Source organism: Balaenoptera borealis (genome assembly GCF_965194805.1).
Source record: "Balaenoptera borealis genome assembly, chromosome: X".
NCBI lineage: Eukaryota > Metazoa > Chordata > Mammalia > Artiodactyla > Balaenopteridae > Balaenoptera > Balaenoptera borealis.
Window position 1 is genome coordinate 50319254 of NC_138881.1, and position 72089 is coordinate 50391342.

The 72089-nt window shown below is 39.0% G+C and overlaps 2 pseudogenes across 2 annotated transcripts; one reads left to right on the plus strand and one right to left on the minus strand.

Moving 5' to 3' along the window:
- Positions 1-9704: 9704 nt before the first annotated feature.
- Positions 9705-40038, minus strand: LOC309620384 (beta-parvin pseudogene; annotated as a pseudogene). The gene has a single exon. The product of its transcript is annotated as a beta-parvin pseudogene (transcript).
- Positions 40039-40040: 2 nt separating this feature from the next.
- Positions 40041-43845, plus strand: LOC309620377 (Y-box-binding protein 3-like; annotated as a pseudogene). Its single transcript has one exon. The product of its transcript is annotated as a Y-box-binding protein 3-like (transcript).
- Positions 43846-72089: the final 28244 nt, after the last annotated feature.

The following is a 72089-nucleotide window of genomic DNA, read 5'->3' on the forward strand; positions in this document are numbered from 1 at the left end:
TTTCCTTTGCTGTGCCAAAGCTTTTAACTTTCATTAGGTCCCATCGTTTAATTTTGTTTCTCTTTCCATTTCTCTAGGAGGTGGGTCAAAAAAGATCTTGCTGTGATTTATGTCATAGAGTGTTCTGCCTATGTTTTCCTCTAAGAGTTTTATAGTGTCTGGCTTTACATTTAGGTCTTTAATCCATTTTGAGTTTATTTTTGTGTATGGTGTAAGGGAGTGTTCTAATTTCACTCTTTTACATGTAACTGTCCAGTTTTCCCAGCACCATTTATTGAAGAGGCTGTCTTCTCTCCATTGTATATTCTTGCCTCTTTATCAAAAATAAGGTGATCATATGTGCGTGGGTTTATCTCTGGGCTTTCTATCCTGTTCCATTGATCTATATTTCTGTTTCTGTGCCAGTAACATACTGTCTGGATTACTGTAGCTTTGTAGTATAGTCTGAATTCAGGGAGCCTGATTCCTCCAGCTCCGTTTTTCTTTCTCAAGGTTGCTTTCTCTATTCGGGGTCTTTTGTGTTTCCATACAAATTGCAAAATTTGTTGTTCTACTCTTGTGAAAAATGCCATTGATAGTTTGATAAGGATTGCATTGGATCTGTAGATTGCTTTGTGTAGTATAGTCATTTTCACAAAGTTGATTCTTCCAATCCAAGAACATGGTATATCTCTCCATCTGTTTGTATCATCTTTAATTTCTTTCATCAGTGTCTCATAGTTTTCTGCATACAGGTCTTTTGTCTCCTTAGGTAGGTTTATTCCTAGGTATTTTATTCCTTTGGTTGCAATGGTAAATGGGAGTGTTTTCTTATTTTCTCTTTCAGATTTTTCAGCATTATTGTATAGGAATGCAAGAGATTCCTGGGCATTAATTTTGTACGCTGCTACTTTACCAAATTCATTGAGTAGCTCTGGTAGTTTTCTGGTAGCATCTTTAGGATTCTCTATGTATAGTATCTCGTCATCTGCAAACAGTGACAGCTTTAATTTTTCTTTTCCGAATTAGATTCCTTTTATTTTGGTTTTCTTCTCTGATTGCTGCGGCTAAAACTTCCAAAACTATGTTGAATAATAGTGGTGAGGGTGGACAACCTTGTCTTGTTCCTGATCTTAGTGGAAATGGTTTCAGTTTTTCACCATTGAGGACGATGTTGGCTGTGGGTTTGTCATATATGGCCTTTATTATGTTGAGGTAAGTTCCCTCTATGCCTACTTTCTGGAGGATTTTTATCATAAATGGGTGTTGAATTTTGTCGAAAACATTTTCTGCATGTATTGAGATGATCATATGGTTTTTCTCCTCAATTTGTTAATATGATTTATCACATGGATTGATTTGTGTATATTGAAGAATCCTTGCATTCCTGGGATAAACCCCACTTGATCATGGTGTATGATCCTTTTAATGTGCTGTTGGATTCTGTTTGCTAGTATTTTGTTGAAGATATTTGCATCTATGTTCATCAATGATATTGGCCAGTAGTTTTCTTTCTTTGTGACACCTTTGTCTGGTTTTGGTATCAGGGTGATGGTGGCCTTGTAGAATGAGTTTGGGAGTGTTCCTCTCTCTGCTATATTTTGGAAGAGTTTGAGAAGGACAGGTGTTAACTCTTCTCTAAATGTTTGATCAAATTCGCCTGTGAAGCCAGCGAGTCCTGGGCTTTTGTTTGTTGGAAGATTTTTAATCACAGCCTCAATTTCAGTGCTTGTGATTGGTCTGCTTATATTTTCTATTTCTTCCTGGTTCAGTCTCGGAAGGTTGTGCTTTTCTAAGAAGTTGTCTATTTCTTCCAGGCTGTCCATTTTATTGGCATATAGTTGCTTGTAGTAATCTCTCATGATACTTTGTGTTTTTGCAGTGTCAGTTGTTACTTCTCCTTTTTCATTTCTAACTCTATTGATTTGAGTCTTCTTCCCTTTTTTCTTGATGACTGTGGCTAATGGTTTATCAATTTTGTTTATCTTCTCAAAGAACCAGCTTTTAGTTTTATTGATCTTTATTATCATTTCCTTCATTTCTTTTTCATTTATTTCTGATATGATGTTTATGATTTCTTCCCTTCTGCCAACTTTGGGGATTTTTTTTCTTCCTTCTCTAATTGCTTTAGGTGTAAAGTTAGGTTGTTTATTTGAGATGTTTCTTGTTTCTTGATGTAGGATTGTATTGCTATAAACTTCCCTCTTAGAACTGCTTTTGCTGCATCATGTAGGTTTAGGGGAGTATTCTTTTCATTGTCTTTTTTGTCTGGTTTTTTTTTATTCCCTCTTTGATTTTTTCAGTGATCTTTTGGTCATTAAGTAGTGTACTGTTTAGTCCATGTGATTGTATTTTTTACAGTTTTTTCCCCTGTAATTGTTATCTACTCTCATAGCATTGTGGTCAGAAAAGATACTTGATACGATTTCAATTTTCTTAAATTTACCAAGGCTTGATTTGTGACCCAAGATATGATCTATCCTGGAGAATGTTCCATGAGCACTTGAGAAGAAAGTGTATTCTGTTGTTTTTGGATGGAATGTCCTGTAAATATCAATTAAGTCCGTCTTGTTTAATGTGTCATTTAAAGCTTGTGTTTCCTTATTTATTTTCATTTTTGTTGATCTGCCCACTCGTGAAAGTGGGGTGTTAACGTCCCCTACTATGATTGTGTTACTGTCGAATTCCCCTTTTATGGCTATTAGCATTTGCCTTATATATTGGGATGCTCCTATGTTGGGTGCATAAATATTTACAATTATTATATCTTCCTCTTGGATCGATCCCTTGATCATTATATAGTGTCCTTCTTTGACTCTTGTAATAGTCTTTATTTTAAAGACTATTTTGTCTGATATGAGAATTGCTACTTCAGCTTTCTTTTGATTTCCATTTGCATGGAATATCTTTTTCCATCCCCTCACTTTCAGTCTGTAAGTGTTCCTACGTCTGATGTGGGTCTCTTTTAGACAGCATATATACGGGTCTTGTTTTTGTATCCATTAACCCAGTCTATGTGTTTTGGTGGGAGCATTTAATCCATTTACAATTGAGGTAATTATCAACATGTATGTTCCTATTACCATTTTGTTAATTGTTTTGGGTTTGCTATGGTAGGTCTTTTCCTTCTCTTGTGTTTCCTGCCTAGAGAAGTTCCTTTAGCATTTGTTGTAAATCTGGTTTAGTGGTGCTGAATTCTCTTAGGTTTTGCTAGTCTGGAAAGGTTTAAATTTCTCTGTCAAATCAGCATGAGGTCCTTGCTGGGTAGAGAGATCTTGGTTGTAGTTTTTTCCCTTTCATCACTTTAAATATGTCCTGCTACTCCCTTCTGGCTTGCAGAGTTGTTGCTGAAAGATCAGCTGTTAATCTTATGGGGATTCCCTTGTATGTTATTTGTTTTATTCCCTTGCTTCTTTTAATATTTTTTCTTTGTATTTAATTTTTGATAGCTTGATTAATATGTGTCTTGGCGTGGTTACCCTTGGATTTATCCTCTCTGGGACTTTCTGTGCTTCCTGAACTTGATTGACTATATCCTTTCCCATATTAGGGCAGTTTTCAACTATAATCTCTTCAAATATTTTCTCAGTCCCTTTCTTTTTCTCTTCATCTTCTGAGACCCCTGTAATTCGAATATTGGTGCGTTTAATATTGTCCCAGAAGTCTCTGTGACTGTCCTCCATTCTTTACATTCTTTTTTCTTTATTCTGCTCTGCAGTAGTTATTTCCACTATTTTATCTTCCAGGTCACTTATCCGTTCTTCTGCCTCAGTTATTCTGCTCTTGATTACTTCTAAAGAATTTTAAATTTCATTTATTGTGTTGTTAATCATTGTTTGTTAGCTCTTTAGTTCTTCTGTGTCCTTGTTAAACGTTTCTTGTATTTTCTCCATTCCATTTCCAAGATTTTGAATCTTTACTACCATTACTCTGAATTGTTTTTCAGGTAGACTGCCTATTTCTTCTTCCTTTGTTTGGTTTGGTTGGTTTTTACCTTGCTCCTTCATCTGCTGTGTGTTTATCTGTCTTCTTATTTTGCTTAACTTACTTTGTTTGGGGTCTCCTTTTTGCAGCATGCAGGCTCTTTGTTCCCATTGTTTTTGGTGTCTGCCCCCAGTGGGGTTGTGTAGGATTCCTGGTGGAGGGGACTAGTGCCTGTGTTCTTGTGGATGAGGCTGGATCTTGTCTTTCTGTTGTCCAGGACTGCATCCAGTGATATGTTTTGGGGTGTCTGTGACCTTATTATGATTTTAGGCAGCCTCTCTGCTAATGGGTGTGGTTGTTTTCCTGTCTTACTAGTTGTTTGACACAGGGCGTACAGCACTGTAGCTTGCTGGTCGTTGAGTGGAGCTGGGTCTTAGTGTTCAGATGGAGATCTCTGGGAGAGCTTTCAGCATTTGATATTATGTGGAGCCGGGAGGTCTGTGGTGGACCAATGTCTTGAACTCGGCTCTTCCTCTTCAGAGGCACAGGATTGACACGCGGCTGGAGCACCAAGACCATTTCAGCCACAGGGCTGTTGCTGTATGGGCATTTCTGACACCAGCCAGGCTCTGGCGCGATGTGGGGGGGGTCACTGGAGAGGGGCCCTGGAGGGCAGAATGGACCAGTGGTACCTGGGGAGGGCGGGTGCCCATGGATGGGGTTGGGGAATGGAGAGGGACGGTGGCCACTCCAGGCACTGGCGTGAAGGCACAAGACCATCCCAGGCCAGGGAGTCAGTGAGCAGGAGGAAGTGCATGCCCCCTCTGCAGGCTACAAAATTAATGTCAAGAAATCTAAAGATCAGAAGGAGAAATTTAGGAAACAATTCCATTTACCATTGCAACAAAAAGAATAAAATTCCTAGGATGAACCGTCCTTAGGAGGTAAAAGACCTGTACTCAGAAAACTATAAGACACTGATGAAAGAAATCAATGATGACACAGATGGAGAAATATACTACTTCCTTGAATTGGAAGAATCAATAATGTGAAAATGACTGTACTACTGAAGGCAATCTACAGATTCAATACAATCCATATCAAATTGCCAATGCCATTTTTACACAGAATTAGAACCCAAAATTGTATGATTTAGATGTAAACCAAAAAGACCCCGAATAGCCAAAGCAATCCGAGAAAGAAACACAGAGCTGGAGGAATCAGGCTCCCTGACCTCAGACTATAGTACAAAGCTACAGTAATCAAGAGAGTATCATACTGACACAAAAACAGAAATATGGATCAATGGAACAGCATAGAAAGCCAGAGATAAACCCATGCACCTATGGTCACCTAATTTATGAGAAAGAGTCAAGAATATACAATGGATAAAAGGCAGTCTCTTCAATAAGTGGTGCTGGGCAAACTGGACAGCTACATGTAAAAGAATGAAATTAGAACACTCCCTAAAACCAAACACAAAAATAAACTGAAAATGAATTATAGACCTAAATGTAAGGCTGGACACTATAAAGCTCTTAGAGGAAAACATAGGAAGAACACACTTTGACATAAATTACAGCAAGATCTTTTTTGACCCACCTCCTAGAGAAATGGAAATAAAAACAAAAATAAACAAATGGGACCTAATGAAACTTAAAAACATTTGCACAGCAAAAAAATCATGAATGAGACCAAGAGATAACCCTCAAAATTGAAGACAATATTTCTATCAAAGCAACTGACAAGGGTTTAATCTCCAAAATAAAGAAACTGCTCATGGAGTTTGATATCAAAAAAAGAAAAAAAACAACCCAATCAAAAAATGCACAGAAGACCTAAATAGACATTTCTCCATAGAAGACATACAGATGACCAAGAGGCCCATGAAGAGATGCTCAACATCACTAATTATTAGGGAAATGCAGATCAAAACTACAATGAGGTATCACATCACACTGGCCAGGATGGCCATCATCAAAATATCTGCAAACAATAAATGCTGGAGAGGGTGTGGAGAAAAGGGAACCCTCTTGCTCCTTTGGCAGGAATGTAAATTCGTACAGCCATTATGGAGAACAGCATGCAGTTCCTTTAAAACACTAAAAATGGAACTACCATATGACCCAGCAATCCCACTGCTGGGCATATACCCTGAGAAAACCATAATTCAAACGGACACATGCACCCCAATGTTCACTGCAGCACTATTTACAATAGCCAGGACATGGAATCAACCTAAATCTCCTTCGACAGATGAGTGGATAAAGAAGATGTGGTACATATACACAATGGAATAGTAGCCATTTAAAGGAATGAAATTGGGTCATTTGTAGAGATATGGATGGACCTAGAGTCTGCCATACAGAATGAAGTAAATCAGAAAGAGAAAACAAAATATCTTACATTAATGCATATATCTGGAATCTAAAAACATGGAACAGATAAACCTACATTTCAGGGTAAAAGTAGAAACGTAGATGTAGAGAATGGATGTGTGGACATGAGGGCGGAGTGGTGTTGGATAAATTGGGAGGTTGGGATTGACGTATGGGTGCACTGCCATATGTAAAATACATAGCTGGTGGGAACCTGTTGTATAGCACAGGGAGCTCAGCTCGGTGCTCTGTTGTGACCTAGATGGGTGGCATGGGGTGGGGGCTAGGAGGGAGTTCGAGAGGGAAGGGATATATGTGTACATAGAGCTGATTCAATTCGTTGTACGGCAGAAACTAACAGAACAGTTAGTTTACAACCGAAACTAATATAAAACACAGATATCTCAATTTAAAAAAAAAAAAAACCCTAACATCTTTTGAGTTTTACAATCTAGACTAGGATATACTGTCAGCCAAATGATCAAATAAAGAGCAGAAAATATACATCTTCTAATACAAAGATGCAGAAATGACATCCCATACACCATTTCTTTTGAATTTATAAGGGATATGCCTTAGCATACATGGCAAAAAACCAAGAAAGTAAAAGAAAAAGAAAAAGAATGAGATCCAAGAACAACAGTTTCAACCCAGGAGAGCAACAAAAGGAAACATCCTTGTTTTGACAGTGGGGCAACCAGAGTGTAGAGTGTGTAGTCCTCATTGAAGCACTGAAGATTTTGAAATAGAGGTCTCCAAGAAAAATGCATAACTTACTGGATCAGAGAGTCTTTGGTTTAACACAAAACTATAAACATAGGCACATAAAATGAAAGTAAAAAAGGGAAGAAAAAAAAAACTCTACAAATTGCTCTGTTGGCGGAGAGGCAGAAGGCTGTTTAAGAAAGTAAAGTTCAATTAACTGAAACCAGAGCTACCTTTGTATTGGGTGGATAGTCAGCAAGTCAGTAGGTAAGGCCTACACTGGATAAAGCAAGAAATAGCAGGATTTTTTTAAAAATTTAAATTTAATTTAATTTTATATTTTGAGTATAGTTGATTTAGAATGTTGTGTTATTTTCTGCTGTACAGCAAAGTGTATCAATTATACGTAAACATATATCCACACTTTTTAAGATTCTTTTCCCATAAAAGTCATTACAGAGTATTGAGAAGAGTTCCCTGTGCTATACAGTAGGTCTTATTAGTTATCTATATTATATATAGTAGAAACACTTAAAAAAATTTTTTTCTTTTATATTGGACTATAGCTGGGTAACAATGATGTGTTAGTTACAGGTGTACAGCAAAGTGGTTCAGTTATACATATACATAGATCTATTATTTTTCAGATACTTTTCCCACATAGGTTATTACAGAATACTGAGTAGAGTTCCCTGTGCTATATAGTAGGAAATAGCAGAATTAAGACATTATTAAGAAATATAGAAACTACCAAAAGAAATAGCAAAAAGAATGAAAAGTGACTGTTTCTGGTAAGTAAGGCAGAGGTAGGATAGAGGAAGATGGGGCTGTTTATATATTTTTAAGAACTATTTGATTAAAATATTCTACATGTATTAATTTGATAAAAATGAAAAATAAAACACTTTAAAATACTTAAAAAGATTAATGCCTCACATAGCTAAACACAAAACCCAAATCTAAGTCTTCATCCTTTGTTATTTAAAACAGTGCCCTTTAATTTTTACTATGCTTTCCTAGTGAATGACACATATTTTGATAATTATTTAAAATTAGAAGGCTGAGAAAATATTTTGTGTAGTTATTTTATAACAACATTAAATATCTATAAAACACTTTAATATTTATTTGGCTGATCCTCTAAGAAAAGCCATGAATGCCTAAAAACACTTTAATATTTGTTAATGTAAACTGGTATTTGCAGCAAAAATATTTTCATTTACTAAGTATTTTGGAATTTATTTCCAAGATTCGTTTTTTTTTTTAAACATCTTTATTGGAGTATAATTGCTTTACAATGGAGTGTTAGTTTCTGCTTTATAACAAAGTGAATCAGTTATACATATACATATGTTCCCATATCTCTTCCCTCTTGCATCTCCCTCCCTCCCACCCTCCCTATCCCACCCCTCTAGGTGGTCACAAAGCAACAAGCTCATCTCCCTGTGCTATGCGGCTGCTTCCCACTAGCTATCTATTTTACATTTGGTAGTGTATATATGTCCATGCTACTCTCTCACTTTGTCACAGCTTACCCTTCCCCCTCCCCGTATCCTCAAGTCCATTCTCTAGTAAGTCTGTGTCTTTATTCCCATCTTGCCCCTAGGTTCTTCATGACCTTTTTTTTTTTTCTTAGATTCCATATATATATGTTAGCCTATGGTATTTGTTTTTCTCTTTCTGACTTACTTGTTAGATCCTTTTTGTCTCATTTATGCAAGATTGGTTAGATTTAAACAAACAAAACTATCACTTTGTTGTAATCCCTCAAATCAAATGGTTTTTAAAATTTTAGTTACATAAAAATTATGTAGAGCAGTTGTTAAAATGCAGATTCCAGTGTGTCTCCCAGAAAGTGATTTTTAGTGGACCTGGGATGGGAAACAGAAATCAGCTTCTTTAAGAAACACCCCAGTTATATGTATAGCTGATTCACTTTGTTACAAAGCAGAAACTAATACACCATTGTACAGCAATTATACTCCAATAAAGATGTTAAAAAAAAAAAACACTCCAGTTGATTTGATTCAGGTGATCCTTGGATCACACCTTAAGAAACGTTTTACTTGAATTTCATTTTTCAATTTGCATTAATGTGTTTAATTTTTTATAATATAGCAATTTTTATTATTATACCTGAGACTCTAGGTACCATGTTGTCTAATATAATATCTACAAAGCACATATAGATGATTTAACACCTGTACTTCATTCTGAGATGCTAAAAATACTAGTTCTATAGCAAACAGTAATCTTAAGTAATAGAACTGTCTATATAACTAAATTTGGATCTCAACTCCATATATTTGAAGGTGGTTCTTTGTGCCCTAAAAAATTATTTATGATACAATTACTTTAGCATCTCTAGCTTCTGCTTTTAATGGAGAATTAGAAGATGAGGACTTTGAATTGAGATATTGTTAACAGACTTTAAGTGACCAATTAACATTTTAAACATTCATTCTTATTAGTGGTCAGGAAAATGCAAATTAAAACTGCGATGATATGCAGTTTGCCACACTAAACTGTATGAGTACACACTAAACTCATGAACTTAGAACTGGAGATGAGAAGGAGAGATGTTAGCATTTCATTGCATGTTTCATATGGTTAGTGTGTTTAAAACATATGTATTATTACCTACATTATTTTGAAATTCAACTAAGTGAAAACGAAATATTTTGTTTGCATTATTCATTTGGGATGCATTTTAAAAATCTTCTGCAGTTCTCATTAAAACAATTTCTCCTATTCTTTGTAAGCAAATATTTGGCTGTCCATTCAAGATATACTCTGCAGTTGAATTGACAAAATTTTGAGGTGACAGGACATGCATATGACATAACATTGACATGCGAAACACTTGGAGAACAAGAAAACGTGTAATTAAGTTCTAGCCTTTCCTTTCAGGCTTGACTTTCTTTTTTATCTGCCTCTCATACAGTCAAGGACACTGCTTTGCAAATGATAAGCACTCAATATTTTTTCCTGTTTTAATACTGTCATTTAGTTGATAAATGCTAATTGGGCTCATATGTCTCTCCTTTTTCATTTCAAAAAAAATGCTAACTGAAAGCATAAGTTGAGGGCCTTCATCCTTGCCATTCTGCTCTTACTCTTTACTCTTATTGTGTCTCTATCCAAACAGTGAAAAATTATTTGTGAACAAGTGCTCCATGTGAGTGTAGATGAATTAATAAAAAAGATAAAAAGATTCATTCAGAAAATGACCCTGCTTCCACTGCTTTGCTGCTGCCTCCTGACCAAAGGATTCCCAGCAAGGGTCACCAAGGCACTGACATTGCCTTTGTGTAACTTGACTCAGTGCATTTTGTCTGTGTAACTTTTGGCACTCCAAAGCACTACGCAGGAATGGAATGCTAGACGTGACACTGAATTTTAATCACCTCCTTACTAAGTTTATTCAGAAAAAATAGGAAATTTGCTTTGCCATGAAGGAAGGAACATGTGCTGTTGAGGTATGGACACATGTTACGGTGACACACAATTCCTGTGCAAGATTAGGCTTCTTTTGAGAAGCAGATAAAAATCCATAGGACAATGATTCTATTGGATTTGACTGAGAGACAGCCAACAAACTGCCAGCTGGTATCCAAGCTAGATATAAGAGGAAAACAAACAAACTTTGTTTCATTTTGCAATCGACTTAAAGTGCTTGTTAATGGAAAAACAAACTCATGAAACTCATAGTGCCCTATTTTATACACATTGCTGCTTTACTTACTGGCAAACTTAGAGGTAGTTATTTGGGGGTTGCTTGCCTAAATATTGAGCTAGTAGGCATTTGTTGATCATTTGTCTATTTAAAGCCAGCTGTACAGAGCAAATGTAAGGCGTGAAGACTGATGTGGACCATGATCCATGAATCAGTTGCACTGTTTATGAGGAAGAGCTGCTAGTGATTTTGTTCCTTTTGAAGTTCTGCATACCGATTCAGAGCAGGTTAAAATTGAGGGTATTCTCCAAATAAAGGCTATAGTTAAAAACCTGTTCATGCTTTTCCAATCTTCTGCTAATTTAACTCACGAGTGATTTTTCACGCTCATGAAAAGTGAATTTTCTATAATCAAATGAGGATTCCAGAAGAAGGGGCTACTGAAATGGTCTCTTCGACTCTGTGATTAATGCCAAAATCTTCTTCAAATCCTGTATCAAGAGCTGTTTATCCCATATCTGGAGGCTCAATTCTATCCTCAAATATAAACCCAATCTTGCTCTAAGCAGGAGAAACTTCCTTCCTTATTTCTTAGTAACAAAGGTCTTAGCATTTATAGATCTTTTGGTGATTATACCTCAGTTCTTTCCTTTTGACCAATACACTCTTTTGTACTCGAGTAAATATTGGGTATCTGTCCAATGCCTGACTATCTGGCCTTTGCCTAAATTCCTATCATAATATCCTGTTTCCAATATCCTTCTATAATAGTGTTTTAACTAAGGCTGTGCATCGGAATGGACTCTTAAGTTTTCCTAAAACAGATTTCCAAGCCAGACTTCAGTCAGATTTGTACTTAGAAGATCAGGGCTGGAGTCTAGGCTTCCACATTTAAAAGTGTCCACAGACCATTTACTACTGCTGTGACTTTCTCTAAGAGTTTGCTTCATCTCACCTCTAGCTTCCATTCCACCTTTGTTCTGTTTACCAACCAACCAAAAATCAATATTGCGCAATGAGAGCCTGGGCAGAAACAGCAGAAAAACCAGTATATTTATTTGTGATCTATGCTTATATATGTTTATAAAGTTACTATTATGAAAAATAAATGTGTATCTATAAAAAAGAAAACAATCCCATTTCCAGTAGCAACATAAAGAATAAAATATTTAGGAATAAATTTAACCAAGGTGGTGAAAGATGTACACCAAAAACTACAAAATCATTGATGAAAGAAATTAAAGAAGACACAAAATATGGAAATATATCCCATGTTCATGGATTGGAAAATGTAATATAATTAAAATGCCTGTATTACCCAAAGCAATCTGCAGATTCAATGCAATCCCTATCCAAACCACAATGACATTGATCACAGACATAGAAAACAATCCTAACATTCATATGGAACCAAAAATACCCCAAATAGTCAAAGCAATCTTGAGCAAGTATAACAATGTACTTCCTGATTTCAAAATACATTACAAAGCAAACATAATTAAAACAGTATGGTACTGGCATAAAACAGACATATAGAACAATGAAACACAGTAGAAATCCCCCAAATAAGCCCACACATATACAATCAATTGATTTTCAACAAGGCTGCCAATACTACACAATGGGGAAAGGATAGTCTCTCCAACAAATGGTGTTGGGAAAAAATGGATATCCACATGCAAAAGGATAAAATTACACCCTTATCTTACACCATACCCACAAATTCACTCAAAGTGAATTAAAAGCTTTAACATATATGACCTGAAACTGTAAATCTATGAGAAGAAAACTTAGGGGGAAAATCTTCATGTCATTGGTGTAGGAAGTGATTTCTTGAATGTGACACCAAAAGCACAACAACAAAAGTAAAAATAGACAAGTGAAACTACATCAAAGTAAAAAAAAAGCTTCTGCATGTCAAAGGAAACAATCCACAGAGTGAAAAGGCAACCTATGGAAAGGGAGAATATATTTGCAAACCATATATCTGGAAAGGGGCTAATATCCAAAATATATTAGGAACTCCTATAACTCAATAGCAAAATAACCCAATTAAAAAATGGGCAAAGGACCTGAATAGACATTTCTCCAACAAAGACATACAGATGGCCAACAGATATATGAAAGGGTGCTTGATATCACTAATCATCAGAGAAATGCAAATCAAAACCGTGATGAGATATCACCTCAAACCTGTTAGGATGGTGATTATATATATATACATATATATAAAGATAACAAGTGTTGGGGAATTTGTCAATGTACAATAACACAGCTGCTATGGAAAATAATATGTCAGTTTATCAAAAAAATTAAACATAGAGCTACCATATGATCCTGCAGTCCCACTACTGAGTATATATCCCAAAGAGCTGAAATCAGGATATCAAAGAGATATCTGCACTCTCATGTTCATTGCAGCATTATTCATAATACCCAAGATATGGAAACAACCTGAAGCTCATCAAAGGATGAACATAAAGAAAATTTGGTGTATGCATACAGTGGAATATTATTCAGACTTAAAAACAGAAGGAAATCAGATTCTTTACCCATATAGGTTATTACAGAATATTGAGAATCTGAAAAAGAATGAATATATGTATAACTGAATCACTTCGCTGTACACTTGAAACTAACACAACATTGTGAATCAACTATACTCCAATAAAAAAAAAATAGAAGGAAATCTTGTCATATGTACCAATATGGATATACTTGGAGGACATTATACTGAGTGAAATAAGCTGATCACAGAAGGACAAATACTGTATGATTCCACTTACATGAGGTACCTAAAATAGTCTAACTCATAGAAACAGTGAAGAATGGTGGTTACCAGAGGGCGGAAGGAAGGGGAAATGGGGAATTGGTGTCCAATGGATATAAAATTAGGTATACAAGATTAATAAGTTCTAGAGATCTGCTGTACACCATTTGCCTATAGTTAACAATACCGTATTGTGCACTTAAAATTTTGTTGTGAGGGTAGATCTCATGTTAAGTGTTTGTACCACAATAAAAAATGTGGTATATACACATAATAGAATGCTATTCAACCTTACAAAGGAATACAGTTCTGATACATGATGCAACACGGATGATCCTTGAAGACATTATGCTCATTGAAATAAGCCAGATACAAAAGGACAACTACTGTATGATTTCACTTATATGAAGTACATAGAATAATCAAACACATAGAGACAGAAAGTGAATAGTATGGTGGTTACCAGGGGCTGGCGGGTAGTAGAGAATGGAGAGTTATTGTTTAATGGGTACAGAGTTTCAGTATGGGATCATGAAAAGTTCTGAAGATGGATAGTAGTGATGGTTGGACAACAATGTTAATGTACTTAATGCCACTGGACTGCACATTTAAAATAATTATAATGGTCAATTTTATATTATATATATTTTGCCACAGTAAAAATAAAACATAATTGACTCTTTAAACAAAGATGATAACAATATGCTGTGGGGTTAATGAAATACGAAATAGTAATATATATGGCAACATAACATAACGAACATATGGCGAGAGATTGGAAACTTACTATTATAAATTTCTAACAGGATTTTTTTAAGTGGTAGAGTGACGCTTGAAGGAAGACCATGATAAAGTAAGACTCTGTATTACAAATCCTAAAACAACCACTAAAACAACAAAATGAATAATTTTGGCGAGTAAGCCAGCAAGAGAGATAACTTGGGATCATAAAAAACATTCAATTAATACAAAATAAGGTTAAAAAAAGAGGGAAAAGGTAACAAAGGAAATATAGAAAACAAAGAGCATGAAACACATTAAATTTAAATGGTCTAAGTCAAGGCCTAGCAAATCTTTTCCTTAAAGGGCCACATAGTAAATATTCTCGACTTGAAGGCCTGCATTCTCTGTGCAACTATTCCAATCTGTCATTGGACTCAAAAGCATTCATAGTCAATACATAAAGAATAAGCAAGTCTGTGTTCCAAAATAAACTTTATTTATAAAAATGTGTAGGTGGCCATTCTTTGTAGACCCCTCTAAATGGCCCAAATACTACTTCAAATAAAAGGCAGATATCATGGATTGGATAATAGAGCAAGACTGAACAATGAGCTGACCAAAATAAACATAATTCAGATACAAAGGCAAAAATAGGCTTGTGATATACATATATTTCATGCTAATGATAATCAAAAGAAACCTAGAGTAGCTATACTTATCTCAGACAAAGCAGGTCTCAGAACTAATAACATCAACATGTTTAAAGGAGATTGTGTCACAATGATTAAAGGGGTCAATTCATCAAGGGGACATTAATAATCCTAAACATTTCTGCATCTGACAGAGCTTCAATATACAAAAAGCAAAAACTGATGCGGCTACAAGGAGAAACAATAAAATCCACGGTTATACTTGGAGATTTCAAGAGTTCTCTCTCAGCAACAGATAGAACAAATAGACAGACAATCAGCAGTGAGGTAGAAATGAGCAAAGCCATCAAATCAAATATAACATACTGACACATAGAATATTTCATACATGGAAAGGAGAATATAAATTATATTCAAGAGAATATGTAACATTCATCAAATAGCCAAATATCTTTGTTCATGAAACAAGCCTTACCAGATTTCAGAAAATGGACAACCAACAAAGTGGGTTCTCAGACTGTGATGAAATTAAAGTAGAAATTAATAGCAGAAAAATCTCCTAACACATGTAATTAAGCAGCACACCTCTAAATAATCCTTAGGTCAAGCAGGAGATCTGAGTTGAAGTTAGAAACTATTTTGAAGTGAACAATAATAAAAACACAATATATCAGAATGCGTGGGATGCAGCTAAGGCAGTCCTTATGGAGAAATTTGTAGGTTTAAATGCTTATGTCACAAAGGAAGGAAAGACTCAAATTAATAATCTAAGATTCATTCTTAGGAAAGGAGAAAAGAGGAGCACAGTGAAGCCAAATCAGGCAGAGGAAAGGAAAAAAAAAGATAAAAGCCAAAATCAATGCAACTGAGAGAGAAAAACAGAGAAAATCAATAAAACAACAACAAAAATACCCTAATCTTGGCTTGGAAAAGATTAATAAATTAATAAATCTCTTGCAAGACTTGACAAATATAAAAGGTGTGAAGATACAAATATCAATATAAAGAATGAACAAGGAGATATCACCATAAAGTTGGAAACGTTAAGACAGAATACTACAAAATGACCCTACAATGAAAACTAGATGGTTTAGGTAAAGACAGACTATTTCCTTAAAGAACAAGAGCTACTAAAAAATGCCTCCAAGTCCAAATAGATAATGTGAATATTCATATAACTATTAAAGAAATCGAATTCATAGTCAAAAACATTTTAAAAAGGAAATCTCCAGGCACTCGTGATTTCTTTGGAAAATCCTCCCAAACAGTTAAAGAGGAAATAATACCCACTGTATACACACTTGTGCAAAAACATTGAAGAGGAGGAAAACATCAAAACTCCACACCTAGTTTATGAGGTTGAAATTACCCTGATACTAAAACCAGATAAAGACATTACCAAAAAAGTGATCTACAGTCCAATACCTCTAAAGAACATAGATACACCTAATTGTCAAGGAATTATTAGCAGATTATATCCAGCAACATATTAAAAAGGATGATACACCATGACCAAAAGAAATGTGCCATGGGAATGCAAGGTTGGTTCAATATTTGGAAATTAACAAATGTAATCCATCATATTAACAGATTAAAAGACCATATGATTATGACAATAGATGCAGAAAAAGTATTAGACAAAGTGCAACATGCATGCACTTTGTGATTAAAACTCTCATAAAAGTAGGACTAGAAGGGCAGGTACTTCCTCAAACAAAACACATTTACAAAAAACGTACAACTAACATTATACTTAATGTTGAATTACTGAATGCATTTCCCCTGAGATCAGGAATAAGGTAAGGAAGTTCTCTCCTAACAATCCTATTCAACATGGCACTGAAAAGTCTGAGCCAGTGAAATAAGACAAGATGAATAATTAAAACTGCATACAGTTTGGAAAGGAAAAAGTAAAATGATTCTTCATCACAGTCGACATGATTGTCTACATAGAAAAACCCAAAGAAGGACTCTACAAAAAACTTCTAAAACCAATAAGGGAGTTTAAGAAGGTGGTAGGATACAAGGTCAACACACAAAAATCAAACTTATTTTTATACACTAGAAATTTCCAATTGTATGTGAAACAAAGAACCCCCAGATAAGCCTGAAATCTTACCCCAAAACTAACTCAAAGTGGATCGAAAGTCTATATGTAAACTGTAAATCTCTAAAACTTTTAGAATAAAACATAGGGGAATATCTTCATAAATTAGAGTTAGGCAAAGACTTCTTAGATGTGACATCAAAATCGTGAAATAATTGATAAATTGGACAATTTCAAGATTAAAAACTTTTCTTCTCCTAAAGACACTATTAAAGAAGGAGAGAATAAGCTACAGCCTAGAAGAAAATATTTGCAAATAAAATATCTGAAACAGGATTTGTATACAGAATATCTAAAAACTCCCAAACTCAACAATAAGTAAACAAAAAACCTACTTGTAAAGTGAGCAATAGACATTGAGATTTCAACCAAGATGATGTAAGGATGACACATAAGCACATGAACAGTGTTCAACATCATTAGCTACTAGGAAAATGCAAACAAATCTAACAGGAGATACTAACATGCATCTACTCAAATGACTAAAATTGCACACACACACAGACACACAGACACACACATTACAAAGTGCTGGAGCTGATGTGGAGCTACTGGAACCCTCAGACATTGCTGAGGTGAATGCTAAAAGTTGGATCAACCTGGCACACATGTTTGCAGTCTCTTCCAAATTTAAACCCGTACTTACCATATGATCCAGCAGTCCAAATCCTGGGTATCTAACCCAGAAAATTGATTGAAAAGCTATGTTCACTAAAAAACCTGTATGCAAATGTTTATGGCAGGTCTATGCATATTTCACAAAAGTGGAAACAACCCAGATGCCTTTCAACAGGCGAATGGATAAAACACACCATGGTATATCCATACAATTAAATTGAATGAACTGTTAATGCATATGACAACTTGGATGAATCACAAGGTACTGTACGATATCATTTGTATATCATTCTCAAAATGACAAAATTATACTGATGGAGAATAGATCAGTGGTCGCTGGGAGTTGGGGCCAAGGTAGTTGTGTGATGGAACAGTTCCATATCCTGACTGCAGTAATGGTTACACTAATCTATACATTTGTTAAAATTCATATGTCTTTATGCCAAAAACCCCACGTTTTACAGGGTGATAGTTTGAAAAATTTAAAATTTAAAAATCATGCACACATACACACACACAGACACAATATACCACTACACAATTATTAACAAGGCTAAAGTTAAAAATGTTGATTTTTATCAAGTACTGGTGAGGATGTGGCAGAGCTAGAACTTGAATATACTGCTGATGGAAATACAAAATGGTACAACTACACTGGAAAAATGTCTGGTAATACGTCTTAGCCCATTCAGGCTGCTATAACAAAATACCACAGGCGAGGTGGCTTATAAACAACAGAAATGTATTCCTTACAGTTCTGCAGGCTGGGAGGTCCAAGATCAAGGAGCCAGCATGGTCATGTTCTGGTGAGGGCTTTCCTCTTGGTTTGTACCAGATGCCTTCTCATTGTGTTCTCACATGGCAGAAGGGCCGAGCTGGCTCTCTGGAGCCTCTTTTACAAGGGCATAAATGTTATTCATGAGGGCTCCATTTTCGTGACCTAGTCACTTCCCATAAGCCCCATGTCCCAATACTATCACATTGGGCATTAGGATTTCAACATATAAATTTGGGGGAAACACAAACATTTACATCATAGCAGGTGGTTTCTTAAAATATTACACATACACCTACGATATGCTCCAGACATTCTAGCCCTAGAAATTTAGGACTAGAAAAGAAATAGAAGAGAAAGGAAAGCATATGTACAAACAAAGACTTGTATATGAATGCTCAGAGCAGCTTTATTTGCAATAGCCAAATAATAAAACATCGTTAGGGTCCATCAACACGTGAATAGATAAACAAACTGTGATATTTCCATATAATGGAATACTCATAGCAATAAAAAGTCATGAACTATTGATACACATTACAACATCAAATGAATCTCAATATGCTGAGTGTAAGAAGCCAGAAGAAAATGAGTATATACGCTGTGATTAAATTTATGTAAAATTCCAGAGAATGCAAACTAATATATACTGACAAAGAGCAGATCAGTGATTGCCTGGGGACTGGAGGGAGTAAGGAGAGGCAGGAGGCAGGGATTAAAAAAGAGCAGGAGCAGGAAATCCATCACATCAAAATGTCGCATTAACACTTATCCGTTGGAGGGGTGTGTGTGAAAGGAAAGGGCAACGAAGTAAGATTGCACAGGGTGCCTCCAAGTTACTCACAGATTCTAGACCTTACTGAGGGCAGTGATCATGCATTCTGCCTGATCAATGTACAAATTACAAAAAAAATTTATACTCCCTCCTGTAAGTGTGAAACATTTAAGAAAATACAATAGAGTCATTTTATAGACCAGGGATTCATACAGTTTTAGAGATGGATGGAGTACTATGATCATCGACTGTGAACCCCTCAGTTTACATGGAGATTAGTGAAGGAACTTGCCTCTGGTCAAACAACGAAAACTTTTAGGCCTCCTTACTCCCACAGGAGTGCTCTTTTCATTACTCCACCTTCCTTTTCTCATCTCTTGAGCTAGTTCTCTTTCTGTGACTTCAGTTAAACCCTCTGCCCCCTCACAATAAAAACATTCTTACATTCATATATAAACATATACATACACAAATACAACACAATACACGCATGCATACATACATACATATATGGTGTGCTGTTAGTGTTTAACAACCAGCTCTGTGGGAGGGTGACAAATCTGTAGCACATACTGACCAATTTCTGTGATCTCATTTCTCCCACCACGGTTGATTTCAAGCTCCCTATATGATGTCACTGAATGCAGAGTCTTGGAAGCAGAGTGCCATTTATAGTTTTTTCACCATACAGATACAGTAAATGAAAATAAGTGCAAGAGCACAGATTAATAGTAAAAAGTAGTAAAGTAACTAGGAAAAGATGAGTTTTGACTGTTTACTACCTTTGGTTTTAATATAATTTATTTAATTGTAAGTTTACATAATTTGATATTCACTAATGATATGCTTCCCAACGGACTCACAAAATTTCCTAAACTTTTTAATGATCGACTATTCACCAGTTGGTTTGAGGTGGCTCTAGCATACCATTGCTGCATAAATAAATGCAAACGTTGGTGTGTGCTTCAAAGGTCCCTTGGAGTTTTTCTTCCCCACTATAAAAGCAAACAGAGTAAGCCTGCATTGTTGCCCTTATGTGCAACACTTTAGAATTTGGCAAAATAGTGGGTTAACTTTATGGGTCATTCTTTGATCACCCTTACCAAATAAATGGTAGAATGAATAGCCTACAAACACTCCATCCACTGGTGTCAACACACATGTTTTACTTCTTTCCCAATAGGGGACATCTCCACCCAGCTACTTCTTGCCATCATAGTAACAGACTTTGTCCAAGTTCCTCTCTCTTCTTCTCCCTGCAGGTGACCCCATGTGGCCCTGTGTGGTGTGCCATGCCGCCCACCCTCTGAGGAATTGTGAGTAATAAAATTTTCTCTCAAAGGCAGTTGACTCCATTTCTTTCATCTTACCATACCAGATTAAAACAAATCCTGGGTACAATGGCAAGACCAAAACCTGTAGGATGGGCTGTCAGGCTGGAGACCAGGGGAACGTTGATGCTGCAGAATCCCTCTTGATCAGGGGAAGGTCTGTTCAGGCCTTCAGCTGATCGGATGATACCTATATGCATTAAGAGGGGAAGTCTGCTTCACTCGAAGTCCTCTTATTTAAATGTTAAATCTCATCTAAAATACCCTCACAGAAACATCCAGGACAAAGTTTGACCACATATCTGCACACAGTGGCCCGGCCAAGTTGACACATAAAATTAACAATCAAAAGTCCACTCCTTGTCATCTTGATACCCATATGTATCACCTTAAACTGTACTTAATCTTTAAATAAAGACAGTAACATGGCCATACTTCCACCTATCATGATACAACTAGCCTGCGTAAAAATGAAAACACACTAACCCTTTTACCACAACAGGATGCAAAGTCCTTGGGTGATGTTTACTCTCTCTTGATATCCCCTAACTTAAACACTATGACACACATTTAACGATGTTTAAGTAAATAAGATATCAAGTCAATATATCTTATGTTGCAAGATAAGGGGATGACATAGGAAAGGAAGTGTTATTAGATAGATAGACAGATATAGCTATAAGGAACATATTCATAACAAAATAAGGAAGAAATACTCATAACAGTTAAAAGTCCTCCTTTCTGCAACTGGTCACGTGGCCATAGCTGATATTTGTAATTACCTTCTTCCACTACTCATTCCATATCCCCTTTGCCCTCAGCAAGACTCTCAGCCGGCCATGACTTTTCATCTGGTAGGGTGCCACAGACTTTCATTCCTGAAGTGTCTGGTCCGTCTGTAGTCCTGCCTGAATTTGGTTATTGCAGTTTTCCATTGAATTTAATCTCAGGGCATGTTATTACTCAGAGATACTTTAATGATCTCCTGTATTCTGGACATACTCTGCCATACTTCTATCGTGAAGTGGCAGTCCAATTTTCCCTCTGTAGTCGGGGTCAATAACCTCAGCCAGCACAGCAACTCCCTTCTTTACCTGTTGATTCAGAGGCATGAGGAGCCCAAAGTGGCTAGGTGGTGTTAATTTTCAATTCAATGGAATCATTGTTGTGTTCCTGGTGGAAGCACTCCTCCATTTGGAACTAAGACCTCTATCTAGGCTAGCAGAGCATAATATCATGGAGTCAGGAAGCCAACTTTGTGTTAGTGGGCCACTAGGTGTGACAGTGAATGGGAGTCCCACTACCATTTCCACCCCTTGATTCCTGGACCTGTGAAGCCTGGCTATGGGAGAAACAGCACCATATATTGGATGGTGGATCAGAATATATACAGCCTCCCGCAGAACCTTGCCCAAGCCCTGCAAGGAATTGCCACCTAGCTGGTGCTGTAAGTGAGTCTACAAAAGGCCTTCCCCAAGGGGACCCAGCCACCCCTACATTCAAGTGGCTCTGGTCAAGTTTATGTGGCTCAAGTCGGGGGATTGATTGAGGGGCTGTGACCTCCCCGTGGGTTTGTTTGTCTTTTTTAAGTTTTGTTCACTTGACCTAGAATTTTTCTGGTTATACAGATCAAGTAAGAATTTAACAGGTTTCCTGTGTATGACTCTTCTAGAAACATCATGATCAATTAGCAAACACCATAGGTCTCTGGACGCCAGACTATTCCAATTGTCGCTTTAACTCTGCTGTTCATTATGGTAATCATACCCACCTTTCCTTTGGAGGTTGAGTGATGCCACTTGGCCCCTGCCATCCTGGGGATACAACTACTCCCATTGCCCGTAGGCTCCCTAATTCAGCGGTGGCAGTTCCCACTGTAAGTTCTGGTCTACAGAGAAGAGTGATCATGAAGCTCTTCAAGAATGCTGGGGCTCCCCTCATGAATTTATTTCTCACATTCATGGTAAAGAGTGTGTCCTGTGGGGCCTCCTAGGCTGGGTGAGCAGGTCTTAAATGACAAATCCACTCTAACTTTCCAATCTTCTTAAGCCTTTGAATTATTTCTTCTACAGTAAACCAAGGATAGGTCTGGCATTTGTAATTCACTTACCATGGACCACATTTTGGGCCATGTGTTAGCCAACAACCAAACTCATAGAGCCCTTTCTAGCTCTCCTAGCTGTAACATTACATGTGGGATCTCTGCTTAGTGGGCTTATGTCAATAAATTCACCCTGATCCAACTTTATATTCTTTCCACCACTATCCCACATCCTTAATATCCATTTCCACACATATCCCCTTATTTGTCTGTGTAAATTAGAAAATATCTAGTACCTCTTATGGAGTATAGCACACCTTCTCGTGTGTTACACATTTGCCTGCACTTTTAGGGGCCTGATGGAACTTGAGACTTTTTTTGTTTTGTTTTTGTTTTTATTTTGTTTTGTTTGTCTTGTTTTTTATTTCTAAGCCTTGAGCGTTGGTATTCAATTTAATATTAACAACTTAATAGCTCTGATCTACAGCAGGAAGGCAAAAATCAAAAAGAGAAAGGCCCATCTTGCTGGAGCAGTGAATGCTGAGCAAACTCAGGGGGTCAGCATGTCATAAAAATCCCAGCTCAGGATCCAGGGGTTGGGAGAGGGGATGACCCAGTGTAGGACCCGCCTGAGACCCAGCCAATGGGTCCCCATTTCTCTCCCAAGCCAAGGTGGGCGAGGGGTGAACAGCACACAAATGAGTATCGCATTTCCTTTGACAGGGTGCTCCATGGATGACGACAGGGCTCAGGAAAGCTGGGACTTGGGGAGGAGAAATGTGAACACTCCACATCCCCCTGTTACAGGCTGAGCTGTGTACCCCCAGAACCTACATGTTGAAGTCCTAACCCCCAGGACCTCAGAATGTGATGGTATTTGGGGACAGGGTCCTTATAGAGGTAATTAAGGTAAAATGAGGTCATTAGGGTGGACCCCAATCCAATCCGCCTGGTATCCTTATAAGAAGGGATTAGGACACAGAGACACAGAGGGGAGACACATGACTATGCAGGGAGAAGACAGCGGTCTACAAGACAAGGAGAGAGGCCTGGAAGGTACCATCCCTGCTGACACCTTGATCTCGACTTCCAGCCTCCAGAACTGTGAGAGAATAAATGTCTGTTGCCTAAGCACCACCCCCACCCCCACCCCCGATTTGTGGCACTCTGTTATGGCAGTCCAAGCACACGAAGACACCTTGCTTTCTAAAAGATTTTTTAAATGCATCCATCCCCAACAGAGCCTCTGGGATTGGAAACTTCCCACCCGAGCTGTCTCCAGCTGCATTGTAGAGCCAGCTCAGAGCCGGCTGAGTAGACACAGCCCACTCAGCCATAGCAAGAAATAAAGAAATGCCTCAGAAATCTTTTGCCCCATGGACCGTGGCAGCTGGGTCCTCTGGGTCCCAGATGTCTGTGCAAAAGCTAAATGAAAACAACTCTGAGTGGCCGAGAAGTAGGGATGTGAGTGGACACTGTGGTCACAGCTAAGGCTTCTGGGACTTACGAGTGAAGTTTTTAAAACTGTAAAATGCTTTTTGGTAAAAAGGCCTCGCTGCCAAGGCGACCCCTGCCCAGGAGATTCCACCAGGACAAACAAGCCATCGCCAATGCTGCAAAGCTGCCAGTGCGTTTCTGATGCCCTGTGATCAGCTGGAACGACAGGCGCTCCCCTCCCAGGGGCTGAAGGTTGGGGTTCCGGCTTTTTTCTCTTCCATCTTTTGATCAACAAGGGACTCAGCACCCCGTGGCACCCCAGGTGAAGGGAGGCTACAAACTCGAGCACTGGTGTTTGGAACCTGCATTTCAAAGGATGCCACCCACTGCGGAATTACAGGGAAAAGAGGTTAAGAGCATCAACCAGAAAAAGGAGGGGTGTGGGTGGGGAACAACCGCGGGCTTGGAGGGGAGGCCAGGGCACCTCCCGAAGCACCATCCGTGCCACGGTCTCTGCTGCTCCCCGCTGTCACTCCAGGTGCTCGTACTTGGTGAACAGGTTGTAAAGAACCCACAGGGTGGATTTGAGGTCCAGGTTCACCACATCTTAGGGGCGAGCCTTGGGTTTCTTAAGGCCTCCATCTGGCATCAGTTCAAAGGCAAATGGCACGTGGCAGATCTTTTGATCGAAGCTGTCCATGGTCAGGTAGAAGTTGTGCAGGCATACAAAGTAGTCTCCCAGAAGCCCCATGAACAGAACCAGGTACATGCCATCTGCAAACTGGGTCTCTAGTTCCATCACCCCCAAATTCAGCTTGTTCATGTGCTTGTTCACAAACGTGATGAGAGACTTCTTCTGCACACTGTCACTGCACTTGTCTGGGGCGTGGATGAAGAGCGTACCCCACTCAAACCGACCCATCATCATCTCGGTGGTCGTGGTCAGCTCCTCCGTGACGTGGCTGGAGTGCAGCAGGCCTTCCCGCTTCCGCACGACCACCACTTGCAAGGAGAAGTGTGAGGGAAGGTAGATCGGGCCCGGAAGTGCATGGCCAGGGCCACGAGGAGGTGAAGGATGGCCACCAGGTTCTTCCTGTGAATCGAGTCCACGGTCCACTGGAGCACCCGGCCGTGAGGCCACAGCAGCTCCTGCACCACCTCCAGCACCGTCTGCAGCTTCTGCTTCTGCCCTATTTCAGACTGGGTTACCTCAGCCATGTTCAGCTTGCGGTCTGCCAGTTTTTCCAGGAGCTTCTGCAGCACCTGCCCATCGTACAGGTCCTCCTCCAGCTGCTTCACGATGATCCTCTCCTCCACCAGGACATCGTTGATCCAGTCGATGAGAACCTTGACCAGCTCCTTCAATCTGGGGTCATCCCTGGAGGTGGGGTCGATCACCGTGCACTCCTCGTTCTCCTCGAGCAGGGTGTCTTCCGGGTGGATCTCCACCAAGGCAGGGGACATCGGCGAGTTGATGGCATTTTCCCCTTCTTCCTCACTCACCTCCTTGGTCTTCTTCTTCCTCGCCAACATGCCACCCAGCTTGCTCAGGAATGACTTGTCCTTCTTTATCCTGTGGGGCCGCAGGGCGGGCAAGTGCAGTGGTGTGGAGGACATGGGGTGTGCGGGGACCCCAGCAGCTGGGCACCTGTGCAGCGCCTGTGGGAGCTGCCCTGGTCACTGCTGCCCGCTCTGGAACTTGAGTCTTGCTATAGGTCTAGAAGCAGAGAGAAGTGGTGGGGTGGGTCCTGAGGCGCGTCAGCAGTGTCTTTCAAGGAAACTTCCTCAGGGGAGGCCATTACAATTTCCTCGGGTGGTGCAAGGTTAAGCTCCTCAGATGGGTTCAGACGCTGCTTCTACTGGCAATGATGATGCATGAGAATTTAGGGTCTCGATGTCCCCAGCTTCATCAGGGTCTTCCCACATGTGCCCATCCAACTTTCAAGATCCCAATCCTTCCCAACCAAAGCCTTCACTTTAATGGTAGACTTGTGGCACGACTGGGGATCCAATTTGCATTGTAATTCAGCCACTCACAGGATGAGATTCTGGGTTTTGTTTTCAGCAATCTCAACCCTGTGGGCAGACATAGATGCTTTCAGGTCCTTTATACATTGTTTAAACAGGGAGTTTGAGTCTCTGAGCCCATTCTTTTCTTTTCGTACTTTGTTCAGTGCCATTGGGAGCAGCCAGCAATTCTCATTATATTCCATATTTTGACAAGAATATTTGAATGTACGTAGTCACCCAGATCTTTGCCTCTTATAAGTACTTGATAAGGAGTATCCCATGATGAGATTTTGTGTACCTCTATTGCCACATTATGCCATGGACTATCAGTGTGCTCTTTACTATTAGAAATAGAGTCATTAGTGTATTTAAATATAACCAAGTTAGAGGGCCAATTCCAGTATCTTAACAACCAATTCAGAAAACTCATCCTTAAGATTCTGTTCTTTAGAACCAGTCCTGGTACCAAAATCTGCATGAGTCAGGGTTCTCCAGAGAAACAGAACCAATAGGATGTATGAATGTGTGTGCGTGTGTGTGTGTGTGTGTGTATGTGTGTGTAGGGAGAGAGAGGCAGAAAGACAGAAAGACACACACACACACACACAGATAGAGACAGACAGACAGACAGAGGTTTATTTCAAGGAATTGGCAAGTCCAAAATCTACAGGATGGACTGACAAACTAGAGATCAAAGGGAGAGCCAATGATGCAGTTCAAGTCCAAAGGCTGTCAAGTTGGAGACCCAGAGAAGAGCCAATGTTGCCGTTCAAGTCCAAGGGCCATCTGCTGCAGAATTGCCTCTTGCTTGGGGGAGGTCAATCTTTTGTTCTGTTCAGGACTTCACTTGATTGGATGAGAACCACCCACATTATAGAGGACAATTTGCTTTACTCAAAATTCATAGATTTTGAGGTTATTCTCATTCAAAAACATCCCCACAGGATCATCCATAATAATGGTTGAGCACATATCTGGGCAATGTGGCCCAGCCAAACTGACACATACAATTAACCATCACACTTACTTTCTTTTTGTCCTTCTTTCTCTCTTTCTTTCTTTTTAACACAGATAGTATTTTATAGCAAGATATTCACAGCTTATGGTTTATGTAATGTATTTTTTCACATAAAGTATTCTATGTAATTGCCAGCACAACCCTATGAACTAGATAGGGGAGGCACTAGATATTTCCTTTTTACATGCAGGAAGACTACATCTCAGGGAGGAGAGGTAATTTGCTCAAGGCTAACCAGCCAATATTTGGCCATTCCAGGAGTCAAACCCAGACATTCTGATGTAAGATTCCTGGCTCTTTCTAATTATTTTTAGTTCCCAAAACCTCAGCTGAGAGTTCACTGAAGATTGCAACACTGCCCTCATTTTAAACCACTTATTTAGATCCATGGTATACCTGGAGTCACCCTGGCTTTTACGATGCATCATTTGCAGGGTGTGGGGCAAGGGGGTGGGTATTTTCTAGATTCCTTTTTATTATTTTTGCATGCATTATATTAGCTTTCTGTTGCCTTGTACAGTTAGCAGCACTCGAGAGATGCTGGAATTGATGGTGTGGTTCTAGAAGGAGCAAGATGGATAAGGTTCTCCTTTCCATTCAGCCCATTTACCTTTCAAACAGGAATCACCAGTGAATCAGTAAGAAAAGGGGGCCTGGAGCATTTTCTTCCCCTAATAAGGATGCCACCTTGTTTACTCCTCACATTAGATAATGTTATCACCTTTTGTAATGGGCCTGGATGGGCTCTGCTGTCTCAGGTTAAGCACCATTTTGTGGCTGAAGCAGAAAAGATTTTATTTTTAGATGATAAGCCCATGGATCAGACAGTATACCTTAAACCTGGATTAACCTCCATCTCATTGACAGCTCTTGAAAAATAGGAATTAAACAAAGTGTTCCACAGGATGAATGGAGAAAAGTACAAAATTAAAACAGAGAGAGAGGGAGAGAGACAGAACCTGAGGTTTCAATAAAAATAATACAATGGCCTCAGCAAATTATACCTTAAGCTTGAACTAGTAATTCATATCATATTAATTTTTTTTCACAAAGCTTTTCTTCTTGCATAAAATACACACAAACTAGGAAAGTTCTCCATGATGGCTCCAAAAGATCTCCATGATGGCTCCAAAGCAATTTCCTGTATATCATGAAGACAACAGGAAGTTCAAGAGGACATATTCAGTCCAACTCAGTGATTCTTGTTAGCATCTTCTTTGTGCCTGGCACTGTGCTAGCAACTTTTAAGAAATTCAAAGATGCTGCAACTTCGAGAGGGGAGAAAGGTGTCAACTTAATCCACAAGCACACTTTTGTGGTGGCCCTTTATACAGCCAGCACTGTCCTAGGAACCGTGGTACTCAGAGAGGAAACTGAGAGAGAAAACTTAAAGCGTTCATCCTTTAGTGAGCTTAGAATCTAGTTGGGAATAATAGTGAGATAGAAAACCTTACACATAGGAAAGAAGTAACGTAGCCATTAATTGTCTGGCTGTAAGAGCAACTAGGTTTCTGAGAAGAAAGAAATGGAGGTGGACTGGTACCTTTGGAAAGGGGGCAGGAGGGGATTGCAAAACTGGGACTAGAAGGGCAGGTGGCATTTATACAGACAGAGGTATAAAGGTATGCCTAGGAGAGTGAGGAAAAAGGGAACACAGGCACAGAGAAGGGAATGAGCATGGTAAATGTGGGAAGCAGCAAGAAGAACTCTCAACACATGAAAGAAAGTACTGTTGGCGACATCATAGAAGTGGCCTCATGGGCCCATAGAGGGCACAGTGGACTAGAAACCAGAGGGCCCAAGGCCCAAAGGTGTTATCCTGGCTCTGTATTTACTACATGGGTGGCCATGGTTAGGCACGTTAGCTGCTTTGTGCCCTGGTGCCCTGGTGCCCCGACTTAATTGCCGTCGTGTGAGCATACTGACAGTAGCATACGGTTCTCTCATGCTTGTTGTAAATTCTACCAGAGATGATACCTGAAGAAGTGTTTTTTTAAACAGTAAAGTCAAAATCAAGACCCCTTCTTCCATTTTGTATTAAACCAGCATGGTGAAGAAATGGCTCCTGAGTCCATAGTAGGGTATGTTTTCTAGTCAGCTACAGGCAGAAGATTACTTTGTGTGGGGACAGGGGATGCTGGTTAGTTGATATGAAGGCAATTTTTGCCCCTGAAGGAGCCTGGATACAGGGGAGACAGATTAGCCATGTGAGAGGTGTGTCTTGGGTTCTCTGCTGAGCTGTTCAATGAGGCCATGACCTCTCTGAAAGAGGCTCCTGGTCTCTGACACCAGAAGAAACAGGTGACAAAACTGTACATGAAGGTCAGTGAGGTGTGATGGAAAGATAACCGGACCTAGAGTGAAATGTATATGAGATCAGATTTTAGGGTTTACTCCATAAATATGCAAACTTAAGCAAAAGCAGCTTCCTATCTCTGGACCCTGGTTTCCTCATCTGTCAAACTGAAGTAAAAACGGCACCTGCCCCATTTCTTCATAGAGTGGGTTGTTGCAAGGGTCAAATGCACAACATGGTGAGAGGTTTCTGTAAACTCTAAAGTGGCAGGACAACTTGCCTTATTTTTTTTTCTTATTAATAAATGAAAGCCAAGTTTTCTGACCAATTACAATCTACTATTTTAGCCTGCTCTGTCATCACTTCAGAAAGTTTATATTTCAGAGAGCTAGCTGTACCTAAGCAAAGCATCAGCACAGCAGTTAGGCCGAATTCTTAGAATTTCTATGTAAGTAAATCAAAACCGCGATTTAGGAAGAAGATCACAAGTCATAAGGTATTTGAAGAAAATAAAAGTTTAGATCTGCAGGTAAACACAAGGGCAAATTCCCTCAGCTCTATTTTACCCTACCTGATCATTTGCTTTACATAGGCAAGAACACAGAGCTCAACAGGGTTTTCAGAGTATTCTAGTTACAAAAGTGTTCCCACTCAGCTTCCTTACTTTACAAATATAAAAATTTAATACACAGAAACCTCAATTAAAAGAGTTGGGAGAAATGTCTATTTAGGTCTTCTGCCCATTTCTGGATTGGGTTGTTTGTTTTTTTGATAATGAGCTGCATGAGCTCCTGATAAAATTTGGAGATTAATCCTTTGTCAGTTGCTCCATCTGCAAATACTTTCTCCCATTCTGAGGGCTGTCTTTTCGTCTTGTTTATGGTTTCCTTTGCTGTGCCAAAGTTTTTAAGTTTCATTAGGTCCCATTTGTTTATTTTTGATTTTATTTCCATTTCTCTAGGAGGTGGGTCAAAAAGGATCTTGCTGTGATTTATGTCATAGAGTGTTCTGCCTATGTTTTCCTCTAAGAGTTTGATGGTGTCTGGCCTTACATTTAGGTCTTTAATCCATTTTGAGTTTATTTTTGTGTATGGTGTTAGGGAGTGTTGTAATTTCATTCCTTTACATGTAGCTGTCCAGTTTTCCCAGCACCACTTATTGAAGAGGCTGTCTTTTCTCCACTGTATATTCTTGCTTCCTTTATCAAAGATAAGGTGACCATATGTGCATGGGTTTATCTCTGGGCTTTCTATCCTGTTCCATTGATCTATATTTCTGTTTCTGTGCCAGTACCATACTGTCTTGATTACTGTAGCTTTGTAGTATAGTCTGAAGTCAGGGAGCCTGATTCCTCCAGCTCCATTTTTCGTTCTCAAGATTGCTTTGGCTATTTGGGGTCTTTTGTGTTTCCATACAAATTGTGAAATTTTTTGTTCTAGTTCTGTGAAAAATGCCAGTGGTAGTTTGATAGGGATTGCATTGAATCTGTAGATTGCTTTGGGTAGTAGAGACATTTTCACAAGGTTGTTTCTTCCAATCCAAGAACATGGTATATCTCTCCATCTATTTGTATCATCTTTAAGTTCTTTCATCAGTGTCCTATAATTTTCTGCATACAGGTCTTTTGTCTCCTTAGGTAAGTTTATTCATAGATATTTTATTCTTTTTGTTGCAATGGTAAATGGGAGTGTTTTCTTAATTTCACTTTCAGATTTATCATCATGTACATATTGCCAACAGACACATGAAAGAATGCTCAACATCATTAATCATTAGAGAAATGCAAATCAAAACTACAATGAGATATCATCTCATACCAGTCAGAATGGCCATCATCAAAAACTCTACAAACAATAAATGCTAGAGAGGGTGTGGAGAAAAGGGAACACTCTTGCACTTTTGGTGGGAATGTAAATTGATACAGCCACTATGAAGAACAGTATGGAGGTTCCTTAAAAAACTAAAAATAGAACTACCATACAACCCAGCAATTCCACTATTGGGCATATACCCTGAGAAAACCATAATGCAAAAAGAGTCATGAACCAAAATGTTCTTTGCAGCTCTATTTACAATAGCCAGGACATGGAAGCAACCTAAGTGTCCATTCCATCAACAGACGAATGGATAAAGAAGATGTGGCACATATATACAATGGAATATTACTCAGCCATAAAAAGGAATGAAACTGAGTTATTTGTAGTGAGGTGGATGGACATAGAGACTGTCATACAGAGTGAAGTAAGTCAGAAAGAGAAAAACAAATACCGTATGCTAACCCATATATATGGTATCTAAAAAAAAAAGGTCATGAAGAACCTAGGGGCAAGATGGGAATAAAGATGCAGACCTACTAGAGAATGGACTTGAGGATAGGGGGAGGGGGAAGGGTAAGCTGGGACAAAGTGAGAGTGGCATGGACATATATACACTACCAAACGTAAGATAGATAGTTAGTGGGAAGAAGCCACATAGCACAGGGAGATCAGCTCTGTGCTTTGTGACCACCTAGAGGGGTGGGATAGGGAGGGTGGGAGGGAGGGAGACACAAGAGGGAAGAGATATGGGGACATATGCATATGTATAACTGATTCACTTCGTTATAAAGCAGAAACTAACACACCATTGTAAAGCAATTATACTCCAATAAAAATGTTAAAAAAAAGGGGGAGGCATTAAACCGTTAAAGAAAAAAAAAAGAGTTGGGAGGCCAGAAGGGGGCGCTCTCATGCCCTACAATGATAACCCAGTAGGAATAAAGACACAGACATAGAGCATGGACTTGAGGACATGGGGAAGGGGAAGGGTGAGCTCTGAAAAAGTGAGAGCGTAGCATTGACATATATACACTATCAAATGTAAAATAGATGGCTAGTGGGAAGCAGCTCCATAGCACAGGGATGTCAGCTCACTGCTTTGTGACCACCTAGAGGGTTGGGATAGGGAGGGAGGCACAAGAGGGAGGGGATATGGGGATATAGGTATACATATATCTGATTCACTTTGTTATACAGCAGAAACTAACACAAGACTGTAAAACAATTATACTCCAATAAAGATGTTAAAATTAATTAATTAATTAATTTAATTGTCAAAAAAAAGAAGAAGAAGAAAGACTTCTCTTCTTGCTTGACAAGAGTTTGGCCAATGAGATTGTCAGGTCTCAGCCAAGGAAACGCCACTGTACTTGGAACTTTTGATTCATCTGATGGACTCTTTCTTTACTTTAGTCCTCTCAGCTTCCTCTTCCTATCTTTAAAAGAATTATCCTCTGCTTGTTGTGGGGGACTTGCACATGGCTCACCATGGTTACAGACCCCAAATTGCAATTCTTTTTTTTTTAAATTTATTTAATTTATTTTATTTTTGGCTGCATTGGCTCTTCCGTTGCTGCACACAGGCTTCCTCTAGTTGCGGTGAGCAGGGCCTACTCTTCGTTGGGGTGTGCGGGCTTCTCATTGCGGTGGCTTCCCTTGTTGTGGAGCATGGGCTTTAGGCATGTAGGCCTCAGTAGTTGTGGTGTGCAGACTCAGTAGTTGTGGCTCACAGGCTTAGTTGCACCGCAGCATGTGGGATCATCCTGGACCACGGCTCAAACCCGTTTCCCCTGCATTGGCAGGAAGATTCTTAACCCCTGAGCCACCAGGAAGCCCTGCAATTCTTTATTGATCCTGAATAAACGTGTTTTTTTTTGCTGGAGAAATATCTGGCATTCTATTTGTTTTAGGTCAACATTTTGGTGGCTCATATCGGGATCCAGAGAGAGCCCCTGACAACTGTGAGGCTGGTGAGGAAACAGGTGTGGTATCCACATTGAACCCCTTGTTGCTCACTGCTTTTCTCACTGACCCTGGGGTTTGGGGGGTAATTCTTTCAACTGGATCCAAGCTTCTGCCCTTTTGTATTTTGGAGCTCTTTAGGTTTTATTTGGGATCTATTTTAAAGCTTTGTCTTTTCTGGTTAAGGCCTTGTTCTGTCTGTAAGTACTCATTTGGTACTTCTATCTGATTTTTGAAATCAGGCTGTTGCAACTGGAACCGTGCTGTCCCTTGGCCTGATTCCTTTAGGAACAGGGGCTGTTCTTCCTGGAACTGGCTACCCTTTGGCCCATTCCTTTCAGAAGGTATGCTGTCCTACTGGAACTTCACTGTTAAATCTTCAGTCTGATTTCTTCAAAATTAAGCTGTTTCATTAGAGCTGTGTTGAGGGGCTTTCAGCCCTGCTCCTTTGAGACCAGACTACTCCCATAGAACAGGCTGTTTGAACTGTTTGAGCTGTTTAAGCTGTTTGAGTTTTTTCAGCTGTTTGAAAATTATGATTTACTCTAGAGAAAAACCTCTGAGAAATGGGATCCCAGTTATGTAAATATTTTCAAGGCAACCCCCTTCTCCCACAGAGACCCCAATTAATTTTATGTTTAAAAACACTGTCCTAAAAAAAAAACAAAAAAACAAACAATAAAAACCACTGTCCTTTCTCATGTGAATTTCAAACTAAATGGAGTGACCCAACCAAACACAATTTAGAACATCAATGGCCATTATGGGGAACTTTTGAAATCCCCAAACTTACTTTTCTTAAAACCGAATTGGACAACCATAACTCTAAAATTTCCAAAACTGAATGGAACACCTATTTTGATTGATATTTTGAGGCTTCCAAATGTTATCAGGAGCCTATAATTGCTTCTCTGCAAAATAAGATTTTAAGATAACAGAGGCAAACAAATGATTAAAGAAAGAAAGGATGGGTTTTGAAGCCTCATGCTCCTCTTCTCTGGCTCCTCCTGTTCAGGCCCTGGCTCAGACACCATCTTCCTCCTTCCCTTTTATACTGCTTATACCTCCTCTATACCCTCAGTTCCCCCATACAAATTCTATTGCCAAACTTCCCTTTTGCCCTGAAGCTCTCCCTGCCCCACTTTTCTCTGAACCTATCAGAACCTGCCCCTTTAAAATTAAGCCTTCTGAGGATCCAGAGGCTAAACCTTTAATTTTTTATATTCCGTGGACTAAATCTGCACTGCAAGCCATAGTCAAAGATTTTCCCAAAATAACTGAAGCTCCACACAGACTTGCTGAATAATTTAATATGGTCATTCAGACTTATCAACTTATATCAGCTAGTTCATATGCTTCTCGGTGAAGGCCAGGCCCAGCATTGGATGGAAATTGCTAATTGGGAAAAATCCTGAAATGTCTCCAGAATTACAAACTGGAGACCAGCCCACTAACTTATTATATGATCAGGCTTGGGCAATCCCTAAGCGACATCATCACGCAATACCTAGGGCTTTTCCAAAGACTGTTGATTGGAACAAAATTCAGGCTTGCACACAAAAATCTGATGAACATGTTCATAACTATTACAATTGAATTCAGATTGTTTTCAAAGAAAACTCTGGTCTTCCAATGTTGATTCCACCCAGGTAGCTTTTAACTCTGTGTTTATTAGTGGGCTGAATCGGGACCTTTCCCTTCTAGTAAAAATAACCAGGATGGAATGGGAAACTATGTCCACTCCAGGTGTAGTTAATCTGGCAAACCAGCTCTCTCACATTCTAGAGGGGTCACCTAAAAGGAAGACAACTAAAATTCTTAATCTTCAACTCCAGCAAATAAAGGCCCCTAAACAAAACCGAAACCCTCCTATTTTCTGCTATTATTGCAAAGAGCCAGGGCATTGGAGAAGAGATTGTGACAAATTCAAGTGCTTCAGGCGCCTTCAGTTCTCCAACCAGCCTGTCCAACATCCTCCCAATTCTCAATGAAGGAGCTCTGAGGAACTACAGGGGCGCTTCCCAATTCTCCCTCTTAATCAGCTTGGGGAAACATGGCTCCAGATTGGGGATGACTCTCTTCCAGTCCTAACTGACACTGGAACCACACTCTCGATGCTCAATCCCAACTACTATAAAGCAGCCCGTGCCTTGGAGCACTAAAACAGATCAAATAGAGGGATCGCGAATGAACCTCAAAAGGTTTCTGTCTCTGAACCTACTTACTTTTGTTTAGGCCCTTTGAGAAATACACACTCTTTTCTCCTTAGTTCCCCAGCTCCTATCCATTTATTAGGCTGAGGCTTTTTAGGAAAGCATTATGCCTTAGAATTTGAAAGTAGTTGTCATAGCAGCCAACCAGGTGAATTAAGTGACCCTTTGACATCTTTAATTTGCTGTGTCTCTGATGGCACTAGAGCTGATTCTGGAAACACTGATCATTTGTCCTTATTGAATCCGCTGCCACCCTTTGTATTGCCAAAATCTCAAACTGATATTGGCAAAATTCCATTAAGATTCATATAGATCCCTCCAAACCTCTCCCCAGAATTAATCAATACCGTATAAATAAAGAAGCCCTTCAAGGTATAAAGCCCATAATACAAGACTACTATAAAGCCCATAATAGAAGACTACAAGGCTCAAGGTCTCATTGTCCCTTGTACTAGTCCTGGTAATACTCCTATTTTGCCAGTGAGAGATCCTCTGAGCAATAAACAACATTGTTATCCCTCAACACCCTGTTGTTCCTAACCCTCATACCGTACTAACATCCATTTCCACCAGAAGCAAGTTCCTTACCATAATTGATTTATGCAGTGCATTCTTTAGTATTCCAGTTGATGAAGCTATCCAATACCTATTTGCCTTCACCTGGGAAGAAAAGCAATTCACCTGGACAACAATGCCTCAGGGTTTTAATGAGAGTTCTTATTTCTCACAAATCCTGAAGGCTGATCTGGCTGATATAAAGTTTTCTAGGGGTTCTACATTGTTGCAATATGTGGATGATTTGTTTCTTTGCCCTCCTTTCCAAACCTCCTCACAAGAAGACAGCATCCCTTTGTTAAAGGTTGTAGCCTCAAAAGGACGCAAAATTGCCAAGGAAAAAATGCAGTTTTCCCAAACCCAGGTTCAATAATTAGGATATCTGATATCAGAACAAGGGCTACACCTAAATCCAGAGAGGCTTCATGGTGTCCTAAGTTTCCCAAAACCCAAAACTAAGCGCCAACTGCAAAGTTTTGCTCAGCTTAGTTTGTTACTGCTGAAATTAGATTCAAAAGTCTCTCTTATGGCCCAACTTCTGCAAGTTTTCCTAAAGAACAACAACACCGATCCACTTTTATGGGAAGAATCAGTCGACATAGCCTTAAAAGAGAGTTTGACAAACACACCTGCTCTTGGGCTTCCCAATGATCAGATTCCCTTTTACCTTTCTGTATATGTAAAGGAAAGAAACATCCTTGAGGGTACTCACTGCAAGACACAGGAGCCATCATCAACCCATAGGGTCTTATAGCCAGCAACTGGACCCTATGGCATGGAGATACCTCCCTTGCCTTAGAGCCATTACCACCACTGCCCTTTTGGTTAAGGCTACTGAGAAAAATCATTGGGGGAGCCCCTTTAACCATTTTTGTACCTCATGAAGTAGAAGCCCTCCTGAATTCTCATCACACTCAACATTCCTTAGTCAGCTGCCTCACCTCCTATGAAGGTCTTTTGTTAACTACTCCTCACATAACTCTTTTACACTGTAATGAGCTTAACCCTGCTACTCTTCTCCCCTCCATCACTGACAAAAATTTCCTCACAACTACTTAATGCTGACTGATCATGATGATCTGCAGGAAATTCCTTTGGGTAACACTGACTTCTCATGGTTCTTATTTAAAAGGTGACAGTGGCAAAAATATTGTGCTGGGTATGCTATCGCCACTCCTTTTGATATTGTTGAGGCAGCACCTTTATCTATGGCTACTTCAGCCCACCAGGCTGAATTATACACTCTTACAAAGGCTTGTACTTTACCCAAGGGCAGAACTACCAATATTTATACTGGTAGTAGATATGCTTTCAGGGTAGCTCATGAGTTTGGAATGTTGTAGAAGCAACATGGCTTCCTTACTTCCAGCGGAAATAAAATTTAAAGGGGCCTCTATGTTCAGGGATTATTGGATGCAATACTTTTACCTGCCATTTTAGCTATTATCAAGATCCTGAGGCATTCTCAACTTGATGTTCTGGAAGCTAAGGGAAATCACCTTGCTGACATTTCCGCAAGGAATGCTGCCCTTAAAGTTAATCGACAAGAGCCAAACCTCTGTGATGGTTCACAGGGATAGTTCCCCAAATTATAACTTAGAAAAACTGGCTAGAGAAGCCCAACATTTGGCCTCAGAAAAGGGAAACAAGATTGGAAATTCAACAGTTGTTGGTTTGATAAAAAGAGAAAGCTCCGAGTCAGACGAAATAGCAGCACGGTTTTACAGGAGACTAAAATTCCCACTGCTAACCACTGTACATGCATTAAACTATTGGCCTACTGACAAAATGATAATATTTATGAATCAATATTGGTGGGGAAACATTAACAAGGGGGCAAAAAGTGCCTACCTCAATGGATCTCAATGTGTGAGACTTGTTTAGCTTTGGAAAATACTGCCAAACTATTTCTTAAGAGGCTGTAAATGCGTTCCTTAAGCAATGAGTTAAAGTTGCTGTAGTTTTCCATCCTCCAGTATTTGATGTTTTCATTTTGGGAGGAGATTAGCAGTTCTAATAGGTGTGTAGTCCTGTCTTATTGTTTTCATTTGTAATTCCCTAATGGCATACGAAGTGTATCATGTTTGTGTTAACTTATTTATTATCTGTATATCTTCTTTGAATGTACACTTGTCCCACTTGTCCAAAATACAACCCAGAGAAGACCATCTGTACTGCTCCCGGACATTTCAAACTGCCTAATGGACCATTCACGCTCTGGAAAAAGGATTCCATACAACTTCCTCCACCTTGTGGATATAAATATGTTTTAGTCATGGTCTGTATGTTTTCACACTGGACTGAAGCCTTCCCTTGCAGACAGGCTACTGCCTTTTCTGTGGCTAAAGTCCTTTTGGAAAAGATTATCCCTATCTGGGGAACTCCTCTTAAACTTCATAATGATCGAGGCACCCATTTTACTTTACTGGTCAGGTACTTCAACCAGTCTGCACTGTTTGGCCAGTTTTACAGCACTTTCACTGCACTTACCAGGCCTCTGGGTTAGTCAAGTGCACTAACGGCATTATTAAGACTCAGTTGGCAAAATTTGTAGAGACCCTCCAATTACCTTGTCCAAAAGCATTGCCATTGGTCCTTCTGAATCTCAGATCCACCCCTTTTGGAACTCACAAACTCTCACCCTCTGAGACAGTCACAGGATAGTCACTTGGCGCCTGCCTCTTTTGACCCACAACTGATAAAAGGAGAGATACTCTGATATTTCAAAGGCCTAATTGCTTCTATTATAAATAACCATGTTTTGATAGAGCAATCTTTTCACGGTGTGCTTTCAGGAGAGGAAGATATTAAGCATCACACTTTGCAACCTGGAGATTTTATCTATTGGAAAAGACACTTCCAGAAGGACTCTCTTCAACCTTGCTTGGAAAGGCCTCTATCAGGTACTGCTAACAAACCCTTGTGCCACCAAGCTCCAGGGGATAGACCCTTGAATTCACGTGACACACCTAAAGAAAGCACCAATCCTGACTGGACCTGCACATCATCTGGTGATCTGAAAGTAAAGATTTTCTGAAATTGAAGCAGACAATATCTGATAAGACAGCTTTCCCAAGATATCCAGATTAGGCCTGTAGGAAGTTTGTCTGCCAAACCCCTGATGGTGGCATAATGCTTCAGATGATCTCCAATGTCTATGATCTTGATAAAACGAACTTTAGATTAAAAGTGCCTGACAGTTCTCCCTCCTGTCCCTCCTTGTTACTCTAATGTGACTTCAGTAGGTGTCCAAACTGTGCACTTTCACTCTAACATGGGATACTACACCCAGGAAAGGTCCTTCCTGGCACTGAGGGACAAAAACCTGCTGAAACAGGAAAACCGGCTTGTTGATCAGTGATGCTTTCAGAGAAAGATCTTGATCAAAGAGGAGGAGTGTAAAAATTAATAAAGAGAAACTTCAATTAAAATAGAGTCGGGAGGCTAGAAGGGTGAGCTCTCACATCCTATGATGACAACAGAGCCCAACAGGAAGAAGAAAGACTTCCTCTTCTTGCCTGGCAAGAGCTCAGCCAATGAGAGACTGTCAGGACTCAGCCAATGAAAAGCCACCACACTTCCAACTCTCAGCCTCCAATGGACACTTTGTTTACTATAGCCTTCCTAACTTCCTCTTCCTCTCTTTGAAAGAGTTATTCTCTCCCTGTTGGGGAGACTTGCACGTGGCTCACCATGGTTGCAGACCCTGAATTGCAATTCTTTGTTGATCCAGAATAAACCCATTTTTGTTGGGGCAATACCTGACAGTCTATTTGTTTTAGGTCAACGCAATCTTAACACTAGTCTGGATAAACCTGCGTGACTTTAGTGTCCTCTCAGTACTAGCATTCTAGCCCTGGCAGCCTTTCTTTGCTCCCCTGCCAGAAAACAAAAGCAAAACAAACAAACACCACAGCAGGCTTCTTTGACTGGGTCTTAACATCATGCGGTTGTCATTTTGCCTCAAGTTACACAAAATGCCTGACCCATATAGAGGGCACACCAGGGGTTGGAAGAGGACCACGGTTTTGTGAGAGAATATTGAGAGAGTGCCCTTAGGAGGATGTGAATCTCCCCAACCAAGGAAGAGGGATGGAAGGTGGGTCCTCTCCTCACATCCACTCAAGCAAGTAAGAGTGTGTTCAAGACCACTCCCTAGAGCTTCAAGTGTGCCTCCTCTCCACCAGAAACCACGAGGTACTGTGACGTGCTGGCAGGAGCACTGGAAGGAGTGCATTTGCCCAGCCCCCAGCTCGAGCCCCCTCTAGGAACGCCCCCCCCCCCAGTGAGACATCACCACGGTAGCCATTGTCTGGTCTGTGTCCCCTTGCCCCAGGAGACCCCACAGGCCTCTCCAAGAGTCTCAGAGTGAAGCCAGAGAGCCCTTGGCCCTGATCCAAAACCCTCTTGGAGAAGCTCCTGCCTCCAGCCCCCCCCCCCCACCTGCCAGCGTCAGAGGGCCAAATTTCCCTCAGATTCTCTGAGAAAGGAGAGCAAGGAGGGCCTCATGAGTGAGGCTGGAGAGGCCTCCCTCACGGAGGTGGCCGCTTCCGTCTCCCCTCAAGCCTCGCAGAAACACCTGGCATCCTTGGGAGGCGGAGATCCACCCCGAGCCCTAGGTGCTGGCAACCTCAGCGGGGATGCAATCCCCAAGGCCACCGTGACGGGCGCCAGGGGAAAGGTGCCCAAGAAAATCATCGCTAAGAGGGTGCGAGGCTCTGTCAAGTGGTTGAATGTGAAGAATGGGTATGGTTTCATCAGCAGGCATGATACCCAGGAAGGTGTGTTCGTTCACCAGACGGCCATCCCCTGGAACAACCCTCACAAGTACGAACGCGGCGTCGGCAATGGCGAGACTGTCGAGTTCCACGTGGTGTAGGGCCAGCGGGGCACCGAGGCCACTAACGTGAGCCGGCGCCCCAGTGGAGGGAAGCCGCTATGCTGCCAACCGCCCCTGCTTCCGCCGGGGCTTCTCTATCCACAGCCGAGCGCTGCCACTATGCGGTCCCAAGGGCGCTGAGCATGACGTTGACGAAGGCGAGGGCAGCGGCGAAGGCTTCACCGCGGCCCAGGGCCTGAGGCGCCGTCTGCCTGGCCACCCCGAAGACCAAAGGCCTCGGTGCTTCCCGCCCTGCCGCAGGGCCCTAGCCGTGACCTGCCGCCCATCGATCCTGGCTACCACCAGCGGCCCACGGCCCGGCCACCTGCCAGGGTCCACAAGGCCCGAGGGCGACCCGTGGCAGTGTCAGGGCCCCAGCTACCTGCTGAGCCGCCCTAGGGGCCGAGGCACTACTCTTGGTCCAAGACCCTCATCAGGCATCTCTGCGGAGCTGGAGGCGGAACACAGGGAGAGCGGGCGCGACGCCGGCGGAGATCTACAATAGAGGCCTCCTCCACGCTATGGATCCTGCCGCCCCAATAACCCGTGCCGCCGCCCGCAGCAGGCGCCTGGCACCCAGGGCCAGGATCTGGAGAGAAGAGAGGGCAAGATCAAGAAGAGCCCTACTGAAAAACACCTGCCTTTGTTGCTGTGGCCAAGAAGAGCAACGCCCCTGAGGAGGAGAACCCCCTGGTCATGGATGCCCCCTCTGCCGCCCGGGCCGAGTAACAGCTCGGCTCCCACCCCCGGGACTCCTTGGCCTGGGCTGCAGGTGATGTCCCCTTGAAGAGATAATACCCTTTGTTGCAACGCAGTCCAAACATCCACACTGGCTGTTAGATTTGTGCCCTGAGAAAAATACATGCCCCTGCCCCAGGGTTTGAAGAAGGATAAATTACAAAACCTATGTATTTCTAAGTTCCCTCATACCATCTGCCTTGGTAGTTTCTGTACACACACACACACACACACACACACACGCCTCTGAATCTATTCTTTTTAAAGATCTGACCAGGACTACAGCTATTATTCTGCATCCCCAGGTGAATGAGTTAAAGTAAATTTAAAAATTATTTTTTATTTTTAACACAAAAACGAAGATTATCTGATATTGAAGATGTTCTGACATTGCTGTTGTGATATTACTCACCTGAGTGGTCATTTTCTCAATAAAACATTTCATGTTGCTTTTATCTGTTATCACTGTTGTCTGAAAATTTTTAAAGCCTACTAGCCCATAATTGTATTGAGATAGTCCTTTCAATCGTTTTTTGGAATGAGTTTTAACAAAGATCCTACATATTGTTCTCTTTACAAGTCATGAATTTAAGACTAATTCTGGACGCACAGGTTGAACGTCTTGGGGTGTTCTAAAGGATAAGAACACATGAAGAAAGAAGTATCCCCATCTCTTTTATTTTCATCCTCTTCCCCTGCCCTGGAATTTGAGCAATAAATCCAGAGGGTGGGCCCAACTACCCACAGTTACTGCATAGGTAGTACTCTATGAGGCAAGCCGCAAAAAACACTGAACACATCACCATGACACGTAAGAAATGTGGCTCACTGGAAACAGAATTTGCTTCTTCTGTGTTTTTTTTTTCTTTTAATGGATTCAATCTAACACCATTTAAGTATACAAAAGAAAATGGGCATGAGGCGCTGGGGAGTGGTGGAAATGCGAGATGCTGGTCAAGGGGTACAAACTTTCAGTTGTAAGTTGAGTAAGTTCCGGGGGCCTAATGTACAGCATGAAGACTATAGTTAACAATACTGTATTGTATACCTGAAAGTTGCTATGAGAGTAGAGCATTAATGTTCTCACCATGAAAACAACAACAAAATGCTAATTATGTGAGGTGAAAGATGTGTTAATTAACCTTATTGTGGGTAACATTTTACAATATATACCTGTATAAAATTATCACATTGTACATCTTAAACTTACACTACGTTATATGTCAGTTATATCTCAATAAATCAGGGGAAAAAAACTGAAGGAAAAAAAGAATAAATAAATAAATGCACAAATAAATAAATAAATAAATAAATTAGAAAACAAAAGAAAGTGAGTATGGAAGCAGGTATAATTATTGTTGTGCATACCTCTGGAGCTGAAGAGAAACATCTAGTCTATAGTTTTCATCTGTGCTTCCTGGTTGAGTTCAACCAGGGGGCCTGTGGAGGATTCCTGGAAGGCTTAGCAGGTGCGGTTCAGCCCACCTCAGGCCTTTCCCGTCAAACAGAGAAGCTCTGACTGGGAATGTCATCCCCATTCTGGTCTTTATTTGAACATATGGTGGGGTTGATGGATGGGAGGCAGGAGTTGGGTTTGGGGGTAGGGGTGGGGAAAACGAGCAATCAATAAATTTGAAACCAACAGGGGTCTTTAAAGCCTCATTTTACAGATTAAGGAAATTGGAATATAAGTAGCAAGATCAAAATATTTTTCCCATTTAAATGTTGAGGCATTTTACACCACACTATAGGCTAGCATAAGGTATTTGGAGAGTCAGTATCCAATCGTTCATTATGGCTAAATATCCTCAATCAATTCAAGTAGAAAGAGCAGAGATTCCTCATTCAGAGAATATTTGAGTGCCCACTTGTGCCCGACACTGTCAGGCACTAGGAGCTGCATCATGATGAAGAAGATGGTCCTTTCTCTCAAGGAACCCACAGCCTAGTGGAGAGTGAGACAAAACTGGCAATGGCTACACAATGGAGTGAGCGCTCTGGTGGAGTTAGCACAGGATGTGAGAGAAACACAGGTGACCTAGATGGTGGCAGGGTTAGTTCCAGGCTAAAGGAATCACTACTTGGACACTTGAATTTAAAATTATATCTAGCAATCTCCACAGAGCTCAGATTTGATAAAGTCATGTCACCATACAGCTAGAAGTTGTTCCTCCAGACTCCTAGCCCAGTGCACTTTCCACTATACCAGCTGACTTCTTCAGAGACTAGCAGAGTGCACCAAAAATCACTAAGCATAAGAATTTATACTGACGCACAGCACCAAGAGAGAATGGGGGAAGACTTGAAGTGAGACTAAACCTGCTATTATAAGGAAATAACGCAGATCCCTCCAGGGTGCCATTTTATGCCAAAATAACAGGCATGGATATGGTGAGGGGAAATGTCTTCTGTATATACAGGGTTGGGTTCATAGGCTTCTCCCTGCTGTGTGAGGTATATGCATCAGGAGACACTGGATTGGTCAGCTTGGCAATGGAGCCTTCACTTTGGGGGAATGGAGGCCATAAAGGACCCAACTAAGGGATCTTGAATTTTCCCTGCTCACAAGGGTGCCTGACAGGATCCATTAAGTGGAGTTGACCTGGTGATTGCTGGCTGGAGGTGGAGCAGGGGAGAACTGAAGGATACAGAGGCTGGTCACAGAAGTACACATCTGGGGGTGAGTATATTTAACTGACAGCAGGAACTTTCTGCTGTTTCCCAGCTGCTCCAGGATTTAGGCGTACTTAAGGGTAACTCCAACAGCCCAACAGGAGCCAAAGGGTATCACCTAAGACACAACAGAGAGATGCCTGGGCTGTCTCCAGAAAACTTTGATTTAAAACAAAAAACAAAAACAAAAACAAAAAGAAATATATCCTTTATGCTAATCCTCTTTCCTCTCTTTCACTCCCACTTCATGCACCAGATATTACTTGGTTTTCTTGACTGAAAAATGTGAACTTAGCAGCTACCTTTGTTTGGACCATTGAAAGGTGACATTCCCCATCCTAAAGCCTTCAATAATAGCAGGCTTCCTTAGATATCTTTCATTGGGAGACCAAGTTCCAGAGAATATGGGTAGGAATGCATTAGATCATCATCCCAGAACCCCCAGTGTCCTATTTCAATTGAATGTGAAGCCAAGGGGATGCGATTCCTCACCTTCCTAAGAGTAAGGTGGGTCACGAATCTGAAGCAGAAACCCCAGCAACAATCCTCTTCCTTCCTGTGACTTGCAGTATCAAGACAATGGCACTTCTGAATCACTTCATGCATCCCCTTGATGTGGGAGGGGCACGCAGTCACAGGTGCCAGTTTGGATTTCTTTTTTCTCTTCTGTATTTGGAGCTATCTGCTCCCATGCTATTCCTGACTGGTTGGCTAGGTTCTGCTATTGTTTTTAATTAAAATATAGTATTTAAAGTATTATGTTACTTTCAGTTCTACATCATAATGATTCAGTATTTTTGCAGATTATACTCCATTATAGGTTATTAAAAGATAATGGCTATAATTTCCTTTGCTATACAGCGTATCCGGTTGCTTATCTATTTTAGACATAGTATTTTGTCTCTGGTAATCCCATACCCCTAATTTGTCCCTTTCCCCCTTCCCCTCCTCTTTGGTCACCACAAGTTTGCTTTCTATATCTGTGCGTCTGTTTCAGTTTTGCACATACATCCGTTTGTACTATTTTTCAGATTGCCCCTGTAAGTGATGTACAGTATCTGTCTTCCTCTGTCTGACATTTCACTAAGCATAATATTCTCTAGGTCCATCTATATTGCTGCAAATGGCAGTATTTCATACTTTTTTATGTCTGAGTAATATTCCGTTTGGTAGATTTAGATACATAGATAAGACGCGTACCTCATTTTTCCCCCTTTTTAAATTTTTTGTTTGTTTTTTTAAAGGTCAATTTTCAAAAGTTTCTCTCACTGATTTCATATAATCCCAAAATAACCCTTTTTTCCCCTTTACCCCTACATTGCCCCTCCCATCTTCCCTCTCCGCACTGGTAACCACTAGTTGGTTCTCTATGTCTGTAAGTCTGCTTCATTTTTGTTTTATTCACTAGTTTGCTGTAGATTTTAGATTCCACATATAACTGATATCATACAATATTTGTCTTTGTCTGACTTATTCCACTTAGCATAGTGCCCTCCAAGTCCATCCGTGTTGCTGCAAATGGCAAAATTTCATTCATTTTTATGGCTGAGTAGTATTCCAGTGTGTGTGTGTGTGTGTGTGTGTGTGTGTGTGTGTGTGTGTGTGTGTGTGTGTGTGTGTATGCATCATCTTCTTTATTAATCCATCTGTTGATGGACACTTAGGTGGCTTGCATACCTTGGCAATTGTAAATAATGCTGCTATGAGCATTGGGGTGCATGTATCTTTTTGAATTACTGTTTTTGTTTTGCTAAGATATATATATCCAGGAGTAGAATTGCTGGGTCATATGGTAGTTCTATTTTTAGTTTTTTGAGAAACCTCCATACTGTTTTCCACAGTGGCTGCACCAATTTACATTCTCACCAGCAGTGTACCAGGGGCCCCTTTTCTCTGCATCCTTGCCAACGTTTCTTATTGTGTTCTTTTTGATGATAGCCATTCTGACAGGTGTCAGGTGATATCTCATTGTGGTTTTGATTTGCGCTTCCCTGATGATTAGTGATGCTGAGCTTCTTTCCATGTGTCTGCTGGCCATCTGCATTCCCTCTTGGGAAAATTGTCTGTTCAGTTCTTCTTCCCATTTTTAAATCAGGGTGGGTTTGTTTTTGTTTTTGTTTTTAATGTTAAGTTGTTTGAGCTGTTTATATATGTTGGATATTGACCCTTTATTGGTCATATATCATTTGCAAATATCTTCCTCCATTCAGTAGGTTGTCTTTTGGTTTTGTTGATGGTTTCCTTCGCTGTGCAAAAGCTCTTAAGTTTAATTAGGCCCCATTGTTTTATTTTTGCTTTAGTTTCCTTTGCTTTAGGAGAGGGATCCAAAAAATTATTGTTGCAATTTATGTCAGAGAGTCTTCTGCCTATGTTTTCCTCTAGGACTTTTATAGTATCCAGTCTTACATTTAGGTTTTTAATCCATTTTGAGTTTATTTTTGGATATGGTGTTAAAGAATGTTCTGATCTGATTCTTTTACATGTAGCTGTCCAGTTCTCCCAGCACAACTCATTGAAAGCGACTGTCTTTTCTTCATTGTATATTCTTGCCTCCTTCATTGTAGATTAATTGACCATAGGTGCCTGGGTTTATCATCTCTGGGCTTTCTATGCTTTTCCATTCAGATGTGTGTCTGTTTTTGTGCCAGTACCATACTTTTTGATTACGGTTGCTTTGTTGTCTGAAATCAGGGAGCCTGATTCTTCCAGCCATGTTCTTCTTTCACAAGCTTGTTTTGACTATTAGGGGTCTTTTGTGTTTCCATACAAATTTAAGAAACTTTTTGTTCTACTTCTCTGAAAAATGCCATTGGTAATTTGATAAGGATTGCATTGAATCTATAGATTGCCGTGGGTAGTATGGTCACTTTAAATATGAATAACAATATTGATTCTTCCAATCCAAGGGCATGGTATCTCTTTCCATCTGTTTGTGTCATCTTCAATTTCTTTCAACAGCGTCTTACAGCTTTCAGAGTACAGGTCATTTGCCTCCTCAGGTCGGTTTATTCCTAGGTATTTTATTCTTTCTGATGCAATGGTAAGCGGTATTGTTTCTTTAATTTTCCTTTCTGATAATTCCTTGTTAGTGTATAGAAATGCAACAGATTTCGTTATATTAATTGTGTGTCCTGCGTCTTTAGGATGTTCTGTGTATGGTATCATGTCATCTGCAAACAGGGACAGTGTTACTTCTTACTTTCCAATTTGGATTCCTCTTATTTCTTTTACTCCTCTGATTGCTGTGGCTGCACTTCCAAAACTGTGTTGAATTAAGTGGTGAGAGTGGGCAATCTTGTCTTGTTCCTGATCTTAGAGAGAATGCTTTCAGATTTTCACTGTGGAGTCTGATGTTACCTGTGGGTTTGTCACATCTGGCCTTTATTATGTTGAGGTATGTTCCCTCTACACCCACTTTTCGAAGAGATTTTTTTTTAATTGAAGTATACTTGATTCACAATGTAGTGTTACTATCTGCTGTATAGTACAGTGAATCAGTTATATTTATACATATATCCATGCTTTTTTAGATTCTTTTCACATATAGTTCATTACAGAGTATTGAGTAGAGTTCCCTGTGCTATACAGTGGGTCCTCAAAAATTATCTATTATATAAATATATATATATATATATAATAGTGTGTATATGTCAATCCCAATCTCCCAATTTATCCCTCTACCCCTTTCCCCCTGGTAAGTGTGTGTTTTCTACATCTTTAACTCTATTTATCTTTTGTAAACAAGTTTATTTGTACCATTATGTGAGATTCCACACTGCAATATCACGATATTTGTCCTTCTCATTCTGACTTACTTCACTCAGTATGACAATCTTAAATCCTTCCATGTTGCTACAAATGCCATTATTTCATTCTTTTTATGGCTGATTAATATTCCATTGTATATATGCTCCACATTCTTCTTGATCCATTCCTCTGTCGATAGACATTTAGGTGGCTTCCATGTCGTTGCTATTGTAAATAGTGCTGCAATGAATATCTGGGTGCATGCATACTTTCGAATGCTGGTTTTCTCTGGATATATGCCCAGGAGTGGAATTGCTGATTCACATGGTAGCTCTATTTCTAGTTTTTTAAGGAACCTCCATACTGTTCTCCACAGTGGCTGTACCAATTTGTACTCCCACCAACAATGTAGAAGGGTTCTCTTTTCTCCACACACTCTCCAGCCTTTTCGTATGTCGATTTTTTGATGAGTGCCATTCTGACTGGTGTGAGGTGATACCTCATTGTAGTTTTAATTTGCATTTCTTTAGTAATTAGTGTTGTTTGAGCATCTTTTCATGCGCTTTTTGGCCATCTGTATGTCTTCTTTCAAGAAAGGTCCTTTTAGAACTTCCACCCAATTCTTGATTGGGTTTTTTGTTGTTGTTGTTCTGGTTGTTGTTTTGGAGCTGTATGAGTTGTTTGCATATTTTGGAGATTAGTCCCTTGTCAGTTGCTTCATTGGCAAATATTTTCTTCCATTTTTTGGGTTGACTTTTCATTTTGTTTATGGTTTCCTTTGCTCTGTAAAAGGTTTTAAGTTTCATCAGGTTCCATTTGCTTATTTCTATTTTATTTTCATTACTCTAGGAGGTGGGTCAAAAAATATCTTACCATGATTTATGTCAGAGTAGTTTCTGCGTATGTTTTCCTCTAAGAGTTTTATAGGATCTGGTCTTACATTTAGGTCTTTAATCTATTTTGAGTTTATTTTTGTGTATGGTGTTAAGGAGTGTTCTAATTTCATTGTCTTACATGTAGTTGTCCAGTTTTCCCAGCACCATTTATTGAAGAGACTATCTTTTTTTCACTGTATATTCTTGCCTCTTTGTCATAGATTAGGTGACCATAAGTAGTGGGTTTATCTCTGGACTTTCTATCTTGTTCCATTGGTCTGTATTTTTTGTGTGTGCCAGTACCATACTGTTTTGATTACTGTATTTTTCTAATAGATTCTGATATCAGAGAGCCTGATTACTCCTTTCTTTCTCAAGATTGCTTTGGCTATTCAGGGCCTTTTGTTTTTCCATACAAACTGTAAAATAGTTCGTTCTAATTCTGTGAAAAATGCCATTGGTAATTTCATAGGGATTGCAGTGAATATGTAGACTGCTTTGCATAGTATAGTCATTTTCACAATATTGATTCTTCCAATCCAAGAAAATAGTATTTCTTTCCATCTGTTTGTGTCATCTTTGATTTCTTTCATCAGTGTCCTATACTTTCCTGAGAACAGGTCTTTTGCCTCCTTAGGTAGAATTATTCCTAGGTATTTTATTCTTATTGTTGCAATGGTTAATGGGATTGTTTCCTAATTGCTCTTTCTGCTTTCACTGTTAGTGTGTATGAATGCAAGAGATTTCTGTGCATTAATTTTGTATCCTGCTACTTTACCAAATTCATTGATTAGCTCTTGTAGTTTTCTGCTGGCATCTTTAGGATTTTCTATATATAGTATCCTGTCATCTTCAAACAGTGACAGTCTTAGTTCTTCTTTTCCAATTTGGATTCCTTTATTTCTTTTTCTTCTCTGATTGCTGTGGCTAAAACTTCCAAAACTATGATGAATAATAGTGGTCGGAGTGGGAAACTCTGTCTTCTTCCTGATCTTAGAGGAAACGCTTTCAATTTTTCACCATTGAGAATGATGTGTGCTGGTGGTTTGTTGTATATGGCCTTAGTTAGGTTGAGGTAGGTTCCCTCTATGCCCACTTTCTGGAGAGTTTTTATCATAAATACGTGTTGAATTTTGTCAAAAGCTTTGTCTGCATCTATTGAGATGTTCATATGGTTTTTGTTCTTACATTTGTTGAGTGGTGTATCACATTGATTGATTTGAGAATACTGAAAAACCATTGTATCCTTGAGATAAATCCCTTTGGATCAGGGCGTATGATCCTTGTAATGTGTTGTTGGATTCTGTTTGCAAGTATTGTTCTGAGGATTTTTGCATCAATGTTCATCAGTGATATTGGCCTGTAATTTTCTTTTTTGTGATATTGTGTCTGGATTTGGTGTCAGGGTAATGGTGGCTTCATTGTATGATTTCAGGAAACAATTTAAATCTCAAATTAAAAATCAGAGATAAAGTCCAGAGATAAACACACTCACCTATGGTCAACTAATCTATGACAAAGAGCAAAGAATATTCAATGGAGAAAAGACAGTCTCTTCAATAAGTGGTGCTGGGAAAACTGGACAACTACATGTAAGAGAATGATATTAGAACACTCCTTAACACCATACACAAAAATAAACTCAACATGGATTAAAGACCTAAATATAAGGCAAGATACTATAAACTTTTACAGGAAAACATAGGCAGAAACCTCTCTGACATAAATCACAGTAAGATCTTTTTTGACCCACCTCCCAGAGTAATGAAAATAAAAATAAAAATAAGCAAATGGGACCTGATGAAACTTAAAAGCTTTTGCAGAGCAAAGGAAACCATAAACAAAACGAAAAGAAAACACACAGAATGGGAGAAAATATTTTCCAATGAAGCAACCAACAAGGGATTAATCTCCAAAATATAAAAACAGCACATACAGCTCCATAACAACAACAACAACAACAACAACAAAAACACAATCAAGAATTGGTTGGAAGTTGAAAAAGGACCTTTCTCGAAAGAAGACATACAGATGGCCAAAAAGCACATGAAAAGATGCTCAACATCACTAATTATAAGAGAAATGCAAATCTACAATGAGGGAGATTGGTTCAAGATGGCAGAGTAGAAGGACATGTGCTAACTCCCTCTTGCGAGAACACTGGAATAACAACTAATTGGTGAACAATCATCAACAGGTAGACAATGGAACTCACCAAAAATGATACACCACATCCAAAGACAAAGGAGAAGCCACAATGAGAAGATAGGAGGGGTGCAATCACAGTAAAATCAAATCCCATAACTGCTGTGTGGGTGACTGAGAAACTGGAGAACACTTATACAACAGAAGTCCACTCACTGGAGTGAAGGTTCTGAGCCCCACGTCAGACTTCCCAAACTGGGGGTTGGCAATGGGAGGAGGAATTCCTAGAGAATCAGACTTTGAAGGCTGGCAGGATTTGACTGCAGGACTTTGACAGGACTGTGGGAAACAGAGACTCCACTCTTGGATGGCACACACAAAGTAGTGTGCATATCGAGACCCAAGGGAAGGAGCAGTGACCCCATAGGAGTCATAACCAGACCTATCTGTTAGTGTTGGAGGGTCTCCCACAGAGGCGGGGGGTCGCTGTGGCTCACTGTGAGGACAAGGACACTGGCAGCAGAAGTTCTGGGAAGTACTCCTTGCGTGAGTCCTCCCAGAGTCTGCCATTAGCCCCACAAAAGAGCCCGGTAGGCTTCAGTGTTGGGTCGCCTCAGGTCAAACAACAAACAGGGACTGAACCCAGCCTCACCAATCAGCAGACAAGTGGATTAGAGTTTTACTGAGCTCTGCCCACTAGAGCAACAACCAGCTCTACCCACCACCAGTCCCTCCCATCAGGAAACTTGCACAAGCCTCTTAGATAGCCTCATCCACGAGAGGGCAGACAGCAGAAACAAGAAAAACTACAGTCCTGCAGCCTGTGGAACAAAAACCACATTCACAGAAAGATAGACAGATGAAAAGGCAGAGGGCTATGTACCAGATAAGGGAACAAGATAAAACCCAAGAAAAACAACTAAATGAAGGGGAGGTAGGCAACCTTCCAGAAAAAGAATTCAGAATAATGATAGTGAGGATGATCGAGGAGCTCGGAAAAAGAATGGAGGCAAAGATCGAGAAGATGCAAGAAATGTTTAACAAAGACCTAGAAGAATTAAAGAACAAATACCTGGAGGAATTAAAGAAAAAAAAACAGAGATGAAGAATACAATAACTGAAATGAAAAATACACTAGAAAGAATCAATAGCAGAATAACTGAGGCAGAAAAATTCATAAGTCACCTGGAAGACAGAATGGTGGAATTCACAGCTGTGGAACAGAATAAAGAAAAAAAGAATGAAAAGAAATGAAGACAGCCTAAGAGACCTATGGGACAACATTAAATGCAACAACATTCGCATTATAGGGGTCCCAGAAGGAGAAGAGACAGAGAAAGGACCCAAGAAAATATCTGAAGAGATTATAGTCAAAAACTTCCCTAACATGGGAAAGGGAATATCCACCCAAGTCCAGGAAGTGCAGAGAGACCCAGGCAGGATAAACCCAAGGAGAAACACATCGAGACACATAGTAATCAAATTGACAAAAATTAAAGACAAAGAAAAATTAAAAGCAACAAGGGAAAAACAACAAATAACATGCAAGGGAACTCCCATAACGTTAACAGCTGATTTCTCAGCAGAAATTCTGCAAGCCAGAAGGGAGTGGCATGATATATTTAAAGTGATGAAAGGGAAGAACCTACCACCAAGATTACTCTACCCGGCAGGAATCTCATTCAGATTTGGTAGATAAATCAAAAGCTTTACAGACAAGCAAAAGCTAAGAGAATTCAGCACCACCAAACCAGCTCTACAACAAATGCTAAAGGAACTTCTCTAAGTGGGAAACACAAGAGAAGAAATGGATCTAGAAAAACAAACCCATAATAGTTAAGAAAATGGTAATAGGAGCATACATATCTATAATTACCTTAAACGTGAATGGATTAAATGATCCAACCAAAAGACAAAGGCTCACTGAATGGATACAAAAACAAGACCCATATATATGCTGTCTACAAGAGACCCACTTCAGACCTAGGGACACATACCGACTGAAAGTGAGGGGATGGGAAAAGATATTCCATGCAAATGGAAATATAAAGAAAGCTGGAGTAGGAATACTCATATCAGATAAAATAGACTTTAAAATAAAGAATGTTACAAGAGACAAGGAAGGTTACTAAATAATGATCAAGGGATGAATCCAAGAAGAAGATATAACAATTATAAATATATATGCACCCAACATAGGAGCACCTCATTACATAAGGCAACTGCTAAGAGCTCTGAAAGAGGAAATCGACAGCAACACAATAATAGTGGTGGACTTTAACACCTCACTTACACCAATGGACAAATCATCCAAACAGAAAATTAATAAGGAAACATAAGCTTTAAATGACACAATAGACCAGCTAGATTTAATTTTTATTTACAGGACATTCCAACCAAAACTAGCAGATTACACTTTCTTCTCAAGTGCACATGGAACATTCTCCAGGATAGATCACATCCTGGGTCACAAATCGAACCTCAGTAAATTTAAGAAAATTGAAATCATATCAAGCATCTTTTATGACCACAATGCTATGAGATTAGAAATCAATTACAGGGGAAAAAACGTAAAAAAAATAAACACATGGAGGCTAAACAATACATTACTAAATAACCAAGAGATTACTGAAGAAAACAGAGGAAATAAAAAAAAAACCTAGAGAAAAATTACAATGAAAACATGAGGACCCAAAACCTATGGGATGCAGCAAAAGCAGTTCTAAGAGTGAAGTTTATAGCAATACAAGCCTGCCTCAAGAAACAAGAAAAATCTCAAATAAACAATCTAACCTTACACCTAAGGAAACTAGAGAAAGAAGAAGAAACAAAACTCAGAGTTAGCAGAAGGAAAGAAATCATAAAGGTTAGAGCAGAAATAAATGAAATAGAAACAAAGAAAACAATAACAAAGATCAATACAACTAAAAGTTGGTTCTTTGAGAAGATAAACAAAATTGATAAACCATTAGCCAGACTCATCAAGAAAAAGAGGGAGAGGAATCAAATCAATAAAATTAGAAACAAAAAGAAGTTACAACAGACACAGCAGAAATACAAACCATCCTAAGAGACTACTACAAGTAACTCTATGCCTATAAAATGGACACCCTGGAAGAAATGGACCAACCTTAGAAAGGTATAACCTTCCAAGACTGAACTAGGAAGAAATAGAAAATATGAAAAGACCAATCACAAGCAATGAAATTGAAAGTGTGATTAAAAATATTCCAAGAAACAAAAGTCCAGGACCAGATGGCTTCACAGGTGAACTCTATCAAACATTTAGAGAAGAGCTAACACTCATCCTTCTCAAACTCTTCCAAAAAATTGCAGAGGAAGGAACACTCCCAAACTCATTCTATGAGGCCACCATCACCCTTATACCAAAACCAGACAAAGGTACTACAAAAAAAGAAAACTACAGACCAATATCATTGAAGTATATAAATGCAAAACTCCTCAACAAAATACTAGCAAGCAGAATCCAACAACACATTTAAAGGATCATACACCGTGATCAAGCAGGATTTATCCCAGCCAATGCAAGGATTCTTCAATATACACAAATCAATCAATGTGATAGACTATAATAACAAATTGAAGAATAAAAAGCATATGATCATCTCAATAGAGGTGGGAAAAGCTTTTGACAAAATTCAACACCCATTTATGATAAAAACGCTCCAAAAAGTGGGCATAGAGTGAAACTACCTCAACCTAACAAAGGCCATATACAACAAACCCACAGCACACATCATTCTCAATGATGAAAAACTGAAAGCATTTCCTCTAAGAGCAGGAAGAAGACAGGGTTTCCCACTCTCACCACTATTATTCAACATAGTTTTGGAAGTTTTAGCCACAGCAATCAGAGAAGAAAAAGAAATAAAAGGAATCAAAATTGGAAAAGAAGAAGTAAGACTGTCACTGTTTGCAGATGACAGGATACTATACATAGAAAATCCTAAAGTTGCTACCATAAGCTACTAGAGCTAATCAATGCGTTTAGTAAAGTAGCAGGATACAAAATTAATGCACAGAAATCTCTTGCTTTCATACACACTAACAATGAAAGATCAGAAAGAGAAATTAAGAAAACAATCCCATTCACCACTGCAACAGTAAGAATCAAATACTTAAGAATAATTCTACCTAAGGAGGCAAAAGACCTGTACTCAGAAAACTATAGGATACTGATGAAAGAAATCAAAGACGATACGAACAGAAGGAGAGACTTAACATGTTCTTGGATTGGAAGAATCAATATTGTGAAAATGACTATACTATGCAAAGCAGTCTACATATTCACTGCAATCCCTATGAAATTACCAATGGCATTTTTCACAGAATTAGAACAAACTGTTTTACGGTTTGTATGGAAAAACAAAAGGCCCTGAATAGCCAAAGCAATCTTGAGAAAGAAAAGAGGAATCAGGCTCCCTGACATCAGAAACTATTAGAAAGATACAGTAATCAAGCAGTATGGTACTGGCACAAAAACAAAAATACAGACCAATGGAACAAGATAGAAAGTCCAGAGATAAACCCACTACCTATGGTCACCTAATCTATGACAAAGAGGCAAGAATATACAATGGAAAAAAGATAGTCTCCTCAATAAGTGGTACTGGGAAAACTGGACAACTACATGTAAGAGAAAGAAATTAGAACACTCCTTAACACCATACACAAAAATAAACTCAAAATGGATTAAAGACCTAAATGTAAGACCAGATACTATCAAACTTTTAGAGGAAAACATAGGCAGAAACCTTTCCGACATAAATTGCAGCAACATCTTTTTGACCCACTTCCTAGAGTAATGAAAATAAAAATAAAAATAAGCAAATGGAACCTGAGGAAACTTAAAAGCTTTGCAGAGCAAAAGAAACCATAAATAAAATGAAAAGTCAACCCAAAAAATGGAAGAAAATATTTGCCAATGAAGCAACCGACAAGGGACTAATCTCCAAAATATGCAAACAACTCATACAGCTCCAAAACAACAACAAGAACAACTAAATACCCAATGAAGAATTGGGTGGAAGTTCTAAAAGGACCTTTCTTGAAAGAAAACATACAGATGGCCAAAAAGCACATGAAAAGGTGCTCGACAACACTAATTATTAGAGAATTGCATATCAAAACTACAATGAGGTATCACCTCACACCAGTCAGATTGGCCCTCATCAAAAAGCTACAAACAATAAATGCTGGAGAGGGTGTGGAGAAAGGGAACCCTTCTACATTGTTGGTAGGAATATAAATTGGTACAGCCATTATGGAGAACAGTATGGAGGTTCCTTAAAAAACTAAAAAGAGAGCTACCATGGAACCAGCAATTCCACTCCTGGTCATATATCCAGAGAAAACCATAATTCGAAAGGATGCATGCACCCAGATGTTTATTGCAGCACTATTTACAGTAGCCACGACGTGGAAGTAACTTAAATGTCTAGCGACAAAGGAATGGATAAAGAAGATGTGGTGCATATATACAATTGAATGCTACTCAGCCACAAAAATGAATGAAATAATGCCATTTGCAGCAACATGGATGGACTTAGAGATTGTCATACTGAGTGAAGTAAGTCAGACAGAGAAGGACAAATATCGTCATATCGCTATGTGGAATCTAAAGTAATGGTATAAATGAAATTGTTTACAAAAGAGAAATAGAGTTACAGATGTAGAAAACACACTTACACTTACCAGGGGGAAAGGGGTAGAGGGATAAATTGGGAGATTGGGATTGACATATACACAGTATATATACATATATATATATATATATATATATATATATATATATATATATATATATATATATGTATATATATATATACTTATTTATATATATATATACATATATATATATATAAAATAGATGATTTTAAGGACCTACTGTATACCACAGGGAACTCTACTCAATACTCTGTAATAACCTATAGGTGAAATGAATCTAAAAAAGAGTGGATATAGTTATAAGGATAACTGATTCACTGTACTATACAGCAGATAGTAACACAACATTGTGAATCAAGTATATTTCAATTAAAAAAAAAACTTTCCTGAAAGTGTGTGTATAGGGAACATACCTCAACATAATAAAGGCCAGATGTGACAAACCCACAGGTAACATCAGACTCCACAGTGAAAATCTGAAAGCATTCTCTCTAAGATCAGGAACAAGACAAGGATGCCCACTCTCACCACTTAATTCAACACAGTTTTGGAAGTGCAGCCACAGCAATCAGAGGAGTAAAAGAAATAAGAGGAATCCAAATTGGAAAGTAAGAAGTAACACTGTCCCTGTTTGCAGATGACATGATACCATACACAGAACATCCTAAAGACGCAGGACACACAATTAATATAACGAAATCTGTTGCATTTCTATACACTAACAAGGAATTATCAGAAAGGAAAATTAAAGAAACAATACCGCTTACCATTGCATCAGAAAGAATAAAATACCTAGGAATAAACCGACCTGAGGAGGCAAATGACCTGTACTCTGAAAGCTGTAAGACGCTGTTGAAAGAAATTGAAGATGACACAAACAGATGGAAAGAGATACCATGCCCTTGGATTGGAAGAATCAATATTGTTATTCATATTTAAAGTGACCATACTACCCACGGCAATCTATAGATTCAATGCAATCCTTATCAAATTACCAATGGCATTTTTCAGAGAAGTAGAACAAAAAGTTTCTTAAATTTGTATGGAAACACAAAAGACCCCTAATAGTCAAAACAAGCTTGTGAAAGAAGAACATGGCTGGAAGAATCAGGCTCCCTGATTTCAGACAACAAAGCAACCGTAATCAAAAAGTATGGTACTGGCACAAAAACAGACACACATCTGAATGGAAAAGCATAGAAAGCCCAGAGATGATAAACCCAGGCACCTATGGTCAATTAATCTACAATGAAGGAGGCAAGAATATACAATGAAGAAAAGACAGTCGCTTTCAATGAGTTGTGCTGGGAGAACTGGACAGCTACATGTAAAAGAATCAGATCAGAACATTCTTTAACACCATATCCAAAAATAAACTCAAAATGGATTAAAAACCTAAATGTAAGACTGGATACTATAAAAGTCCTAGAGGAAAACATAGGCAGAAGACTCTCTGACATAAATTGCAACAATAATTTTTTGGATCCCTCTCCTAAAGCAAAGGAAACTAAAGCAAAAATAAAACAATGGGGCCTAATTAAACTTAAGAGCTTTTGCACAGCGAAGGAAACCATCAACAAAACCAAAAGACAACCTACTGAATGGAGGAAGATATTTGCAAATGATATATGACCAATAAAGGGTCAATATCCAACATATATAAACAGCTCAAACAACTTAACATTAAAAACAAAAACAAAAACAAACCCACCCTGATTTAAAAATGGGAAGAAGAACTGAACAGACAATTTTCCCAAGAGGGAATGCAGATGGCCAGCAGACACATGGAAAGAAGCTCAGCATCACTAATCATCAGGGAAGCGCAAATCAAAACCACAATGAGATATCACCTGACACCTGTCAGAATGGCTATCATCAAAAAGAACACAATAAGAAACGTTGGCAAGGATGCAGAGAAAAGGGGCCCCTGGTACACTGCTGGTGAGAATGTAAATTGGTGCAGCCACTGTGGAAAACAGTATGGAGGTTTCTCAAAAAACTAAAAATAGAACTACCATATGACCCAGCAATTCTACTCCTGGATATATATATCTTAGCAAAACAAAAACAGTAATTCAAAAAGATACATGCACCCCAATGCTCATAGCAGCATTATTTACAATTGCCAAGGTATGCAAGCCACCTAAGTGTCCATCAACAGATGGATTAATAAAGAAGATGATGCATACACACACACACACACACACACACACACACACACACACACACACACACACACACACACTGGAATACTACTCAGCCATAAAAATGAATGAAATTTTGCCATTTGCAGCAACACGGATGGACTTGGAGGGCACTATGCTAAGTGGAATAAGTCAGACAAAGACAAATATTGTATGATATCAGTTATATGTGGAATCTAAAATCTACAGCAAACTAGTGAATAAAACAAAAATGAAGCAGACTTACAGACATAGAGAACCAACTAGTGGTTACCAGTGCGGAGAGGGAAGATGGGAGGGGCAATGTAGGGGTAAAGGGGAAAAAAGGGTTATTTTGGGATTATATGAAATCAGTGAGAGAAACTTTTGAAAATTGACCTTTAAAAAAACAAACAAAAAATTTAAAAAGGGGGAAAAATGAGGTACGCGTCTTATCTATGTATCTAAATCTACCAAACGGAATATTACTCAGACATAAAAAAGTATGAAATACTGCCATTTGCAGCAATATAGATGGACCTAGAGAATATTATGCTTAGTGAAATGTCAGACAGAGGAAGACAGATACTGTACATCACTTACAGGGGCAATCTGAAAAATAGTACAAACGGATGTATGTGCAAAACTGAAACAGACGCACAGATATAGAAAGCAAACTTGTGGTGACCAAAGAGGAGGGGAAGGGGGAAAGGGACAAATTAGGGGTATGGGATTACCAGAGACAAAATACTATGTCTAAAATAGATAAGCAACCGGATACGCTGTATAGCAAAGGAAATTATAGCCATTATCTTTTAATAACCTATAATGGAGTATAATCTGCAAAAATACTGAATCATTATGATGTAGAACTGAAAGTAACATAATACTTTAAATACTATATTTCAATTAAAAACAATAGCAGAACCTAGCCAACCAGTCAGGAATAGCATGGGAGCAGATAGCTCCAAATACAGAAGAGAAAAAAGAAATCCAAACTGGCACCTGTGACTGCGTGCCCCTCCCACATCAAGGGGATGCATGAAGTGATTCAGAAGTGCCATTGTCTTGATACTGCAAGTCACAGGAAGGAAGAGGATTGTTGCTGGGGTTTCTGCTTCAGATTCGTGACCCACCTTACTCTTAGGAAGGTGAGGAATCGCATCCCCTTGGCTTCACATTCAATTGAAATAGGACACTGGGGGTTCTGGGATGATGATCTAATGCATTCCTACCCATATTCTCTGGAACTTGGTCTCCCAATGAAAGATATCTAAGGAAGCCTGCTATTATTGAAGGCTTTAGGATGGGGAATGTCACCTTTCAATGGTCCAAACAAAGGTAGCTGCTAAGTTCACATTTTTCAGTCAAGAAAACCAAGTAATATCTGGTGCATGAAGTGGGAGTGAAAGAGAGGAAAGAGGATTAGCATAAAGGATATATTTCTTTTTGTTTTTGTTTTTGTTTTTTGTTTTAAATCAAAGTTTTCTGGAGACAGCCCAGGCATCTCTCTGTTGTGTCTTAGGTGATACCCTTTGGCTCCTGTTGGGCTGTTGGAGTTACCCTTAAGTACGCCTAAATCCTGGAGCAGCTGGGAAACAGCAGAAAGTTCCTGCTGTCAGTTAAATATACTCACCCCCAGATGTGTACTTCTGTGACCAGCCTCTGTATCCTTCAGTTCTCCCCTGCTCCACCTCCAGCCAGCAATCACCAGGTCAACTCCACTTAATGGATCCTGTCAGGCACCCTTGTGAGCAGGGAAAATTCAAGATCCCTTAGTTGGGTCCTTTATGGCCTCCATTCCCCCAAAGTGAAGGCTCCATTGCCAGGCTGACCAATCCAGTGTCTCCTGATGCATATACCTCACACAGCAGGGAGAAGCCTATGAACCCAACCCTGTATATACAGAAGACATTTCCCCTCACCATATCCATGCCTGTTATTTTGGCATAAAATGGCACCCTGGAGGGATCTGCGTTATTTCCTTATAATAGCAGGTTTAGTCTCACTTCAAGTCTTCCCCCATTCTCTCTTGGTGCTGTGCGTCAGTATAAATTCTTATGCTTAGTGATTTTTGGTGCACTCTGCTAGTCTCTGAAGAAGTCAGCTGGTATAGTGGAAAGTGCACTGGGCTAGGAGTCTGGAGGAACAACTTCTAGCTGTATGGTGACATGACTTTATCAAATCTGAGCTCTGTGGAGATTGCTAGATATAATTTTAAATTCAAGTGTCCAAGTAGTGATTCCTTTAGCCTGGAACTAACCCTGCCACCATCTAGGTCACCTGTGTTTCTCTCACATCCTGTGCTAACTCCACCAGAGCGCTCACTCCATTGTGTAGCCATTGCCAGTTTTTTCTCACTCTCCACTAGGCTGTGGGTTCCTTGAGAGAAAGGACCATCTTTTTCATCATGATGCAGCTCCTAGTGCCTGACAGTGTCGGGCACAAGTGGGCGCTCGAAAACTTATGAGTTCATTCCGATGCACAGCCTTAGTTAAAACACTATTATAGAAGGATATTGGAAACAGGATATTATGATAGGAATTTAGGCAAAGGCCAGATAATGGGCATTGGACAGATACCCGATATTAGACTCGACTGTAAAAGAGTGTATTGGTCAAAAGGAAAGAACTGAGGTGTAATCACCAAAAAATCTATAAATGCTAAGACCTTTGTTACTAAGAAATAAGGAAGGAAGTTTCTCCTGCTTAGAGCAAGATTGAATTTATATTTGAGGATAGAACTGAGCATCCAGTTATGGGATAAACAGCTCTTGATACAGGATTTGAAGGAGATTTCGGCATGAATCAGAGATTCGAAGAGACCATTTCAGTAGCCCCTTCTTCTGGAACCCTCATTTGATTATAGAAAATTCACTTCTCATGAGCTTGAAAAATCACCAATGAGTTAAATTAGCAGAAGATTGGTAAAGAATTAGCAAGTGTTTAAATATAGCCTTTATTTGGAAAATACCCTCAATTTTAACCTGCTCTGAATCGGTATGCAGAACTTCAAAAGGAACAAAATCACTAGCAGCTCTTCCTCATAAACAGTGCAACTGATTCATGGATCATGGTCCACATCAATCTTTACGCCTTACATTTGCTCTGTACAGCTGACTTTAAATAGACAAATGATCAACAAATAGCTACTAGCTCAAAATTTAGGAAAGCAAACCCCAAATAACTACCTCTAATTTCGCCAGTAAGTAAAGCAGCAATGTGTATCAAATAGGGCACTATGAGTTTCATTAGTGTTTTTCCATTAAAAAGCACGTTAAGTTGATTGTAAAATGAAGCAAAGTTTGTTTGTTTTCCTCTTATATCTAGCTTGGACACCAGCTGGCAGTTTGTTGGCTGTCTCTCAGTCAAATCCAATAGAATCATTATCCTTTGGATTTTTATCTGCTTCTCAAAAGAAGCCTAATCTTGCACAGGAATTGTGTGTTACCGTAACATGTGTCCATATCTCAACAGCACATGTCCCTTCTTTCATGGCAAAGCAAATTTCCTATTTTTTCTGAATAAACTTAGTAAGGAGGTGATTAAAATTCAGTGTCACGTCTAGCATTCCATTCCTGCATAGTGCTTTGGAGTGCCAAAAGTTACACAGACAGAATGCACTGAGCCAAGTTACACAATGGCAGTGTCAGTGCATTGGCGACCCTTGCTGGGAATCCTTTGGTCAGGAGGCAGCAGCAAAGCAGTGGAAGCAGCAGATCAGTGGAAGCAGGGTCATTTTCTGAATGAATCATTTTATGTTTTTTATTAATTCATCTACACTCACACGGAGCACTTGTTCACAAATAATTTTTCACTGTTTGGATAGAGACACAATAAGAATAAAGAGTAAGTGCAGAATGGCAAGGATGAAGGCCCTCAACTTATGCTTTCAGTGAGTATTTTTTTTGAAATGAAAAAAAAGACACATGAGACCTATTATACTTTATCAACTAAATGACTGTATTAAAACAGGAAAAAATATTGAGTGCTTATCATTTGCAAAGCAGTGTCCTTGACTGCTTGAGAGATAAAAAAGAAAGTGAAGCCTGAAAGGAATGGTTAGAATTTAATTACACCTTTATCTTGTTCTCCAAGTGTTTCATATGTCAATGTTATGTCATATGCATGTCCTGTCACCTCAAAAAGTTTGACAATTCAACTGTAGAGTACATCTTGAATGAATTGCCAAATATTTGCTTAAAAATATAGGAGAAATTGTTTTAATGAGCACTGCAGAGGATTTTTTCAATGCACCCCAAATGAATAATGCAAATAAAATATTTCATTTTCACTTAATTGAAATTCAAAATAATATAAATAATAATTCATATGTTTTGAACACACTAGCCACATGAAACGTGCAATGAAATGCTAACATCTCTCCTTCTCATCTCCAGTTCTAAGTTCATGTGTTTAGTGTGTACCCATACAATTTAGTGTGGCAAACTGCATATCATCGCAGTTTTAATTTGCATTTTCCTGACCACTAATAAGAATGAATTGTTAAAATGTTAATTGGTCACTTAAAGTGTGTTAACAATATCACAATTCAAAATCCTCATCTTCTAATTCTCCATTAAAAGCAGAAGCTAGAGATGCTAAAGTAATTGTATCATAAATAATTTTTTAGGGCACAAAGAACTACTTTCAAATATATAGAGTTGAGATCCAAATTTAGTTATATAGACAGTTCTATTACTTAGGATTACTGTTTGCTATAGAACTAGTATTTTTAGCATCTCAAAATGAAGTACAGGTGTTAAATCATCTACATGTGCTTTGTAGCTATTATATTAGCTTGGTACATAGAGTCTCAGGTATAATAACAAAAATTGCTATACTATAAAAAATTAAACATATTAATGCAAATTGAAAAATAAAATTCAAGAAAAGTGTTTCTTAAGGTGTGATCCAAGGATCACCTGAATCGAATCAGCTAGAGTGTTGTTGTTGTTGTTTTTTAACATCTTTATTGGAGTATAATTGCTTTACAATGGTGTGTTAATTTCTGCTTTATAACAAAGTGAATCGGCTATACATATAACTGGGGTGTTTCTTAAAGAAGCTGATTTCTGTTTCCCATCCCAGGTCCACTAATAATCACTTTGTGGGAGATACACTGGAATCTGCATTTTAACAACTGCTCTACAAAATTTTTATGCAACTAATGGTTTAAAAACCATTTGATTTGAGGGACTACAACAATGTGATAGTTTTGTTTTTTTAAGTCTAACCACTCTTGCATAAATGAGACGAAGAGGATCTAAGACAAAAGCTAATCTTGGAAATAAATTCCAAAATACTTAGTAAATGAAAATACTTTTGGCCACAAATACCAGTTTACATTAGTAAATATAAAAATGTTTGTAGGCATTCATGGCTTTTCTTAGAGGATCAGCCAAATAAATATAAAAGTGTTTTATAAACAGACATTTAATGTTGTTATAAAATAACTATACAAAATATTTTCTCAGCCTTCTAATTTTAAATAATTATCAAAATATGTGTCATTCACTAGGAAAGCATAGTAAAAATTAAACGGCATTGTTTTAAATAACAAAGGATGAAGACTTACATTTGGGTTTTGTGTTTAGCTATGTGAGGCATTAATCTTTTTAAGTATTTTAAAGTGTTTTATTTTTCATTTTTATCAAATTAATACATGTAGAATATTTTAATCAAGTAGTTCTTAAAAATATATAAACAGCCCCATCTTCCTCTATCCCACCTCTGCCTTACTTACCAGAAATACTCACTTTTCATTCTTTTTGCTATTTCTTTGGTAGTTCCTATATTTCTCAATAATGTCTTAATTCTGCTATTTCCTACTATATAGCACAGGGAACTCTACTCAGTATTCTGTAATAACCTATGTGGGAAAAGTATCTGAAAAATAATAGATCTATGTATATGTATAACCGAATCACTTTCCTGTACACCTGTAACTAACACATCATTGTTACCCAACTATAGTCCAATATAAAAGAAAAAATATTTTAAATTTTTTCTACTATATATACAATAGATAACTAGTAAGACCTACTGTATAGCACAGGGAACTCTTCTCAATACTCTGTAATGACTTTTATGGGAAAATAATCTTAAAAAGTGTGGATATAAGTTTAGGTATAACTGATACACTTTGCTGTACAGCAGAAAATAACACAATATTGTAAATCAACTCTACTCAAAATATAAAATTAAATTAAATTTAAATTAAAGTAATCCTGCTATTTCTTGCTTTATCCAGTGTAGGCCTTACCTATTGACTTGCTGACTATCCTCCCAACAAAAAGGTAGCTCGGGTTTCAGTTAATTCATCTTTACTTTCTTAAAAAACCTTCTGCCTCTCTGCCAACAGAGCAATTTCTAGAATTCTTTTTTCTTCCATTCTTTACTTTGATTTTATGTGCATATGTATATAGTTTTGTGTTAAACCAAAGACTCGCTGATCCAGTAAGTTGTGCATTTTTCTTGGAGACCTCTGTTTCAAAATCTTCAATGCTTCAATGAGGACTACACACTCTCCACTCTGGCTGCCCCACTGTCAACACAAGGATGTTTACTTTTGTTGCTCTCCTGGGTTGAAGCTGCTGTTCTTGGATCTCACTCTTTTTCTTGGTTTATTGCCATGTTTTGCTAAGGCACATCCCTTATAAATTCAAAAGAAATGGTGTATGGGATGTAATTTCTGCATCTTTGTATTCGAAGATGTATATTTTCTGCTCTTTATTTGATCATTTAGCTGAGAATCTATCCTAGTCTAGATTGTAAAACTCAAAAGATGTTACACAATTCTTTAAAAAAAATTGAAGTTATAGTTACATTGTTCTGTTAGTTTCTGCTGTACAATGAAGCAAATCAGCTATATGTATACATATATCCCCTCCCTCTCGACCTCCCTCCTACCCCCCACCCCATGCCACCCATGTAGATCACCACAGAGCACCGAGCTGGACTCCCTGCGCTGTAGAGCAGGTTCCCACCAGCTATCTCTTTTACACATGGCAGTGCACACATACGTCAATCCCAATTCATCCAACACCACTCCCCCCTCGTGTCCACACGTCCATTCTCTACTTCTGCGATTCTACTTTTGCTCTGAAAAGTAAGTTCATCTGTACCATTTTTTTAGATTCCACATATATGCATTAATATACGATATTTGGTTTTCTCTTTCTGACTTACTTCACTCTGTATGACAGACTCTACGTCCATCCACGTCTCTACAAATGACCCAATTTAATTCCTTTTAATGGCTACTATTCCACTGCATATATGTACCACATCTTCTTTATCCATTCATCTGTTGATGGACATTTAAGTGGATTCCATGTCCTGGCTACTGTAAATAGTGCTGTAGTGAATATTGGGGTGCATGTGTCCTTTTGAATTATGGTTTTCTCAGGGTATATGCTCAGTAGTGGGATTGCTGGGTCATATGGTAGTTTTATTTTTAGTTTTTTAAGGAAACTCCATGCTGTTCTCCATAGTGGCTGTACCAATTTACATTCCCACTAAAGGTGCAAGAGGGTTTCCTTTTCTCCACACCCTCTCCAGCATTTATTATTTGTAGATTTTTTGACGATGGCCATCCTGGCAAGTGTGAGGTGATACCTCATTGTAGTTTTGATCTGCATTTCTCTAATAATTAGTTGAAAGGCCAAGGGCTTCTTGGCCATCTGTATGTCTTCTATGGAAAAATGTCTATTTAGGTCTTCCACGCATTTTTTGACTGGGTTGTTTCTTTCTTTTTTCAATATCGAACTCCATGAGATTTTGTATATTTTGGAGATTAATCCCTTGTCAGTTGCTTTGATGGAAATATTTTCTTCCATTCTGAGGGTTGTCTTTTTGTCTCGTTCATGGTTTTCTTTGCTCTGCAAATGCTTTTAAGTTTAATTAGGTCACGTTTGCTTAGTTTTGTTTTTATTTTCATTACTCTAGGAGGTGGGTCAAGAAAGATCTTGCTGTAATTTGTATCAAAGAGTGTTCTTACTATGTTTTCCTCTAAGACCTTTATAGTGTCCAGGCTTACGTTAAGGTCTTTAATCCATCTTGATTTTATTTTTGTGTTTGGTTTTAGGGAGTGTTCTAATTTCATTCTTTTACATGTAGCTGTCCAATTTTCCCAGCACCACTTATTAAAGAGACTGCCTTTTCTCCATTCTATATTCTTGACTCTTTCTCATAAATTACGTGACCATAGGTGTTTGGGTTTATCTCTGGCTTTCTATCGTGTTCCATTGATCTGTATTTTTGTTTTTCTGTCAGTACGATACTCTCTTGATTACTGCAGCTTTGCAGTATAGACTGAAGTCAGGGAGCCTGATTTCTCCAGCTCTGTATTTCTTTCACAAGATTGCTTTGGCTATTCGGGGTCTTTTATGTTTGTGCCCAAATTATACAATTTTTGTTCTATTTCTTTTTAAAAATACCTTTGGCAATTTGATACAGATTGCATTGAATCTGTAGATTGCTTTCAGTAGTACAGTCAATTTCACAATATTGATTCTTCCAATTAAAGGAAGTAGTATATTTCTCCATCTGTGTCATCTTTGATTTCTTTCATCAGTGTCTTATAGTTTTCTGAGTACAGGACTTCTACCTCCTTATGCAGGTTTATCCTAGGTATTTTATTCTTTATGCTGCAATGGTAAATGGAATTTTTTCCTTCATTTCTCTTTCTGATCTTTCGTTGTTAGTGTGTAGGAATGCAAGAGGTTTCTTTGCATTAATTTTGTATCCAGCAGAGGGGGCACCCACTTCCTCCTGCTCTCTAGATCCCTGGCTTGGAATGGTCCTGGGGCCCTTGAACTTGACCCCGGGGTGACAACCAACCCTCTCTTCTCTTCTCCCCATTCCCATACACGGGGACAAGCCCTTGCCCAGTGCCACCAGTCCATTCGGCCCTCCAGGCCCCCTCTCCAGCTGGCTCTCAAACATCCCCCCAGAGCCTGGCTGGTGTCGGAAATGGCTTACAGCAGCAGCATTGTGGCTGACAGGGTCATGGTGCTCCGGCCACGTATCAAGTCTGTGCCTCTGAGGAGGGAGAGCTCAGGACATTGGTCCATCAGGGACTTCCCAGCTCCACATAATATCAAATGGTGAAAGCTCTCCCAGAGATCTCCATCTCAACGCTAAGACTCAGCTCCACTCAACGAACAGTAAACTACAGTGCTTGATACCCTATGCCAAAAAACTAACAAGACAGGAACACAAAACCACCCATTAGCAGAGAGGAAGCCTAAAATCATGATAAGGTCACAGACCCCCAAAACACACCACCGGATGTGGTCATGGATAAGAGAAAGACAAGATCCAGCCTCATGCACCAGAACACAGGCACCAGTCCCCTCCACCAGGAAGCCTACATAACCCCACTGGGGGAATACACCAAAAAAATGGGAACTAAGAACCTGCAGGCTGCAAAAAGGAGAGCCCACAAACAGTAAGTTAGGCAAAATGAGAAGACAGAGAAACACAGAGCAGATGAAGGAGCAAGGTAAAAGCCCACCAGACCAAAAAAAGAAGAGGGAAGAAACAGTCAACCTGACAAAGAATTGAGGGTAATGATAGTAAAGGTGAAACAAAATCTTGGAAATAGAATGGAGAAAATAAAAGAAACGTTTAACAAGGACGTAGAAGATCTAAAGAGCAAACACACAATAATGAAAAACACAATAAATGAAATTAAAAATTCTCTAGAAGGAATCAATAGCACAATAACAGAGTCAGAAAAAGATAAGTGACCTGGAAGATTAAACAGTGGAAATGAATACTGCAGACCAGAATAAAGAAAAAAGAATGAAAAGAATTGAGGAAAGTCTTAGAGACCTCTGGGACAACGTTAAACACACCAACATTAGACTTATAGGGGTCCCAGAAGAAGAAGAGGAAAAGAAGGGGAATGAGAAAATATTTGAAGAGATTATAGTTGAAAACTTCCCTAATATGGGAAAGGAAATAGTCAATCAATGCCAGGAAGCACAGAGAGTCCCATACAGGATAAATCCAAAGAGAAACATGCCAACAAACATATTAATCAAACTGTCAAAAATTAAATACAAAGAAAAAATATTAAAAGCAGCAAGGGAAAAACAACAAATAACATACATGGGAATCCCCATAAGGTTAACAGCTGATCTTTCAGCAGAAACTCTGCAAGCCAGAAGGGAGTGGCAGGACCTATTTAAAGTGATGAAAGGGAAAAACGTACAACCAAGATTACTCTAGCCAGCAAGGATCTCATTCAGATTCGACTGAGAAATTAAAACCTTTACAGACAAGCAAAAGCTAAGAGAATTCAGCACCAACAAATCAGCTTTATAACAAATATTAAAGTAACTTCTCTAGGCAGGAAACACAAGAGAAGGAAAAGACCTACAATAACAAACCCTAAACAATTAACAAAATGGTAATAGGAGCATACATATCGATAATTACCTTAAATGTAAGTGGATTAAATGCTCCCACCAAAAGACATAGACTGGCTGAATGGATACAAAAACAAGACTCATATATAAGCTGTCTACAGGAGACCAACTTCAGACCTAGGGACACAAACAGACTGAGTGTGAGGGGGTGGAAAAAGATATTCCATGCAAATGGAAACCAAAAGAAAGCTGGAGTAACAATTCTCATATCAGACAAAATAGACTTTAAAATAAAGACTATTACAAGAGACAAAGAAGGACACTACATAATGATCAAGGGATTGATCCAAGAAGAAGATAAAACAATTATAAATATTTATGCACCCAACATAGGAACACCTTAATACATAAGGCAAATACTAACAGCCATAAAAGAGGAATTCAACAGTAACACAATCATAGTAAGGGATGTTAACACCCCACTTTTACCAATGGACAGATCATCCAAATGAAAATATATAAGGAAACACAAGATTTAATTGACACATTAAACGAGATGGACTTAACTGACATCTATTGGACATTCCATCCAAAATCAACAGAATACACTTTCTTCTCAAGTGCTCATGAAACATTCTCCATGATAGACCATAGCTTGGGTCACAAATCAAGCCTTGGTAAATTTAACAAAATTAAAATCGTATCAAGTATCTTTTCTGACCACAATGCTATGAGATTAAATATCAATTACAGGAAAAAAATATGTAAAAAGTACAAATTCCTGGAGGTTAAACAATACACTACTTAATACCAAAGAGATCACTGAAGAAATCAGAGAGGAAATCAAAAAATACCTAGAAGAAAATGACAATGAAAACACGATGACCAAAACCTACAGGATGCAGCAAAACAGTTCTAAGATGGAAGTTTATAGAAATACAATCCTACCTCAAGAAACAAGAAACATCTCAAATAAACGACCTACCTTACAACTAAAGGAATTAGAGAAAGAAGAACAAAAAACACCAAAGGTAGCAGAAGGAAAGAAATCTTAATGATCAGATCAGAAATAAATGAAAAGGAAATGAAGGAAACAATAACAAAGATCAATAAAACTAAAAACAGGTTCTTTGAGAAGATAAACAAAATTGATAAACCATTAACCAGACCCATCAAGAATAAAAGGGAGAAGACTCAAATCAATAGAATAAGAAATGAAAAAAGAGAAGTAACAACTGACACTGCAGAAATACAAAGGATCATTAGAGATAATTATAAGCAACTATATACCAATAAAATGGACAACCTGGAAGAAATGAACAAATTCTGAGAAAAGCACAACCTTCCAAGACTGAAATAGGAGGAAATAGAAACTATAAACAGACTAATCACAAACACTGAAATTGAGACAGTGATGAAAAATCTTCCAACAAACAAAAGCCCAGGACCAGACGGCTTCACAGGCGAATTCTATCAAACATTTAGAGAAGAGCTAACACCTATCCTTATCAAATTCTTCTAAAATATAGCAGAGGGAGGAACACTCCCAAACTCATTCTATGAGGCCACCATCTCCCTGATACCAAAACCAGAAAAAATGTCACAAAGAAAGAAAACTACAAGCCAACATCACTGGCGAACATAGATGCAAATATCCTCAACAAAATACTAGCAAACAGAATCCAACAGCACATTAAAAGGATCATATACCATGATCAACTGGGGTTTATCTCAGGAATGCAACTATTCTTCAGTATATCCAAATCAGTCAATGTGATATACCATATTAACAAATTGAAGGAGAAAAACCATATTATCATCTCAATACATGCAGAAAAAGCTTTTGACAAAATTCAACACCCATTTATGAAAAAAAACCCTGTAGAAAGTAGGCATAGAGGGAACTTACCTCAACCTAATAAAGGCCATATATGACAAACCCCCAGCCAACATCGTTCTCAATGGTGAAAAACTGAAACCATTTCCTCTAAGATCAGGGACAAGATGAGGCTGTCGACTCTCACCACTCTTATTCAACATAGATTTGGAAGTTTTAGCCACAGAAATTGAGAGGAAAAAGAAATAAATGGGTTCCAAATCAGAAAAGAAAAAGTAAAACTGTCACTGTTTGCAGATGACATGATACTATACATAGAGAATCCTAAAGATGCTACCAGAAAACTACTAGAGCTAATCAATGAATTTGGTAAAGTGGCAGGATACAAAATTAAGGCAGAAAAATCTCTTGCATTCCTATACACTAATTATGAAAAATCTGAAAGAGAAATTAAAGAAACACTCCCATTTACCATTGCAACAGAAGAATAAAATACCTAGGAATAAACCTACCTAAGGAGACAAAAGACCTCTATGCAGAAAACTATAAGACACTGATGAAAGAAATTAAAGATGATACAGATGGAGAGATATATCATGTTCTTGGATTGGAAGAATTAACATTGTGAAAATGACTATACTACCCAAAGCAATCTACAGATTCATTGCAAACCCTATCAAAATACCAATGGCATTTTTCACAGAACTAGAACAAAAAATTTCACAGTTTGTATGGAAACACAAAAGACCCCGAATAGCCAAAGCAATCTTGAGAAACAAAAACGGAGCTGGAAGAATCAGGTTCACGGACTTCAGACTATACTACAAAGCTACAGTAATCAAAGCAGTATGTGACTGGTACAAAAACAAAAGTATAGATCAATGGAACAGGATAGAAAGTCGAGAAATAAGCCCACACACCTATGGTCAACTCATCTATGACAAAGGAGGCAAGGATATACAATGGATAAAGGACAGCCTCTTCAATAAGTGGTGCTGGGAGAACTGGACACCTACATGTAAAATAATTTAATTAGAACACTCCCTAACACCATACACAGAAATAAACTAAAAATGGAGTAGACACCTAAATATAACACCAGACACTATAAAATTCTTACAGGAAAACATAGGAAGAACACCTTTTGACATAAATCACATCAAGATCTTTTATGAATCACATCCTAGAGTAAAGGAAATAAAAACAA